A 68,100-nucleotide genomic window follows, 5' to 3' on the forward strand; every position below is an offset into this window, starting at 1 on the left:
ATACAATAAAAAATAAAATAAGATCTTATGAGTAAAGAAATCTCTTTATGGTGGCGAGTGCCAAATTTCTGCTGACTAAGGAGAGCTGGACAGGCCATCTTCAAGGTCATGGCACTGTTCGTGTTCTGAGAGGCTCTGGGCTTGGTCCTGAGCACTTGCAGCGAGTGTGGCAGCGCTGGCCCGGCAGGTCGCACCTGCTTGGAGAGGGGCAGGTGAGCGTCAGGTGTTCGACCTGGGGCCAGAGGTCTGGTCCCCTCCGGGTCCCTTCTGTTTCAGGGCTGGGAGCCCTTCGCTGCCTTTCGTTCTGTTGGACTGCATGGAAGAGCAGCCTGCTCCCACCACTCCCCCAGCAACCAGCTCTAAATGGATGAGAATGTGAATCCTGTTTGTGGCAACCGCTCCTGCCATAGGCTGATGGAAGGGTTTCTGAGTAATTTAGACTGTAGTGCAGGAAGGATAAAGAGAAGGAATTATGATGCCACACACATTCCTAATCAATACTATAATGCTCTATCTGCAAGATAGATAATTATAACATTTAATATATATACTTATATATTAAATTTACATCTAATATATACATTATTATATAAAATTTACAAAAATATATTTCATATACTCTATAACATATAGTGTATTATATACTATAAAATATAAAATATATTTTATATAATTTAAATTATATAAATTACTATATAAATATTTATATAAATTATTATGTAAATTTTACATTGTGTTGTATTTCATACAATACACTTTATATTTTATAATATGTTATATATTATAATATATATAACTCATCAATATTTAAATCATACAAATTATTATATAACTTATATAAAACATACAATTATATATTAAATAGAATGTATAATTTTAACATATATAGTTATGCATATTTTATTGAAACTAAATTACTCTACCTGAAACAGGTATATGTGGGGTGTTGCACCAATCATGCTCTGCTCATTCATAAGTAAGTGTAGTGAAATGAAGCCGGATGTCTGCATTGTTTTCTTCTCACTGTGCACAACCATCAGTCTGCTTTGGGAATTTCTGTTCCTTGTTAAGCCCTGTTAGGGATGCTTGTGGGACCCTTCCTTTTTTTTTCTTCCTGCCTTTCTCACTCCCTCTTCCTTCTTTCAATAAGTACGTCATTTTTCTTGGTTCATTTGGAGCGAGGAGGTAAACCTTACTGATATCTGAAACTTAAGATTGTAGTCCTCTTTGCTTTTAATTTAAGCATTTTGTTTTCATGAAGACAAGTGCTCCAGCCCTCCAGCTACGCCGTTTGTAACGTGCTCTAGACTAGTCACCAGAAAATGGACGCACTTAAACTCAGGATAAAGCCATCCATTATGAATGCGGGTTCAGCTGCTCCTCCCTGGTGGAAAGGCTCGCACTGTAACAGGGAAACTCCGTTGCATTGTTCTGGGCTCTGGGAGGCCTTTTTCACACCCTTTCTGAGTCTGAGCTTTGTTCTGCTCTGACTAGTGACTTCCAGACATGTGAGATGCTAGACCCCCAGTTACAGAATGGCTGTGCGGAAGGGACCCCAAGATCATCTGATCCAAGGTCTTCATCCAAGGGGGTGTCCCGTCAGGTGGAAGTGACTTCCGAGGCCACTGAACGCACAACCCGCCGGATCAAACTCCCGCGCCTCCCACCGGTAGCGCTGAGCTGGCCCCGGGGCGGACCCTCCTCCTTCTCCGCCTCATCTCCTTCTGGTCCCATCCGATGAATTTCAACCAAATTAAATGGAAAAGCAAATTGTGATCAACATTTTCAGGTGTAAAATCATGAGCTAAATCATTTCATTCTAAGTGTGCTAAAGAAAGAAAGAAATGTTAAACCTCAGACTCCAAGTTTTTAAGGGATATGTTCCAAAATATGAGTAGCAACATTATTTTCTACAAAGCGTGGCCTTGGCATAGTCGGGCTTACAGAGTGTAATTGAGGGTCTTTGCAACACTCAACTGAGTCGTCACAGTGGTTGATGAAACAGGGGTGGGACTCCAGCATGGGCCAGCATGAAACTCTACAGAGGGGTAAGCTTTTTTCACTCTGCAGATTACTCTGCAGGGCAGAACCCTTATTTGGTTTGTGTTTACTCCTCTAAGCTCACCAGCTAAGCCCGTGTCAGGAGGAAGGTCCTCAGAAGAAATGTGTGGTGTGGCGGATGAATGAATGAATGAATGAATGAATGATGGACAGATGGCGGTGGATGGGAGGAAGATGGGTGGATGAACTGGATGAGGAGCAGATGAACGCGTAGATCCTAATTCTGTGAGTAGGCTAGAAATGGTCTTTGTAGATGACAATGTCACGACTAGATCATACAGAGATAACTTAATTTTGACACGTGGTGCACACTTTTTCATGGACCCGTAGTTCCGGATAGAAGGATAAAAACAAAGAAGTGGAAAGTCTCATGATGGCCGGCTTCTCCTGGCCACTCGGAGCTCCCCCAGCTCCTGGCAGGTGACAGGCGTGTCCTGGGCGTGTAGGAACAAGACACGCTCCAGCGCCAACCCATCTCTTAGCTTCACTTACCATTTCCATTCTGATGGATAATTTTTCCAGTGTTTCCTGTAAAAAAAAAAAAAAGAAGAAGAATGTTTAAAAGCTGGCTTTTTCGCATGCCAAGGGATTAACATTTTAAAGATTTTACTTATTTATTCTCAGAGAGAGGGGAAGAAAGGAAGAAAGAGCCAGAGAGAAACATCAATGTGTGGTCGCCTCTCGCGTGCCCCCTCCTGGGGACCTGGCCCGCAACCCAGGCCTGTGCCTTGACTGGGAATCAAATCGGTGACCGTTTGGTTCACAGGATGGAGCTCAATCCACAGCCACAGCAGCCAGGGCCTGGATTAACACTGAGGTAAATGTCCTGCGTGCAGAGGAGCGAGCTCAAGTCCAGTGTCTTGGCAGTGAAAAACAATGGGACCAGCCACTGCCTGCAGGTAAGTCAATATGATCACTTGGCAACTGCACTTGAGTTTCCTAATTACGAAACACGGCATGTGATCTCCTTCGGCTCTCAGAGGAGCCCAGCACGGCAGGTTTATCGCCGAGAAGTGGCCTGTGCCATTTAGCACCGCCCGGAAGTAGCAGAATGTACATTTGAGCCTAGACTTCCATATGCAAAGCTCATGGTCTTTTTGTTTTAGTAATCGCCTTACTCATTAGTAACCTTCGGGAGCTGTGTTAAGGGGTGTTAGCCCCCCAACACAACATATTCCCCCTCATGGGCTGCTCCAAGCCCCTGGCGGAGTGAACGTATTGGATTAAGGCCCTTTCTATGGGGAACTCTGCCATTACGGGGCTGGCAGAGGTAGCCTGCCCTTCCTCTAACACAACAATTAACATCACACGGTGGTTCATTCGTTGTCATGCGGGTCGGTGGGGGGCTGTCCTATGCATCGGAGAAGGTTTAGTGGTGTCCTTAAATGCCAGGAGCAGCCTGGGATCGTGACAAATAAAAGCCACGTTCAGGCGCCACAAACGTCCCACCGGGAGTGCCCTTGCCCCGTTTGAAACCCACCTGCTCCCACCTGCGACCACAGGTCCGCTCTGTCTGGCCGTCACCCAGCACCGGAGATTTCGGGGCTCTGAGCACTGGAGGTAGGAGATTAAAACCTGGAGTTTAAACGAATGAGAAGGAACTGAAGCTTCTCAAACGTGCAGGGAGCACACAGGGAACGCTGGTCTGTTCTAGAAAAACGCCACAGTGCTCAGAGGGAGCTTGACAGGTCGGGGCGGCGGGTTTAACGCGAACTTTCGGCCTGAAGTTTCAGGATGGTTCCCGTCCCCTGACTGACGGCTGCCTTGGGGCCAGAAGGGCGGCGACAGGAGTGGAAGAGGCTCCAGCTGCAGCCTCCGGAGCGGGGCAGCCGACTCGTTGTGAGGGTCACATGCCCTTCCAGCCCTGTCCCCGGGGGCGGGGCCTGCAAGGTCGGAGGCCCAGGATACGCGTGCCCTTCCGGGACTCAGGCTGCCTTTCCAGACGGCTTCCAGCAAGGGGTTAGTCTAGAGTTTTGGAGGCTCCTCCTCTTCCTCCCCTACTTCCCCCTCTTCTTCCTCTACTTTTCAAACATCCCTCCCATCATCCAACAAGTGCTGGTTCAGAGTGGTGGGCGTAGGATGGAGACGACTGTACTTGAACAACAATAAAAAAAAAGTTAAAAAAGAAAAACAAGTCCTCGTTCAAAATCTGGTTGGGTTTGAGGACAGTGCACGATCACGTGGGAAGAAAACAGACAACACTCTCACGAGCTGAGCGGCTTCGTGGTAGAGTGACCGTGTAATTCATCGTCCAGACTAGGACACTCCTGGGAGTGACAGTGACGCTCCGGTGATTATGCTGCTGAGACGACAGGCGTCACCCAGAGCTGTCACCAGCTAGGTGAGACCGAGTGTCCCCCTACTCCTGCACGGTGCTCCCATCGAGATGTGGCCGCTCTGCCCTCTGGGACAACGCTGACAATGAGGTCGGACTGTCAACAGGGACAAGCGCTGTGCTCAGTGTGACCTGTGTGTTCTGGTTGGAAGCCCACAGTGACAGTGGTCTTCGTGTCACAGTCCCAAGCTGTGGATGCAAAAGGACCAGGCTCAGCACAAGGTGAAGTGGGACTCAGATCCGGCAGCGTGACCTAGAACCCACTCGTTGCCCCATGGCGTTCCTCACCTGCCCTACATGACGCTCTACCTGGGTCTCAGCCCCCGCCTCCTCGTTTGGGCCAGCCCTGCAGCCGTAGCCTCCTTTGAACTGAAGATGCGCCTGTTCAAGGAACCGAGCGCAGCCGGGCAGAGGATGGCAGGCGTGGGGCTGCCCTCCGGCGAGCAGGACGCTGGGCTGGAAGGGGGAGCAGGGCTGCAGGGGTCGGCCCTGAAACTTGATCTGAGTGTTACAGATTCGTCAGCACCCCCCACCCCAGCCCCCACGGGTGCTGCTGGAAGGGGACCCCTCAGAGAGAGGGCATCGCTGTGGAAATGAGTCCACTCATGCAGGAAAACCCGCCCAAACAGCAGACATTTACATTGTTTATTTATAAGTCCCCGAGGTTTTCTTCTCAATCCCCGAGTTAGCCTGCTCCGTGACTCCTTGAGACGCACGGCAGGGGAACTCCCTCATTGTCGGCACCCTTGCCTCCTGCCTTGCACCCTTGAGTCTGTCACCGCTGTGTAACCCCCCTTGGCATTTAAATAGCTAATCTGCTGCTGGCGGCCCGGTCACAGTGTGCAAGTCTCCAAGTGGCTCCTCGGTGACCTTCACAGTTCCATGTATGTGGTGCTGCTCTCACGCGGACCCACCTGGCCTCTGCTAATGATTAAAAGCGGTCACTGAAGTAGTCGCCAAAGTCTGCAGATAAGAATTTCTGTGAGCGCCGCCGTGTCCTGTGACATTCGCTTGTCCCCCAGCGTATAAAACCAGCTGAGAAACACGTTCTCGAACACTGGCTCGGGCTGACCCGCACGCGGGTGAAAGCATGCGTGTACTCACTCACTCACTCAGCACACTTCTGCTGGACGCCTCCCCTGCACCCAGCACTGCTCCAGGCGGCGGCAAACAAAACACACGCTTTGTCACAGAGAGACAACTGCCGCCTGTGGGGAACGTGAGGCCGGAGAGGGCGGCGGAGGGTAGGGCTGTGTGTCACCACGGGGTGTTGGCCCGCGTTCACTGCCGCGTCATTCACGGCAGGGAAGACGCGGAGACGACCTCCGTGCCCTGTGAAGGGCGAATGGATAAGGGAAATGTCAAGTTCACAGTCCATCATGTAGGTGATATTTTATCGTCTATCTGTAGCAACTGTTACTTTCTTTCTTCCCTAGTGTTGGCTTTGAGCCCGCAATCGTTGTAAAACACTCCATTTTGTTGGATTACAGGAAATCCAAAAAAAAGTGCAGAATTATATAAAAATTAAAACTTTCTCCTGGCTGGCATAGCTCAGTGGATGGAGCTCGGGCTGCGAACCAGAGTGTGGCAGGTTCGATTCCCAGTCAGGGCACATGCCTGGGTTGCAGGCCACAGCCCCCAGCAACCGCACATTGATGTTTCTCTCTCTCTCTCTCTCTTTCTCCCTCCCTTCCCTCTCTAAAAATAAATAAATAAAATCTTAAAAACAAAACAAAACAACTTTCTTTCTCAGACTGTCTTTGAAAAGCGAAAAACTCCCCTTTCCCGCTCCAGGGGTAGCGCTGCGGCTCCGAGGGCCCCCGTCAGCCCGGGCCGGCGGGTCCCCACCGGGTAAAAGGGTGAACCCCCTGGGCAGGCGCTCTGAGGCCTCTCCCCGTTCCTCCAGGGTTTACCCCCTCCCTCTTGGGCACCCGGGCAGGACGCGGGGTTCTGCAGCTGGGGACCAGTGGAGAAGCTTAGCTCCTGGCTCCTGGCGAAGTGGGGGTTGGGTATCTGGGTGTGGGGTGTGTTTGCGGGGAGTGGTTTAAATGCCTCTGGAAACACCAGAGCGGCCAGGAGAACCAGGATTTTTTTTTTTTTTTTCATTGAAATCCACAAGGCCCATGAGAAAGGCTGCCATTGGCCAGGCGCCCAGGTCACTCAAGCGGGGCGGGGGAGGGGGGCGGAGAGGTGGGGAAGCAAGCCCCGCCCAGGCCCCGGAGGATGGAGTTAGCACCAAGGACTTCTGGTCAGCCCCCGGACGGCGGGCCAGGCACTGGACGGTGCAGCAGCAAAGCTGCCCGCGCGTCCAGGGAGCCGCAGCGGGAATTGGGGTCCGGGTGGGAAGCAGACGCGGAACCGGGGAGAAGCGCTAGCGCAGAGGGAGAGTCCAGAGAGTTTAAACCGAGAGGAAGGGGGCGCAGTGTCTTGTACTGAGAGGATCGCACCCCGCGCGTCCAGCGCGCTGTCCCGGAGCCACCAAGCCCGGAGCGCCCTCTCCGAGGGGGCGCAGTGGCTCTCGGCCCTGCGGCCCTCGCCACCTGCTCTCAGCAGCCTCAAGGAAGGGTCTTCGGCCAAGGACAGGAATCTGCGGCCATGGCCGAGGCCACAGAGCCAGACCGGGGCGCCGCGGGTCCCCAGGAGCCGCTGGAGGGCCCAGCGGTTCTGGCCGAGAGACCAGGCGAGCCAGGGGCCGCGGACCCGGAGGCGAAGGGGGAGAAAGCGAGCGAGGACCCCACGGGGACGCGGGGGGACGAAAGGGAGGGCGCAGCCGCGACGGCCGCGCCGAAGGAGGGAGAAGACGCGGGGCCAGACGCGGGGCGCGGGGGCGAGCTGGAGCCCAGCGCGGGCAGTGAGTCTGGGGGCGAGACGCCCGGCGTGAGCGGAGCGCAGGGGGAGGCGGAGGCCCCGGAGGGCGACAGCGCCCCCCAGGGAGGGGAGGAGGCGAGCAGCGCGGAACAGGAGGAGGAGGCGAGCCCCAGGCGCGACTCGCGGAGCGGGCCCCTGGGAGAGGCTCAGGGGGAGCCCGGGGAGCCCGCGGTCCCCAAGGCAGAGGAGGAGGCGGAGCGCGGGCCGGAGGAGCCGGGAAGCAGCGCCCCCGCGCCCGGGGCCAGCGAGGACCCCGAGGGGCCGCCGGGGGCCTGCATGGAGGCGGAGGGGCTGGTGGGAGGGGCGCCCGGGGCCGAAGGGGAGCCGGGGGACCCAGGGGACGGCAGCCCTCAGCCTCAGGCAGAGTCGATGGAGGCTGCGGCGGCGGAGAGCGGGGGCTGCAGCCGCGGGGAGCTCGCAGGGCAGCTCCAGGGTGCAGAGGTGGGAGCTGTGGAGGAACCTGGGGCCCCGGAGATGGAGAAACCAGAGGAAGCGGCCCCCGGGGACTCGAGGGCAGACGCCGGCGAGGATGGGGACCTGGAGGGCCCCCAGGAGGGGGAGGAGGAGGAGGAGGACCCCGAGAAGGAGAAGCGAGAGCGCAGCCCAGACGGGACGGGCCAGGAGGGTCCCCCTGACGGCAGCGCGGCCGGGGAGGCGGTGGCGCAGACCGGGGAGACCGGGGCTGCGGAGCTGAGCAACCACCTGGCGGAGGAGGACAGCGCCGAGGGCTCGGACGGGACCGCGGGCGAGAACGGCCGTGGGGAGGACGGCGAGGCCTCGGAGGAGGGGCTCCCGGGCCAGGACCACGACATCACGCTCTTCGTGAAGGTAAATCTCGCCGTATCCGATGGTGAGACGTCCCCTCCCGTCCTTAGCTAGCACTGGTCTTTCCTGGTCCCAGAGGGACGGTCGAGAGGCCGGACCTAGGCGTCCTGACGGTCGCCTGGCGCTGTCAGCCCCGGAGGGAGGCGGGGCAGCCTGGGTCTCGCGGACAAGAGCGGGAGAAGCGTTTGGGGAGGACCTGCTTGTCTGGAAGCAGAGGCTGGGGCGGGGGTGGTGGGAAGTCAGGGTGCCGCTGGCCTCCCCACTGTCCTTTGTCCTGAAAACCCCACTGGCCCTTCCGGTCAAGAAGTGATGAAAGAATTCACGTGAAAAAGCCACAAGGCCCTCGGAGGCACAGAACACGCTCTGCCCGAGGAAGCTCCGACGAGGGGGCATGGAACAGTGGTCACCGGGAGCTGTGATGGGAGACCCACCCGGGATGCACCCCCCAGGGGCGCCGAGGCTCTGGCCAGGGCTGTCAGCTCCGACGAGGCGTCCCGTTTGGGGGGAGCAGATACAGTATGTTTGGGGGTGAAGTAGAATCTCATTTAAATTATACTATCTATGGAGCATTTCCACGTGTGGTTTGGAAGAAGGGTGCTGGTGGCTTCCCCAGCACCTGCCTCGGGGTCACACTTTCAGCCGCACGTCAGATGGGGCGGGAGCCAGGGTTCTGTGGAACGGTCTGTGAGAGACTCGACTGGGGGCGTCGCGAGTTCAAACAAGCGTCGTTCCAAGGCACCGCGGCCGGGGGAGGAGGTCCCCCGCAGCTCACACGGGGATCTTTGTTCGGACGGCCCTCCGTGCAAAGCCGTTTGGCCGGCCTGAGAAAGCAGCAGGTATATAATAAGGTCAAGAATGTGCATTGCACGGTGAATCATAATCCTTCCAAAAGACTGTAGGCTTAGAAAAGCCAGTTCAAGTGTAAGCAAATTCTAATAAGAAAAAAAAAACCAACCAGAAAGAAAGGTTCCCAAAGTGATTAACTGTAGGATTTCAGCAAGTGCGTGCGTGGCGAGGGCGTTAGGAAGGAACGGGCGTGCGTTTGCTTCTTCCCTGGTGGGAAGCGGCTGTGCCAAGCCCTTTCTGAGACCCCGGCACGGCTGGAGATTCAGCTTGGGGACAGGACCTGAGGACACAGCCCCCAGAGCAGCCCCGAGGAGCCGGAGGCCTGCAGGGCGGTCCAGGGAGGGGGAGGCTGGATCAGGGCGCTGTGGTGGGCGCCCGCTCCTGCCGCGCGGTGGAGGACACTGCGGTTGCTCTCGGTGCCCGGAGGCAGGGCTGCGAGACTCCAGCCTCTCGGTACCATTTGAGATGCAGAAACTGCTTCCTGCCCAGTCTTCCTGCTCTGCTTCTTGGTCCTCTCCAACCTAGTCCCGTGGTGACATAGATAGTGGCCTGGGGGAAAAGGATTGGGTTGTTTTGTTTCTTGGTGTTCAGTTCTTCAGCTGTTTCTTGCAGAATTTCGGATAAACCCACACTCCTCAGCCAGGCCACAAGGCCCCTCCTGGGGTATTTCCTGCCTCCTGGGCATCACCTGGGTGTCCCCGCCCTTGGTCACCTGTGCACCCCTGTGCCAGCTGTATTGAGCCACTGGCTGTCCTTTGAGAGGACACATTTTTCCAGCCTTGAGGTTCCGACCGCCCCACACTCTCTTATCTGTGTGTCCGAGATTCGGAGCGGGCATCAGCCCCTCTGGGGAGGTGTTTCCACCCCGCTGTGGGTTGGGTGTCCTCCGCTGAAGCCCCCCTCCCACCCGACACCACCCCTACGTGCTCTGTCTCCTCCCTGGACTGTGCGGGGCGCATCTCCCAGTTCCGGAGTGGAGCCCGGTCCGGGCCAGGGGAAGGTGTGGGTGGGAGGCCGCCTGCACGGGGGAGTGGGCTGCACGACAGCACGAACCTCAGAGTGAGAGGGTGTCCCGGATCACATCCTGGCTCTGCGACTTGCTTGCTGTGTGGCCTTGGGCACGTTACTTAACCTTTCTGTGCCTTTGTGGCTTATGGATAGAACGAGGACTCCACTAGTACCTACCCAGTGAGGCTGGCGTGGGGATTCAAGAATTAAATACGGGAGTTAGAATAGTGCGTGGCTTGAAAAGAGCGTGGTGTCAGCGGGATTCTTACTGCTACGTCTGCTAGCTCTCACTCTGTTTTTGCCCACAAACAGTCCCCTTCCTCTTTCGTCCCTGCCTTTTTTTTTTTTTTTTAAGGGAAAATCCCTCTAGCCACCTCCTTAGCTCGATTCCCTGGGGAGAAGAATGTGAGGAAAGGCAAAAAGAAGTTGTTTTCTCGGGTCCTGCCTGGGAGCGGGTTGCGCTGGCAGAGGCAGGGGCCGTTGCGGGCAGCTCACCAAACAGTGGGATCGACTTCCAAGCCGCCGCAGCCTGATCCGGCTTCTGAGGGTCACCTAAGATGTGCCTCCTAGAGCGGTGGAGGCCTCTCGCTTTCTCCTTATCCTACAGATCGTTCCCTTTAAAAACAAAACAAAAGGCCCAGAGGAAAAAAACAAAACAAGCAGAAACCCATTAGACTGTTGGACCTTTTGAGTGCATACTACTTCATCCGAAATCCGTACATCAGTTCAGAACAGGACTTCTCTGCCAGCGTCAAGCTCTTCTAGGTCCCTCCTTTGGGCTCCGTTTTATTGGCGCTCTATTCCGAAGTGGCCCTCTGGCCTCCTGGGTGTCGTCGGCAGGTCCGGGCAGGCGCGTCGTGGTGAGTCTGCTCGGCCACCGCTGGCGTGTGGCACTCGTGGAGCAGCGGCTCCCTGGGGAGGGTGGAGCAGCGTTCTCCCCCTGGACGCTGCCCCAGCCTCCGGCGACAGCCCGGTGAAGACAGCTGGAGACCGATCAGCCCACACCCCAGTGTGAACTTTCCATGTGCACATTTCTTCTTCTTATCAAAAATGAATGTCATGGCTCCACATGCCCCAGCAAGTCATGACACAGGGCCGGGTGCTTTGTAACAACAGCATCAGCTTCTGGCTTTCGCCACCCGTGGTTGGGGCTCCCCGTCTCAGTGGGAGCCACCGTCTTACTGGTATCCAAGGAAGTGTAGGAGGATGTGCCCTTGGACGTGAAAGAACCAGGGGTGTGTGGGGCAGGCCGAGCAAGCACCTTGAATTATTGTCTGGCGAGCCACTTGCTGATCGTGCTCGTTTTCAGTTTTGTCTTCCCAAAGAAGTGTTCCCCTGTCATCAGATTATAGGGTGACCTTGCAGTACATTCAACGAGAAAGATTCTTTTCTCCCGCACTCCTAACAACAAGGGTCAACAACAGAACAGCACACCAACGTAACAGGACTCGGGACAGAACGCTCACCATGCAGGATGAAGCAAGGCCTTTGGGAGCGCCGGGGGTTTGGTCACTAAGGAAGTCTCACTTACAGGTGTGGCTCTCCTAATCCAGGGGTGGCCTGTCCTTGGGGGTGGGGTCCAGGGGTCGATGGTCTGAGCTACGGGTTTCCTGGAGAATTTCTCATGACTTAACCCGCATCCCCCCGCCACCCCACGCCCTGAGATTAGTGAATAGTCCCGGGCCAGGGTCTAAGAACCTCCCTGATTCTGCTTTGGACACCGTGTACTTAACTGTTATTAACACAGAGCTGCCAGCTGCTGACTCGGAAACTGGCCATCGCACGGGTTCGCCAGAGAGGTGAGGCTGAGCTTGGGATGAGGAAAAGTCAAGGAAGACATGGCCTTTGACTGTTTGTCACCTAGAAACGCCTTCCTCAATCAGTCATCAATCAAGCCATCCGAGCCTTGTCACACCACCCAACCTGCAGCAGGACGGGAGTGGCTCAGGGACCCACTGGGACCGGCGTCTGAGTGACCCCTGGTAGACCAGTTGGCCGCGGCTCTCTGTGCTCGTTTCCCTGGGAGAGGGCATGCTGAGACCTGTCCTGTGGGCCTCGGTCTCCCAGGAGCTTGGGAGGGGTGTTACTTTCATGACGACTTGTGGACTACGCATTCTGAAGGGAAATGAGTAAAAAGGCACTTCTGTGACTCTAATTCTCCCCTCAAAATGGTGGTTTTTTGTCACTGGTTTTCTGAGTGTCTTGTACGACTTGCGTGCAATGACGTGTGTGGAATCTGTAGAGGGCGGGTTAGGGCGGACGCTGAGGTGCACGCACGGCGCGGGAGCACCGGGCGAGAGCCCTGTCCTCACCGCCCGGCCCGGCAGCGGGCGTGCTGGGCTGCCAGTCAGCTCTTTCTGGTGGTCACTGGGTCAAGGTGATTCAGCCAGGGAGGAGCTGGACACAAGACCCGTCCCCTAGTGTCCTGGTCCAGTGTCCCCTTGTGAAAGGCGAGAGCCACGCTCCTCCGTGAGGGCACCCGGGCGGCAGCCTGCAGACGCTGGAGCCCACAGGGCTGCGGGGACTTGCGGCCCCTGCTGCCGTGTCCCCATCGGGGTCGAGGGGTCGAGGGGTCGAGGGGTCACGTGCTCTGGGCGGAAGGGGCCAGCTCCAGAGTGAGCCCCGCCTCCTCCTCCTCCTGCCGGCGGGTCCTCTTTCTCTCCTGGCTTTCCCGTGGCCCATTCTTCCCCACGGGGCCCCTCAGACACCCCACCTCCTACATTATCAGAAGGAATCTTCAGGAACGCCACCCTGGGCCCGCTGAGCATGTCAGTTTACCCTCCTGCTCCAGACAGGTCGGCGAACGAGACCTAGAACTTGAGGGATGTGTAACATCCACAGCTCTGATCCACGAGTTCGGTTCAGGCGGATCCTAGTGCTAGAGACTGGTCTGCCCCCTCGGCGCACGCGGGATTATCACGTCCTGCACGTCAGGCACCGTGTGCGGGGCTGGGGACACGGGGCCGGGCCAGACTGGCGGGCGCCGGCCCTCACGGAGCTCGCCATCCAGCACACAGGACAGAGACGGGGCCATGGGCTGCTCGGAGGGGCCGAGAGCTGTGGTGGCAGGGACCACGCAGGCTGCTCACCGTCGCTCCCCTGCCCCCAGTCCCCAGGCCCCAGGCCCCAGCACAGGGTGTGCCACAGAACCGGCGCTCCCTTAGTGCTGAGGGGAAGGGAAAGTGGGAGCCGGGAGCGGGCGGGGGGCTGTCAGAGTGCGGGGTGCAGTGGCAGTCACGAAATAGGAATGGACTGACCGTGCCGGGGACACACAGAGAGCAGGACCCTTTGCTCAGCCTTGCTGTAAGTTCTCCAGGATCTCTGGACACCAGGCTGGCTTCGCTCCGGCCATTCTCCAAGCTTCTGGGACATGCAGCAAAGACCGGCGTCCTCTGGGGGCTGGGGAGGCAGACGTTTGACTCTGCTAAGCCTCGCCTCTTCCACCGTTAATTTTCTGCGCCCCCTTTCCGACCCAGCGGCGATTCGCACCCGGGGCTCCGGGCCTGGGCGCCGCTGCTCCCCCAGCTTTCCCCAGCTGGCTGCGCCCACGAGGGGAGAGCGGATGCCCCTCGTGGTTTCTTTCGCGTCTATTTCGTGTGCGTGAGATGGAGCGGGCCTTTGCCTGTAAACATCCAAACGCGGCTGGTCCCTATTTTTCTGTGAGCTGGCTGCTACGCGTCCTTTGCCCACTTTTCAAATTGCCATTCAGTCTTACTCTTCCTGATTTTTATATCGAGAAACATAAACCTTTGTGGGTGATGTGAGTTTCTGGGATTTTTATGGGGCTGCTCTCTTTGTACTGGAGTAATTTATCCCTTTGGTCTTAGTAACTTCTTGGAACGCATTCACGGGGAAACAGGATGTACGCTGTGATACTCTCAGAAATGTCACCTGCACTTACGGGAATCTTGAAATGCTGTTTCACTTTATATTCTCTGCCTTTTGTCCTGAGGGGGTATGTCTTTCAAGTCTTGCATTTCTTCCTTTCTATTTTTAATCCACACCTGAGGACATTTTTTCCCCATTGCTTCTAGAGAGAGGGGAAGGGGGAGAGAGAAACATCGATGTGAGAGAGAAACATAGATTGGTTGTCTCTCGTACATCGCTGGGTGGGGGATCGAACCTGCAACCTAGGTACGTGCCCTGACCGGGAATCAAACCTGCAATCTCTTGGTTACAGGACAATGCTCCCACCCCCTGAGCCACCCCAGCCAGGGCTCTCCCTTTCTTTTAGTGAGCAGGTCACATTTTATCAAGCACATAGCCTTTCAGGATCAAATTCTCTTTTCACACCGTAAGAATTCCTATTCAAAATAAAGTTCACTGCTCCGTCTTTGACCTTGCCTGGCCACCTATCGGACGAACTTGATTCCCACAAACACAGACCCCCCCCCCCCCACCGTGGCGAGGACCCGCCTGTGATGAGTGGGTCACAGTACCATCTGTGAGGGTGTGTCTCCCAGACAGGTGTGTCTGTGCTCACGGTTGGCCCAGCGCAGGAACCGGAGCACAGCGAGACTGTCGGCAAACCCCGTGTGCAGGGTCCGGGGCGGGGGACGCGGAACCTTGTGGTCGGTGACCGAGGGGCGGAACCGAAAGACGCGAGCCTCGGAGATCCCTCGGGACGGTGGTTCTGGACCTTCTGAGGGGGCAGCTCTGGAGAAACACGGGTCATGTTGACACACGCATGTCCCTCTTCAGCCTGCAGGGGCGCGCCCAGGCCTACAGGCGCCCGCGAGGAAACAGCAGAGTAAAACTCCTCCAGTTCCCGGCTTTTACCCGGTCGAGGGACTCACTCTTTCTCCTCCCTCTGCGCTCGGCCGTGCACACGGCACAGGCGGAGTCTTGGGCCGTGCGGAGAAGTGGGGGCTGTGGTTCCATCCCCCGTATCACGGAGTTAGTATCTGGGACCCAAGAGGCTACTTAAAGCAAGTATTTACCGATGAGCTGCTGCGTGCCAGACCATGCGCTTGGGGCTGGGGTTGCAACAGCCACCGACGGTGATGAAGGCGGCTTTCCCGGGGCCTTCGCCCCACGAACCACCCAGAAGGAAACCGTTCAGATGCCGCTCAGGAGGCAATCCCCTGGAAGTAAATGCCCTGGAAGGGCGGGGTGGCCGGAGGGCAGTGACGGGCGGGAGGTGACCACCGAGGTTTGGCCCCTGGCTCTGTGAGCACGGGCTCTGCCCTCTGCTGCGCCCCCTCCTCTCTGGAAGGTTGTGCCGGGCGCACAAGGGACGGACGGATGGACGACTGAAGACGGTGTGCAGGCGTCGCTGCTGGAGCAGGCGGGAGGCGTTGGGTGGTCCGGTGTCACGGCACACGTTTTGCAGAATGTAACTCCTGTAACCCCTGAGCTCTCTCCGTCCGAGCCAGCGCGGCCTTACCCCGCCAGCCCCGGCTTCGGCCTGAGCACGGTCCTGCAGCACGTGTTCAAGGCCCGGCCTGGGGACCGCCATGCTCGCCTCTCCGCTTCTGCGGCAGGAGAGAGACTATGGCAGGGAGGTTGGTGCTGACCAGCGTGGGGGAGGGTGACAGAGGTCACTCTGTGGTGGCCAGCTGGCGGACGGGCTGGTCTGAGGGGCCCAGGGCGGGGTCTGGGTGGGGTGTTGGGGGGGCTGGGCTCAGCTGGGACTGTCGACTGGGGCACCTTCAGGTGGCCCCTGCGGCGTGGCGGCCTGGATGGGCGGGGACCAGGCAGACACCGCACAGCCCCGGGGAGGAAGAGCACACAGCTCACCCCCGCCGGATTCGGGGGAACCGGCCCGCTTCTCCCCGGGGCCGGTGTCGGAGGGGGTGTGGCCGTGTCTACGCGGAACACTGTGTGATTTCGGGGGATGCCGGAACGCTCTGGTGGTTTACTGATAGATCCAGTTCTTTACGAGCTGGAATTGGTTTAAGAAAAGTTCAGCAGCGTCTAAAAGCAATGGAGTGTTTTCAGAAATATATATTCAGTGGCGGGTGGAGCAGCGTGTTGGCAGCACCGACCACCGGTGCCGACCCCAAAGACACGAAGTCGCCCACAGCCATGTGACTCCAGCCACAGGCCGGGGGACCCAGCTGGCTGCCCCACACGCCCTTGGGCGGTCATTTGTCCATCCTCCCTGAGAGGCAGGAGACGGACCGGTGAGGAGGTGCCTGCCATGCAGCACCCCTCGTCTCGGAGTGTGCGATGCCCAGCCGTCCTCGAGGCCGGACCCCTCCACATGCCCGTGCGGGGCTGCTGGGCGAGGAGGGGGCCTGGGCCCGGTCTGTCTGAGGCTTTAGGTCTGTAGTTTCCAACCTTCCGGGGTCGGGGTGGGGGCGGCTAGGATGCTGCGGTCCAGTAGGAAGACCCTCGTTAGGTGCCCGCGGCAGCTCCCCCAAAGCTGGGCCCACCTTTAGCCGCAGGGGGGTGGGGGACAAGGGCTCAGGGCGGGGACGTCTTTGCTGCCTTGGTGGGGGTCCACGGGTCCCGATGGGGCTCCCGGGACAACTGCCACTGCACGTGCACACGCACGGAGCGGACCGCGGCCGCCAGGAGCTGGAGGCCACTCAGGGTCTCAGAGTTACGGGCCTGGAATCCGGGAATACCGGGCTTTCTCCCTAAGTGGGGAAAATCAATACCTTTCTGGTGCCTTCAGTGGCAGGGTCTCTGAGGCGGCGAGCTCACAGACTCTTGGGAAGGCGTAATCTCTCCCCAGCTTTGTTCCCTTTGTCTGAGCTCCAGGCCCGTGCCCCCGGCTCTGCTCCCTCGGGCGGCCGCCCTCAGTGCCTCTCTGTGTCCTTGAACTCTCCGAGCACAGAGTCCAGCGCTCAGGAGAACCTAAGAGCTGTGCACGCATCAGACTCGGAGGGGGCGCCGCAGCCCACGGGCGACGATCCTTTGTGCCGTAAGCGGCAGTGACGCAGCAACATGGAGCTGCTGGTGCCGGGAGCCCGGGGCGTGTGACGGATGCGCCGTGCGGCCCATCGCTGAGTGTGTGTGTGCAGTATGTGTATATATACGTGTACTGTATGCATGTGTACATGCATATGCATGTGTGCATGTAGTATGGTATGTATGTACATATCATATATAATGTGTTTATACACACACACCTACACACCACTGCTTCTAGACACTGCTGACGTTTTCTCCAGTGAGTAAAGAACAGATTCCACAAATAAATGATCAGAGCACTTTGGCACAAACGTAGGGCGGTGTGTGGCTTCGAGACGGCTGCGGACGCTTTGCCACCCCCGACGGAGAAGCGGGCTGGGCTCTCCCCCTGCCCCGGTCCCGACCGGCCTGACCGCGTGGGGCGGGCGGGGCCGAACCTGGTGGGGGTGCAGCTGCGAGTTTCCCCCTTCAGCGCTGTGCGGCGTCCGTCTGGTCCCCTGGACGCCTTTTAAAAAAACGTAAAAAATGTCTGGGTTGTAGTTGACAAGCAATACCACGCTAGTTTCAGCCGTATGACATGGTTATTGGGCGTCTGTGTAACCTAGGAAATGGTGGTCCTGATGAGTTCAGTGCCATCCGACACCCTCCACAGTTGTCACAGTGGGACTGACCACGTCCCCTGTGCTGGGCTCTGCGTCCCTGAGGCTGTTTTTATGATGGACAATTTGTGCTTCTCAACCCCTTCACCTTCTTCACCCAGCGTCCCAATCCCCTTCCATCCCCCTGGCGGTCCAAGGCCACCACGCCACAGGGGCCACCTGAAGGAGCCCCAGTCGACAGTCCCAGCTGAGCCCAGCCCCCCGACATCCCACCCAGACCCTGCCCTGGGCCCCCCAGATCAGCCCATCCACCAGCTGGCCACCAGAGAGTGACCTTTGTCATCCTCCCCCATGCTGGTCGGCGCCTACCTCCCTGCCATAGTCTCCTGCCACAGAAGCGGAGAGACGAGCATGGCGGTCCCCAGGCCGGGACTTGAACACGTGCTGCAGGACTGTGCTCAGGCCGAAGCCAGGGCTGGCGGGTGAGGCCGCGCTGGCTCGGACGGAGAGAGCTCACGGGGTTACAGAAGTTACATTCTGCAAAACAAGTGCCGTAACACCGGACCCCCCAACGCCTCCCGCCTGCTCCAGCAGCCCTGCTGGTATGCTGCCCTCGTTCACGTAGCCGACGATTGTGCTGCGTCCCCCAGAGAGAAGGGGGCGCGGCAGAGGGCAGAGCCCACCCTCAGAGATGCCGTGCGGAGCCGACGGGTCAGCTGGCCAAGCCTCATGCAGCCCCGGACTCCCAGAATCAGGAGCTGAGACGAAACTGGCTCGTTGGGCTGCCGCATTCAGGGCAGGGTGTTCTGAGGGGCAGGGTGTTCTGGGGGGTGGGTTGTTCTGAGGCAATAGGTAAGTGGGACACGTGGTTCCTGTCTCTTTTAAGCTGTGAAATCCGGGTCAGCGAAAGGACAGGGTCAAGGTCAGAGGCAGGGAGTTGTTTGCAGGAGTTCAAAGGCAGGACCAGGGCGGGCGGAAGGAGCACTCCCTGTGGCCAGGCCTGGGGTTCAGTGCCGGCGCTTTGTCAGTCCCCCGGCCCCTCCCAGTCCCTGCTGGAACCGTCCTGTCACCCAGGAACGCAGACCCCCCCCCCCCCCGCCCCCGGGGCCTAGGAAAACAGGCTGCGTCATTAAGTGGACTTTCCAGAACAAGACGGCCCTTTGTTGTGATAATTCCTCGTGAGAATTTTACAAGGAAATGCGCTCTTCATCTCTGTGTAAAAGCTCCAGTTGGTATCAGGCCATATTATTAAACGAGGATTAAAAATAGCCCTGGAGTCTTTAAAGCCTAATGCGCACAGGAGGGCAAGTGGCAAGTTCCCTTTGGTTGTCCACATACTTCTTGTGGCTCGGTCCCCCCCCGCTGTGACAGTGCACAGGGACAGCACTGAGCCTTGGGCCAGAACTGAAGGCTGAGAGCAGTTGGGTTCGATGATCAAGCCTTGTGGGTCAAGGGTGACGGCCACCTAATCCGTCTGATAACACGTTGATTGTCAGTGGAAAAGAGTACATGCTCTCAGCATTGGGGGTGCGTTTAGGTTTAACAGGCTTTTTGAATAGCTCAGAGCTACGTTTCAAATCTTAAGGTCGACAGTGCGTTTCTTGGGACCGAGGTGTAAGGATGGATGAAGTCATTCTTAAGTCCCGAGGCTCTGGGAGAGCGAGAAGCACGTCCCGAGACCGAGCAGCAGCCCCTCGTGGTCTGGGGTGAGGAACCCGATCAGCCAGTGAGCGACGCACCCACGCGCGTGCGCGGACGGCCTGACCCATTCATTGGTCAGCTCTGCAATCAAAGTCTGCACGGGAAGTGTTACTCACTGTGCACGCTTTTACTAATTTAAGAAAAAATACTAAACCTTTCTTTTCTAAAATAGGCCTTGCTGCACTTAGGATACACTTTTCCGTGACAGGCTCACAAGCAGTGTGATGCATGATACCTGCGTGCCCGGAGACGCTGGTACAATACCCATCAGCGACACCCGTGAGACACGGACCGAGGGGCGGGAGGGAGGGCTGAGCTGGTGGACTCCGGCGCTGTGCGCATGCTCCTTCCCGCCAGGCTCTGGGTTTGGTCCGCAGCCGCGGCCCTCGCTGGGTGTCTGTTGCTCCACTAGAGGGCGGAAGAGGGCAGGCAAGAGACCGGGGGACAAGGGCCAGCCGGCTGGCTTCCTGTCCAGGTAGCATCCCCTCTGCCTTGCAGAAAAGGCAAAGAAGAGGAGAAGCTTGACAGGTGACCCACTGGGGGGACGGCGCAGCTGGGATCGCTGGCCTGTCGCCCGCCAGCAGCCCCTCTGGACCTTGGCGGTCACGCCTGCGCGGCAATCGCGGAATACCAGGAGTCCGGCGGTGGGGGGAGGGGGCGCCCTCTGCTCTCAGCTTGCTCCGCACGGGCCTCCTCCCTCGCAAGTCCAGGGTGGCCTGTCCCCACCACACCCCGCTGGCCCCAGCCCCGTCCTGCGCCTCACCAAGAAGTGCGCGCAGGACCCCTGAGGACTGCGCCTTCCCCCGCGCCGAGTGCAGGAGGCAGAGAGGAGGGGACGCTGAGCCGGGACACGCGTGCTCAGGCTGGCGAGGGAGGGTGGTCAGGCTGAGTGAGTGGCGCGCTCGCCACTGCGAGGCGAGGAGACGGGTCTCTGCGCATGAGGTTCCGGCATCCGAGCGGGGGCAGCAGATTCTGACGGCAGCAACGTCAGAACCTCCTCCCCAAAGAAAGTCGCTTTCTGGCATTCCTTGCCCCTCGAAGAAATTGTGACATTAGCTGAGTGCGTTAGCAACTGGCCTCTCTGTCAGGTTGCTACTGCCTTTTCCCCATGTCATTGCTGTCATCCGCTTAGAGGGTGGATAACGCCTTTTGGAACACGGCACCTTTCATGGGTGACTCCTCCCCCGGTTTTGTGGTTGATGGGGCATTTCTGTGAACGTTGTTCCCTTAGCTCTTGGCCAAGAAAATAATCTGTTGTATCCTTGTTTCCATGGGAAAATCAGCCCGTGTATCAATTCCACTCACGTCATCTTTCCCAGGAACACAGGCCACTTACGAAGAATGTATTTCCTCTAAACAGGTATCAGCCACTGATATTTCAGAAACAGAAGTTTTCAAAATCCCTCGTCTAGATTTTCCAAATTTGAAGCCTGTGGCATACTTTGGCCAATTGGGTGAATTAGCTTTTCAAGGTTTGTAGAATATTACTAAAATCTTACTTCCAGCACCAGTGGCATCCAAATAAAGATGGAAACAGTTAAAAATCCCCTGAAATTATTCAGCTGCCCACAGAGGATAACGCCTGAGGTGCGTGTGTGGCTCTAGAGTTCTCTGGTGTGGGCGGTTTTCACTGTCCTCAACACAGCGGGTAACCCAACTGGGCCAGGAAGAGGGTGAACCTCGTAAAGCCCCGGATGCTGGCTCTGCTCTGGGTGGACCCGTCCTCCCGCCCGCTGCCACTGTGCCCTCGACACGTCCAAGACAGCAGGGGCTTCTGCTCCCAGTGCTGCGGGGTGCTGGCCACTGAGGGGACCGATGGGGTGATCGGCTCATGCCTTCATTCACGCATTCATTCGGCAAGCATTACTAAGCACCCCAAATTCCATAACGGAAAACCGCTGATCATTTTTGCACAACATTCTCTTTCAGAGTGAGGGGTTGTGTTCCTGGTTTGGGGCACCCCTTGCTTTTTGCCCTTTTCACTGCGTACCTGACTTCGCCAAGTCGACCTTGACCAAGTAGACTCGCAGAGGAGACGGTGTCAGGCCAGCCCCTGTCGGTGTCCCCCCTTCCTGGCTGGTTGGTTGGGGGGTCTCTGTGCCCACCGTCCTTTGGGTCCTTACAGTTACCAGTTAGTGTGGATCTGGGCAGAGATGGGGTCCAGAGGGCCAGCCCAGATCTGGTGCAGATGGTGTGACGGGGGGCTGGACAGGCTAAGGCTTGCAGCCCCCTCAGGGTGGGAGACATCTAAGCCACAGCAAGTCTCCGCCTCCTTTCAGTCCTCTGAGCTTCCTTACTTTCCTGTGTGTGGGTGCCTTGTGTCAGCGACAGAGGAGTGAGCGCACTCACAGGGTCTCGTGTACCATTGTCATGCAGAAGCGGGCCCCTCTGCTCCCATGGAGCTCCTCCCCGGTAGGCAGGCACCCGCTGTAAGGTAGTGTCACCTTATTCTATGCTGTTATTCTATTGCTATTCACGAAAGGCAACCTTTCATCACCTCCTTTTTGAGTCCCAGTTTTCGAGCCTTACTCTTCAGCCCTGAACGTGACACTGAAGTCTGGAAGCTCTTAAGGAACTGAAGTTCTTAACTGCCCCGTTGACACGGCTCAGAGGGAATCCCACTGAGGCGACCGGGGAAGCCGGCGACCTCATTGGCTGGAAATAGCTCTGCTCTGTTGGTCCTTGAGCCTGAAGCAAACGTTTTCAATGAGCGCGTCGTCCATGAGATCTGTTACTAACGTGAATTTAGAAAATCAAATCTACTTAGTACTTACCCTAGGTGGCTATGTTTCGGTATGCCAGGTGACTTGATATTGTGTCTCTGTCGATGTAGTTATCGTATGCATTTTTGTTGAGGTATAATTGACATGCAACACTACGGTAGTTTCAAATGTACAACTTAGTGATTTGGTGTTTCTATATACATGGCAAATATACATGGTGAAATGATGACCGCAGTAAGTCTAGTTAACACTCATCACCACACTGAGTTACAGAATTTTTTATTTTTTGTTATGAGAACTTTCAAGATTTACTCTCTTAGCAACTTTCGAATATACAACACAGTGTGATCAATGCTGGTCACCATGATGCACATTATACCGCCGTGACCTATTTACTTCATACTGGGAGCTTACAGCTTTGACCCCCATCACCCCTCGTGCCAACCCCCCATCCCTGCTTCTGGCGACCACCAACCTGTTCTCTGTATCTGTGAGCTTGATTTTTTGTTGTTTTTGTTTTTAGATTCCACATGTAAGTGAAACATCAAGTATTCGTCTCTCTCTTTCTGACTTATTGCACTTAACATAATGTTTCAAGGTCTACCCAAGTTGTCACAAATGGCAAGATTCCCTTTTTTTGTGGCCGAGTAATATTCCACCGCATATACATGCCGCAATTTCTTTATGCATCGATCCACTGATGGACACTTAGGCGGTTTCTACATTTTGCCTGCTGTAAATAATGCTGCAACAAACATGGGGGTGTGTACACCTTTTCAAGTTAGGTTGTTTGTTTGTTTTTTTTTTTCAGATAAATACGCACAAATGGAATTGCTGGATCTTATGGTAGTTCTTTTTTTAAAAAAATTTTTAAAGGAACCTTCATACTGTTTTCCATAGTGGCTGCACCAGTTCACACTCCTACCCACAGGACACAAGGGTTTCCACTTCTCTACCTCTTAACCGACACTTGCCAGCGCTTGCATTTTTGATCATAACTAGTCCAACAGGTGTGAGATGACCGCTCGCTGGGGTTTAGATTTGCATTCCCCTGATGGCTCGTTACACTGAACATCTTTTCACGTACATGGTGGCCATCTGTACGTCTTTGGAAAATATCCATTCAGATCCTTTGCCCATTTTTTATTGGATTTTTTTTACTACGTTAAATGAGTTCTTTATATATTTTGGATATTAACCCTTTATCAGATACTTGATTTGTAAATATCCTCTCCCACTCGGCACGTTGCCGTTCCACCTGTTGATGGTTCCTTCGTGCAGAAGCTCTTCCGTTCGGTGTGGTTGTACCTGTTTACTTTCGCTTTGGTCGCCTTAGTTTTCGGTGTCAAATCCAGAAACGTCATCGCCATGACTGACGCCCAGGAACTTACCGCCCACGTTTCCTTCTAGGACTTTTTATTGTTTGAGATTTTACATTCAAGTCTTTGGTCATTTTTGAGTTACTTTGAGGTAGAGCGTAGATAGTGGTCTGGTGTCATTCTTTTGCACGTCGAGGTCTTTTCCCAACATCGTTTGTTGAAGAGACTGTCCTTACTGCATTGTTGTCTATTTCTGGCTCTTTTGTTATAAATTAACTGCCCACATATTTGTGCCTTTATTTCTAGGCTCTCTATTCTGTTCACTTGATTTATGCTCCTGTTTTTATGCCAATATTATACTGTTTTGATGACTGTAGCTTTGTAATATAGTTTGAAATCAGGAAGTGTGATGCCTTCAGCTTTGTTCTTAAGATTGCTTTGGCTATTTTGCATCTTCTGGATTTAATTTTAGATTTTGGCTACCTTTCATGGCTATAGTGACCAGCTGTGCTAATTCATACAGATTCTCAAAAGTGCCTTAAACTTTTGAAAAGTCTCTTTTGGAAAGAGACCTGACAAGTATACCTTTACAAAGTGAACTTCACTAAATTAAGACCTGAGGGTTCATCTGGCTTTGCCACTTCATCAAACACCTGTGGCAGCTGTAGAAGGAGTCACCCAGGCGACCCTTTCGTGTTGTGTATGAGGAAGTGGACGGCCTGTGGGGAGGTAAGAGCTTGCTGGGACTGTCCAGGGCTGGCCCTGGGGGAAGCAGGAGTGACTGTCACCACTTACCTTGACAGACTGTGGCTTTTCCTAGACAGTCCTTGGGATCCGGGCTTTCACAGAGGCTGGTGAAGGCATTCTCAGACAGGTGGATGCTTCCAGATCCTTCGTATCATGCCATACTGGGGATTCCTGCCTTCTCTCTGAAAAGTTAACCACCAAGCCTATGATTTCTGCCGTCTTTCAGGATTCAAAGGAAAACATTCTAAAAATTCACATTGGTCCTAAACCTGATCTCTTAAAAATTCCCTGAGTAACCTTAAGATATTTTTGATGAGCTGACTAGTTTTGGTCTGAGCAGAAAGTGTCACAGAAACACCAAGCCCCGCCTCCACCCCTCCCATCCCGACCCATAGAACGGTCCTGAGACCGTCACTGAAACCAACCTCGTCATCTTCAAGGCACTAGACTTTCTTCTTTGTTAAACAGGCAGTTCCAGGCCTTTGGCCTCCTCAACACTTAGGAACGTTTCAAACAAAAATAGAGAGAAAGGAGGTACCTTTTTTTATTTTTCAAGAAGCTATCTGTTTCTAAAGGATTTTGTGGAAGAGCTAGAACAGGAATGGAGGTCACATGGAGGGTTAGCAACAGGGAGGAGTGGGAGGAGGAGAGAGGGGAAAAGGTACGGAGAATAAGCAGCATAGATGGTAGGCAGAAAATAGACAGGGGGAGGGCAAGAATAGTGTGGGAAATGTAGAAGCTAAAGGACTTATGACACATGGACATGGACTAAAGGAGGGGAACGTGGGTGGGAGAGGGTGTGCAGGGTGGAGGGGAGTGAAGGGGGGAATGGGACAACTGTAATAGCATAATCAATAAAATATATATATTTTAAAAAGAGCTAGAGAGTTCCAAACAAAAACTGAGAAAGCTGGATGTGAACACTTTTAGCGAGAACTAGAATTTCTTTCCCATGGTCTCTCCGCCCCACTGCCCTGCTCCCCACTCCGTGATCCATTGCTCCAAACCAAATCACACACCTTCCACCGAGAATCTCCTACAGAGCAAGGCCTGCACTGCTGCTGCTGAGCTGAAGCCGGGCTGCGAGTTTAAAGGCACGCTGTCCAGGCCCAGCTGTGTCTGGGGCTCCGTGGGCGCGGCGCCCAGGACCGGGAGCTGTGGTCCTCTTCGACTAGTCTTCCCCTGGGGTCCAAGTGGGGTATGGAGACCAACGTGCCCTCGTCTTTCCAGGACCTCCCTGGTTTTAAAACGGAGAATCCTAGTTTGCAGGAACCCCAGTCCTGCACAAACTGGGAAGGGTTAGCTCTGAGAGGGGTGAGACGCTAACTGGTGACATTCTCCAACAGAACCTGCTTAGGGATGGACGGATGTGGTAAGTCTGAACGTACATCTCAAGGCCGCCACTAGGGGGCGCCAACAGCAAAAGAGTAAGCGTCATCACACACCTGGTCGTGGAAAAACCGCTCAGGTTTATTGTCCTGCAGTTATACTGGTCAGAAGCTGACGTGGGGCTCGCTGGGCAGAAATTAAGGCGCCAGCAGGCCTCCCTCTCTTTCTGGGGGCTCTAGGGGAGAATCCACACCCTTGTCTGTCCAGCTTCAAGAGATCCTCTGCATTCCTTGGCTCGTGGTTCCTTCCTCTACCTTTAAGCTCTCTCTTTGATCCCTGTTCCTTGGTCAAGTCTTCCCTGAGCACGGCGGGGGAAGGCTCTCCTTGCAAGGCTGCGCGTGATGAGGCTGGGCCCACTCCACAGTCGTTTCCTAACAGCCATTCTGTTTGCACTGACACTGGTAAAAGCCAGAACTGGCATCTGTGATCTTAAGGCCTTCAGTGAATTATTTTGAGAAGATGCACCCAATTCTCCGTCTTCTTTCTGGAAGGAGAGGTGGGAGCCAAATCCTGGGGGAATGCTCCTCCATGGTGATCCCCCGACCCGAGCACCCGGGGGGCAGCCCCTCAGGTGGGCCAGGGTGTCTCCTGGCTGCTGCTGACTTGGGGACCCCCTGGCTGGCTTTCCTGTTTGAACTGGGACAGGGGCTTGTGCTCCGCTCGCCAGTCCCAGGGAAGGAAACCTGGAGATCGGAGAGAAACTGCGGCTCTGGTTGAGGGCACATGGGGACTAGAAAATGAGGGGGGCCTGGCTGCTGGTCTGCAGTGCCTGTCACCCCAGAGTGGGCCACGGTGGGACACCTGCCACCTGCACTGAATGTAACCACCTGTCTCTCCTGGAGGTGGCCTGCTGGCGGGAGGGCGGGGCTGTCCCGTGTTAGGGTCTCTGAGCCACTCGGGGCATTCACCAGGCTTGTCTTGGATTGGATTCCCCTGTCCCTTGCCCGCAGCCTTGGCCGGCCACTGGTTGCCTCGCCCGGGCAGCTGGCGGTCCGTGTCCTCAGGTGCGCGGGTGTGTGGGCATCATCCGACTGATCACAGAGTCACCTGTGCCGCTGTTCTGCTGAGGTAGGGGCAACGCCCGGCCTCTGGGTGACCTGTGAGCGCTTTAATAACCTGTCCCCTCCTGTAGAAGTAGGCTCTTATCCAGGCAGACGATAGGGTGACCCACAGTCCCAGCTCCCCTGGGACTTGCGGGGAGGACATGGATTTCCAGTTTGACGCTCAGGACAGTCCAGGCGAAGCAGGGTGCGCTGGTCACCCCGAGAGAGTCGTTCGGGGTGGGTGGGGAAGGAGCCCCCAGGCAGGCAGGCAGGCAGGGAGGGGAGACGGTGGTTTGGAAGCAGATGGGGCCAGGAGGAGGTTGCTGCCAGGCCTGCCGTGTTCTCCGCAGGGAGGGGCCTGGTGTTGTCGTTGTTAACGTTGCTCCCTGGTGGGAGTTTTTAGGGAGGGGCCCGGTGGGCCGGCCTGCCCCTGGGCGCTGCCAGGGGAGTGGGAAGCGAGGAGGAGCACGTCACAGGCCAGGCGCTCGAGGGAACAGTTAGTCACTTCTGGACAGAGGTCCGCCCGGAAGGAATGTAACCGGCAGGAAATAATTAGCCAGCAATTTGGTGCTAACCCAGGCAGAGCTGGCCCGACTGGACCGCAGGGGAGGGGGGCGGAATGCTGACCAGAGAGTCACACACAGGGACTCCGGGGCGCTCACCGGCCAGGCCTGATGCGGGAGCTCCGTGGGGGGGGGATACAATTATTCCAGGGAGGGGACACGGGACAGCTAAGGACACAGCAGCAATCGGGGAGAGCGAGTGGCTTGACGGGCGTATATATGGAAAGTGGAAAGGGGGGAAGGAAGGACAGAAGGAAACACAGGCTGAGGACTGACGGGCAGTTGTGGGGGGAGGGCTAAGGAGGGGGAGCAGCCAATGGGGAGCTTCCTGGCCGAGGTCGTTGTGTGCGTCGCCCACGCTGAGGGGCGGCGCCCGATCCCTGCGCTGCGGAGGGGGCAAGGGCCGCCGTAGCGGCCGGGTGCCCGCCCGGGCCCCACTGCTGGAGGGCGGCGGGATTCCAGTGTGTGAGCTCGCGTCCGGCTCTGCGGAGGTCTAAGGGAACGGCCTTCGATCGGGGTGCACCGGCGCAGGGTTCAGAACCATAAGGGGGGCTGGAGATGTGAGACAGAAACCCGGCAGGGGGCTGCTGGCGGGGGGAGGGGGTGCACCCTGGGCTCTGAGACCAGGGTGGGAGATGTCGAAGGAGGGAGCACCCACCGGGGACAGACCGACGTTCAGGTGAAGGCTGGGAAAGGGCCCAGACAGAAGCTGGGACCATGACCGGGACCCAGCCTGGGAGAGCCCGAGCGGGCTCTGTTCCCCTGGCCCTGCGTGTGGCTGTGGGCGGGTGCCACGGGCTCCCTGAGCCTCAGCCTCCTCATCTGTGCAATGGGACTCGTGACGGGCCATCTTACGGGGGTCTGGGACTCGATCCCGTAACGTCCACCATCGTTTGGAACCGTCCTTGAAAGCCGAGTGAGGAGTGTTCGCTGTTGCTGGCTCTCGGAAACCAGCTTAGAAATCACTGACTTTGGAGACCATTGCCTTCAAAAACATTCATGCCGGACGGTGAAGGGGCGAGCTAGGCTCTTTGCGGCCCCCACCCCTGTCGGTTATAATAACCTTTCTTCCTGTGGATCGGCCATTCCAGCGAGTCGTTGAACTTCAGATACCGACGGGGGTCCCTTCTCCCCCAGGTGACGGGACAGCAGGCAGCTGGTGGCTGCTCAGGCCCCCCAGCGCCAACGGCAGAGTCAGAAAGGAGACCTGCCTTTACCTTGGACCAGCTGAGGGCTTCGGTGTCGTTCCCTGCAAGAAAGCAGCGCCCTCGGGCTGTCCGCCCTGCCCCGGGTCGGGGCCCAGAGCTCTCTGGGTGTCCTGTCCTTTGGACCTTTGGACCTTTGCCCCCACCCCGGGCTGGCGTGACTCCCGGACACCAAGGCCAGGCCAGGGCCCTGCCTTTCTGCCTCCTGGCTGAAGACGTGCTGGCTCTTGCAATTAAGAAAATGACGTTGGCTGCTAATTTTCCCCGGGAACAGGTATCGGAGGCGTTACTGTCTTGTGGAGGGAAAATCAGTGGTTCTTTAAGGACCACACGGTTTGGCACGAAAATCAGAAGGACTGAGCCTTGCTACAGAGTTCCCTAAATTCCGTAATTGCCCGTCCGGGTGCGCGCAGGGTGGGAAGGGTAATGATGATGATGTTGATGGCGATAATGACAATAATCGCTGCCTTTATGGGGTGCCCGGGAGACTCTCGCCCATCACAGGGCCCCGAGAGGCGTCAGGATCTGCACCCCCGTGTTTGACATGCAGAGACTGAGGCGCGGGGAGAACAAATGAGTTGCTCAGGGCCCCGCAATTAGGGAGACGCGGGGCCAGGCTGACGCCCACCAGCCCTGCCCGGCTCCAGCACCCGCCCCCACCCCCACCCCGTCCCCCACGCACGCTGTTGCCTCAGAGACACCTGATGCTGCTTTGAAGCGGAAACTTCAACTTATCAGGCAAATGGAAAGAATGATACATTTTTTTTAAACTTACAGAATTATTCAAAAGCAGGAAGTCTCAGATCTATTTAAAGACTGCATTTGAAGTCAAACCAGGAGACCCAGGGGCTGGGGGAAGATGTTGATGCCGGTGACTCAGGCCCTTTGCGTTCTCTCCATACCTCCCCTCCCCTGGCCCGTCCTCCCCCTCCCCCTTCCTCCTCTCCCTCTCCCCCTCCCCCTCCCGCTCCCCATCCCCCCCCCCCCCGTCCTCCACCATCTCCTCTTTCCTCCCCTTAGCTGTCACTCTGCAGAGCTCTCGGTTCTGAGAGTCCATGAGCCTCTGAAAGGGACGCTCGAGGCCACGGGCCCAGCCCAGGAGGAGCTGGAGGGGCCGAGGCACTGTCCGGAGTGACCAGACTCCAGGCCCACGGGAGCCGCTGGTGTGGAGGCCCCGTCACTTCGGGGTGCTCCCTGCGGGCCGGGACCTCTGCCAGGGCCTGGAGGGGCCTCCGGGTGAATGCAGCTGTGTCCTGGCCCCCAACTCCGTGGGGTCCAAGGTTAGAGCGATCCCAGCAAGAAAAGTCCCGGTGAGAGTGCCCCCCCCCCCCCCGCCCCGCCCTGCACTGGGCCTGCTGGCTGGGGAGGCACCGTTTCCCCTGCTCTGGACGGCGGGCCCCGTGCAGAGACCCCGGGTGCAGGCTGGGTGCCGAGGTGAACAGTCCCTGCTCCCCCGTCTTCTGTTACAAGTACAGCTACTCCACGTGTCACACGCTAGTGGCAGAGGACCCCTGGAGCCTCATGGGCCACCGAGGGTGTTCCTCAAACTAGACAGTCAGGTGTACCTGCCGTGGAACTGTCTGCCGAGGGAAGGGACCCAGCCTCTGTGGACAAGTACGGGGAAGGCCCTACAGAGCCCGGGAGGGTGGCCGCTCTGACAAAGGCCAAGGCTGCCGCGCCCGGCCACAGCGCCCATATCTGATGGCCGGCTCCCGGAGTGGGCGAGGCCTCAGGAAGCACTCAGGGAAACGTGTGGGCGGGTCGAGGGAGGGCGTCATCTCTCCCGAGGGGCTGGCTTGGACTCTCTCCCTGGCCGCGCCGTGTCCAGCCTTCTAACTGGGCCGGCGGCCAGCAGGGGCCTGGCCTGTCCCCAGGGCCGCGCTGCTCTCCTTGGAGAAGAACGGCTTCCGTGGCTGCCCGAGGCCGCCCACACCACGCCCCACCTCTGACCCCCGCCCTCCCCGGGCAGCTACTGTGGTTATTCAGCCCCGTCCCTCCGGAACGCTGGAGCCGGGGCGGGCCCCTGCACTCACCGACTCTCTCCTCGTCCCCGTGGCAGAGCCCACCAGGCCGGCTGCCCCCAGACCCCTCTGGCCCCCACAGGGCTCGGCGAGCGTGCCCCCCTGCAGGCAGGACACACCTCGTTCCTCTCTGGCTGCAGGCCAGTGTAAGGGGCAGTTAGCACATTACCCGTTTCTTGCCTCTTTTTTATTTCCTCTCCACCCCCAAATCGATTTCCATGACACTGAGTAGAGAAAAGTGCTTACTTGACGGAATGTGTTTACCAAGGTGGCCCACACAGAACCTTCTAGAAAGAAAGTAGAGCCGAGAAGGTGAGAAGTCAAGGTGGTGAGTGCATGCCTGGCCTGCGCTGGGGAGAAGGGGAGCGTGGGGTGTGAGAAGCTGCCAGGAGTCTCTGGTCCTGAGGTCGGCAGGCCGAGGCCGGGGTGCCAGGGGCCCTCGACTGGGAGGTGGGGGGCGGGAGCTGCCCCTCACCTGCGCCTCCAGCCCAGCCTGGCGGAGGCCATTTGCCTGAAACAAAAGACATTAAAGGAAAATGAAAAAAAAAATCTGAATGGAGCTGAGTTCGCAGAGAAGGCGGGAGAGGCTCTGATTGGAGGAGGGCCCGAGGCGAAGGCTTCCGTAGCTGCCCTTGGCCTCACCCCCCGGGCCTCGGGCCTGTGTGCGTGGGGGCAGCCAGCGCAGGAGGGGATGCAGCAGGGTCACTGCCCGTCTCAGATGCCGCAGAGGGTCTCGGCAGCGAACGGAATTTCTCGGCACACTTCTCAGAGGCCTCGGCGTGTCCCTCCGAGAACCGCCGCCCTGGGCGCTCAGAGCGGTTGAAGCTGAAAGGCAGCCACGCGGTCCTGGGTCGTCCACCCAAGCGCCTGGGTCTTCGCTGGAAACACAGACACTCGGACCCGCAGCGGCTCACCTGGGCGTTGTCAGAAAGGCGCACGGAACTTCCCCTGCAGGCCCGGCAGCCTGCTGAGGGGCGGCGCCCGGGGCGTAATTAGCCCGAGAGCGTTACCAGCGACAGAGAGTAAAGCCTCCCGAGATAAACACACACACCACGGCAGCCACGCCGTCGGTTCCTCACGCCCACCTTGCCCGCCTCTGTCCCGTCGCCGTGTCTGGTTCACGAGCGCCAGGACCCGGGCACGCTCTCCCGGGCTGGCTGGTAATGGGCTCTGGTGGGCACGCCCCCACCCCCTTCCTGCGGCCCCGCCCCAGCGCTGAAGCACATTAAAGTAATAAAATCAGGCAGCAAGGCGTCCTCATCACTCCCACTGTGTTCCCGTAATCCCTCATTTGCAGCAGATGAGACAGAAAAAAAAACTCAGAGCAGTGGAAGATGAGGCAACACAGGATACGTAAATGCGGCGTTACTGGCCGCCCCGGCAGCTGGCTGATTCCCCCAGAACGTGTACCAGCCTCAGTCCACTGGCCGTGCTGCAGGGCAGCAATCCCGTTTCAAGGCCGAGTGTCGGGGGGTGGAGAGGGGGAGACATGTGCCACGGCAGCCTCCATCACGGTCTTCTGAGCTGTGGGCGCTGCGGCCCTGCACACTGCTGTCCCGCCCCCGGCCACAGGCTTGGTCCCCGCTGCAGCTCTGGAGGGAGCCTCTTAAGAAGCCTAGGTTTTTAGCGAGTCAGGTGACAAAGGCCGTTTTTATGTTCTAAAGCGTGTGGCTCCTGCCCTCTTTATTTGTCCCGAAGACGTGGCTGCCGGGATGCAGGGCAGGGCAGGAGCAAGTCCAGGGGAGAACTCTGGCGAGAGTTCGAGATTGTTGCAGAGACGGGAAGGGGAGGAAGCGGCTTAGTGCTGGCAGGCCCGCCCGTCCCGGACTCAGAGCCCGTCCTCACGCAGCTGCATGCAGACCCCAGGCAGGGCTCTTGGGGGTCTGCCCCGGGTTGTGCCAGGGTCCCTGAGGGTGTGGAGCACAGGGTGGCAGGGGAAGAGGAAACCAGAGTCCCGCTCTCTCAGACCTCCCCGGGCTCCGTGCACCCACTAGAAAAAGAAGAGGCTTGGAAGCCGCGGAACAAGTCAGGGCTGGCCCAAGTATGTGCCTTTGTGTCCCTGCGCCCGTCTCCCCCGCCCCCCTCCTTGGCCAGACTCTGCCCCAGCCTGCAGCAGGCTGGGAAGCGGCCTGGTTAGGAGGGATCCCAAGCCCCAAGCCGCCGGGACCTTTCTAGACTCGGCTCTGTTGTGCTGCCCACTCCGGCACAGGGTGCGCAGGAGAAGGGCAGCCTGCAAAGTGGCCAGGCGGGGTGGGGCTCCCGGGGGGGCACGGCCTCAGGGCCCAGGTGCAGGACTACCGTCCACCCCCCCCCCCCCCCCCCCCCCCGCCGTTGGACTTCCAGCAGCTGCACGGCCTCCAGCTGGACTGGGTGGGGGGCTGCTCAGCCCCTCCCCTCTGCCAGGTGGACCGGCCAGTACATGCCAGAGGCAGGAAGGGAGAGCCCGAGGGGCTGGAAGGGCATGAAGCAAGCACCCAGAGTCTGGGGGACTCTGACTCAGTCGTCTGGGTGCACTGGTACCCCTTCGTGTGTCTAAAGCCCACCCATCCCATGCATGGGCCCTGGCATCATATTGCCTTGTGCGGGGCGGGCGGGGGGGGGGGCTTATTAAGAATTCAGATTCCTGGGCCCCACGCCAGACCTACCGGATCCAAACATTTGTATTTATATTCTTTTGAATTAATATTTTTACTTTTTTCCCCTTCTTTAAGTACAACATGCACCCAAATGCCCAAACCTTAAGACTTGGTGAATATACCTGCGTGGCCACCACCCAGACCAAGATACGGGACATGTCTGCCACCAGAAAGCGCCCCCTCCCCGCCCTCCCAGAACCACACACCTGTGCTGCCAGGGCATCTGCGGCTCTGACCTCCATCACACGGAGACGGCTGCCTGTATTTGAACTTCAACTGCACTGGGCTGTGCAGGATCCTTCGGAGTCTGGTTTCTTTCTCTGTGGCAGGAGATGCATCCGCACCGCTGCTTGTGTAACAGCCACTGCGTGTCCGCCGTGGGGCCCGGGCCTGCGGAATGCCCACCCTGCGCATGAGTGGTTCCTTCTCCTCTCCATGGTGCCTGGGTGGTCTCCAGGGTTTGGCTATCACACCGGCGCTGCTAAGGACATTCGCGGCCGTGTGTCTGGTGCCCGCACGCGCTGCTTTCTGTTGGCGGTGGAATCGCTCCGTCACTGGGCGAACGCGTGCGCGGGGCTTTTGGAGGCGAACGCACACAGTTGTCCGAACTCGTTGTGCCCGTTTCCAGTCCCACCCGTGATGAAGGAAGATGCGGGCGCTCCGGGTGCTCGTCTGCACGTGGTGCGGTCAGCACTTTGCGTGGGGCGTGGCGGGTGGGGGGTGGGCAGCAGGACTCTCCGGGGTTCCGTCCGCACGGCCCGCTGGCTCACGGTGGTGAGACCTGTCCGCGGGCGTTCCGGCCACTTGCGTCCCGCCGTCTGTGCAGAGCCGGTCACGTCGTTTTAACACCAGGCTGTGGGCGTCTCACCCTCTTCACCTGCAGGGCGTCTGGTCCCCGAGGGCCCCTCCTGGTGACTTAGGACGCTCTGCCCGCGAAGCCTGTCTCCGGAGCCCTCTTTAGTTGTCCGGTTTTCTCGGGGCTCCTTTTGTCGGCTCCCCAAGCGGCAGGTCGCTTTGTGCCCGGTGTCCTTCTGTCACTCGGGTCCTACAAAGGGTGCTCTTCTCTCAGTTTATTTTTTATTTTAACGGCGTGGGGCATAAGGGGACTTCCCGGCTCCAACACGGCTGTTTGGGTCGCTGAAGTCTGGCGGTGGGAGGGGCATGTCCCGGCCACCTCCTCGCCCTTCCCGCAGCGTTTTTTCCGGCCCCACGACCTGCCAGAGCTGTGTGGCGTGAGTGCCACGGAGGAGGAGGAAGGCGAGTTTTGGAACCGCCTTTGCCAGCCTCCATCCCACCACGTGGAGTCCCGAGTCCCCCGCGCGTCTCCGGCCCCTGCCGGGGTCCTCCGCTGGTGCGCATGCGTATCCGGTGTGCTCCGAGCCTGCGCCCGAGGACGCATGCGTGAGTCTGGCCAGCTTTGTTGTCAGACGGGGAGCGTTTCATAAACTTCCACCCTGGAGACCAACTGTGTAATGATCCCAAGTGCAATTGCTCCCCATCTTCCTGCACCCCGCGAGTCAGAGGAGGGGACGTGAAAGCTGTAGAGCACCCTGGGGTCTCAGAGTGCATATTACCCCGTGGTTCCCCTTCCTAGCGGCTCACGGCCCGGACTCAGAGGGGTGCTGTGTCACTGGCAGCGTCTGCCGGTCCGGCTTTAAGTGCGATCATCCTGGAAAGACAGGCGTGTGGCGTCCGCAGACGATCGAGAGCTGGAGGGTGAGGGGGCCGAGGTGTCTTTCCCCTTTGCCTTTGAGGACCCAGGGAATTGCCTCTTCCCATCGTTTCCCCCTGCGAGCTGCGGCTCAGAGAGGCCCTGGGCAGCAGGCCGTGGTCCGGGAAGGGTGCCCGTGTCCTCTCCCCGCCCCCTCCACCCGGCCTGGGCACAGAGGCCGAGGGGAGGGGCCGCAGAGGGACGTTTACAGCACCGTGACCACGAACAGAAACGTGCAGCCGTCTCGGGTGTGCGCCCGGCAGCGTCTGGCGGCGGTGAGGGCGAGACCGGCTCCCATCAGGTGTTCTCTCTCCGCCCGCAGGCCGGCTACGACGGCGAGAGCATCGGGAACTGCCCGTTCTCCCAGCGCCTCTTCATGATTCTCTGGCTGAAGGGTGTTATATTTAATGTAACAACAGTGGACCTGAAAAGGTGAGGCGAGGTTTCTGCATTGTCGAAATAACTACTTAATTACACACGCGTGCATGCTCGCACACACCAAGACACACGGCGTTCTCACGGCCACGTCCCCCCCCCCCCCCGACCCCCCCCATCGGTACCCTGCACTGTCCCCAGCATGGGCTGAGCAGTCGTTACAACAGCGGTCCCACGTGATCGGGAAGGGGTGGGCATGGGGGGTGCCTGAAGGAACCTGCCCTCCCACTTACTGGTCAGCCCTGAACTTCTCCAAAGCCTGTCCGAACCCCACCCTGGCTGGTAGCTCTGGGGAGAGTGAACCTTTTCACCCCCTGGGGCCCGAGACGCGGCCACACTGCTAGTGCTGGCAAGACATTCCGTGAAGGCACAGCGCCCTTTGGCACTCTCAAGGGTTGCTTCTCTTCGACGGGGAGGGCACAGGTAAGCCTTGGGGATCAAGAGTCGAAACCCTGGTGGCTGCCGACACCGCTGCCCCTCCCCCACCCCAGGAAACCCGCGGACCTGCAGAACCTGGCTCCCGGGACCAACCCTCCTTTCATGACTTTCGATGGGGAGGTGAAGATGGATGTGAATAAGATCGAGGAGTTCCTGGAAGAGAAATTGGCTCCCCCGAGGTAGGCCTCACAGCCCCTCACCGACGGTTCTGAAGCTCTGGCTGGGTGAGTTTGGTTTTCTGTGGCCACGGCAGGCTCTGCCTAACCGTGCCTGTGTGCCATGGAAAACACGGGGCTAGATTAGAAGCCTCGAGGGAAGGCAGCCCCGATTTCTTTGCTCTGAACCTGCAGTGAGGAAGTGCGGGGAGAGGTGGGTGGGTGCCTCGTGGGTGGGCCACGTCTCAGGCTCTTGGCTGGAAGGGAAGGAGTGTGTGTTGGCATGCCGCATCGTGGCCCGGAACGGAACCTCCAGGCCACCGCCCCCCTTGTAGCAGGGAGGGAGCTCAGACCGGGGAGGCCGGGGGAGCCTTGTGCTCGGGACGGGAGCAGTCTCGGCCTTTCTCCCTCAGCTGTGTGGCTGCGAACCTCGACGACAAAGGTTAGGAAGGAAAGCATTCGAGGGGAAGTCGTTTTGTACCCACGCAGCAAAGACCTGTCCCCCCGTCGTGTTATCCCAACTCAGACACCACTCATCTGTGACAGTCCGATTTTGAACTTTTCAAGGTACCCCAAGCTGGCGACCCAGCACCCCGAATCTAACTCTGCAGGAAATGACGTGTTTGCCAAATTCTCAGCGTTTATCAAAAACACCAAGAAGGACGCCAATGAGAGTGAGCACCTGCCCCCTCCCCGGGTTCTGTTTCCCGTGGCCCGCCCCTCGGCCTCAGGGGCGGTGTCGCAGGAGATGCTGGGCATTCTGCCCCGTTCCTGGGGGGTGGGGTGGGGGAGCTGGGAGGGACCTGCGCGCAGAAACAAGGAGAAAGTGCCTCCAACTTCAAACCTGCACGTGGGTGTCAAGACTCCGAGTGTCCCTTCTAGGGGTCGGGAGCCTGGAAAACAACATTTTTTAAAAAAGATTTTATTTATTTATTTTTAGAGAGGGAAGGGAGGGAGAAAGAGAGAGAGAGAGAGAGAAACATCAATGTGTGGCTGCTGGGGGCTGTGGCCTGCAACCCAGGCATGTACCCTGACTGGGAATCGAACCTGCGATGCTTTGGTTCACAGCCCGCGCTCAATCCACTGAGCTACGCCAGCCAGGGTGAAAACAACATTTTTTATGGTAACAGAATTGTCACGGGGTGTTCCCGGCCATATCATGAGAACTGTTTAAATGCCGCAGCTGCTGGCCCTGCTCCGTGGTGGGGTTTCCCTGAAGGGCTTTGGAGGAACGAGTGGGTTCTAGAAACTTCGGGGTTGTGTGCACGGCAGAGCCATGTCCGGGGGCGGGGGTGAGGCCAGGTCCTCCTCCCTCCCTCGTGTCGAGAGAAAGGTGGCGCTCGCTCACGGGGCCCCTCCCCATCCTCCTTCGCCTTCCTGTTCCAGTTCACGAGAAGAACCTGCTGAAGGCCCTGAGGAAGCTGGACAACTACCTGAACAGCCCCCTGCCCGACGAGGTGGACGCCGGCAGCACGGAGGAGGTGGCGGTGTCGGGGCGCAAGTTCCTGGACGGGGACGAGCTCACGCTGGCGGACTGCAACCTCCTGCCCAAGCTGCACGTCATTAAGGTGCGGGGCTCCTCCCGCCATGCGGGCGGGCTCTGTTTTATTTTGGTTTGACGTGGGTTTGGGCCGGACGGCGAAAACCCTCTGAGACGTGACAAGTCGGGCCTGTGTCTGTGTGAAGCAGCCCCCCCACCCCAGGTTTCAGACACATGACTGGTCTCCGGCGGACTTCTGACGTCCCCCCGGGCACTGCGCTCCCCCAGGTCTTGTCCCCATAGCTGGGAGAAACATGCCGTGACAGCCCATGAGGGTCACACCGGCATCCGGTGCCCAAGGCGTGGACGTGAGCAGTGGGGCTGGCGAGGACTACCGTGGGCACGCGGCGGGCGGCTGGCGGTGGTCAGGGCAGACCGAGCCCTGCCGGGTGGCATCCCCCCTGCCAGCCGGGAGCAGACACAGCTCTTCGGCTGGGCTCCCCCGCCGGGTCTGGCATCCTGTCTTCCCAGAGGGCGGAACGTGAGAGGCAAGTCAGGGGCCGTACATCGGGGGGGGGGGGGGCTTAAAGACTCCCTAGAGTGGCGTGTCTTTAGCAGAAGGCATAAGAATTGTTTGGGGAGCCTCCTAGAAATGTGAATCGCTTCATCCAGCCCCCGGCCCACCTCCTCGGAGCTTCGGGGAGTGAGCCTGAGACTCTGTGGCAGATGGCGCCACTCTGGAGTCCTTAGTTATGGCTGTCACTCGGGGTCCCCGGCCTCTCGGCCACATATAGGTGTTGCTACTGTTATCATCCCTAGTGCCCTCCCCTTGGCCCTGGGCAGCCTCAGATGCCCGAGGAAGAAGCCCGAGTCTCGTGCTGGGGCATCTTTGTTATTCACACCCCGCCTGGTCCAGAGCTTGGTCCTAGGTGTAGGAGGGTGGGGCGAGAAGCTACAGGGGCGTACAAGACGAGGACCCTGCATTCTAATACACACGCGATGGGCATCTTGGAAATCTGCAATGCACGTTCACATGCCTGGGGCCCCGAGGCTCCTGTGGGCCACCGGCCACCCCGGTCACTCCACGTGGCCCCTGCCTTTCTCTCCCGGCGTGGCTTCTTCCCCCCCACCCGTGCCCCTCCCTGTCTGGGTGTTCTTTTCTCCCCTCTCCTCCCCGTGGGGCCCGGAGCTGCCAATTTGAAATTCTAGCCCCAAAGATATTGCTGGTCCTGCAAGTGAATGTTTTCAAAAGAACATTGTCAGTAACTTTATGATATTATAATAACAATATAAATAACGTCGCCAGTGTCTTGGCATCTAAAATTGAATGACGACACATGAACCCCCTAAACCAGCTGCACCGGTGATGGTTGGAATGGGACGTTGGGGGCCACGTTGCGATGAGGGGTCTGCACAGTCGTGTTCTGGGTGAGTCTCGCTGATGAACGTGCTCTAGGCACGACAGCAGTTCCGCTTGCTCAGCCCCCATACAATAATTCTACCTTGCAGTGTAAATAAAGTCTGCTACTCTGAGTAGAGTACACAGAGCTGTCCATAGCTCCAATCTAAGACCCAGTAGCAAAATCTTCAAAGCCCTTTAGCGCTCAGAATACCGAACAGCTTAATGATCTTCCAGGAGGGAGCATTTCTGAGAGGAAATGAGAATCCATCTGAAGGAATTTATGGGAAAAGATGAGAGGGAAGAGGAATTTGTAATTTATTCGCCTTCCTGAAACCCAGCACAAACAGTATGATGAGAGAGAGCGTGGCCTCACCTTTCGTAGAGCCAGACAGGAACAGATCACCAGCTCAAAGACTCAGCCACGGCATCCGGTGCCACGGAGGCCAGGCACGCTTGTCTGGATGGGCAGCGAGGTTCAGCTCGCTCTAACAGTCGGCCACACAGCCTGGGAAGGCCCGCCCAGGCTTGTCCGTCTGAGGCCTAGGGCTCGGAGTGGCTGCGGGAGAAGCGGAGGACATCCCTGCAGGGGGCATGCGCGGCAAAGGTCCCTGGGGAGGCTCAGCGGAAGGAGGAGACACACGATGGTACCGTCTTTGCATTCTGTCACTGTCCCCTCAGCCAAAGGAACAGGGAGGGGACGTGGCATTCTGCTTTGTGGCTGCAGAGCAGAGAAGAGAAACAAGCCTTGAACCACTCAAGAGAGACGGTCAAGGACCCGAGCTTCGTTTTTAGCCACGGGGACCTCCTGCCTAGTCTGCAAGCCTCAGAGTGGAGGGTGCCTAACCCAAACCCTGGCCCTGACCCTGCCCCTGCCCCTGCCGTGTCCCTGGGCAGAGTGTCCAGCAGTGTTCGGTGAGACTGTCGGAGGAAAAATACCGAACCTGGTCACCAGCTGTGCCGCCTCACTCCCTTGGCCCTGCTGTTCCCCCGCACCCGAGGACATGTTTCCATTGCTTGTAGAGAGAGGGGGAGGGAGACAAAAACATCAATGCGAGAGCAGAGCATGGATTGGTTGCTTCCTGCACTCGCTGGATGGGGACGTGTGTGCCGGGACTGAGTTCAACCCGCAACCCAGGCATGTGCCTGACCAGGAATTGAGCCCGCAACCTCTCAGTTACGGGTTGAAGCTACAACCAGCTGAGCCCTACCAGCCAGGGCCCTTGGCCCTATTTTTAAGTAAACAGTAGGTGCAATAGATAAGCAGAAAGAATCCAAGTGGGACCCCTCTGTGGGTGGATGTGATCAGAAGCAGGAGGGGGAGAAGGATGAAGAGAACGGAACCAGAGGGCAAGGCAGACGGGGAGCACGCATCTGAGGCAGCATCGCACCAGTGCCTTAAAGAACGCTCCAGATGGATACTTCCCCACGGCCTCTGAGAAATGAGAGTGTGTGGATCTTTCGAGGAAAAAACTCAGAGACTCAACACAGGATGCCAAAAAGCATATATAACACCACCAAGAAGATGGAAACCAGGCTGGCGGAGCTCAAGAAGAAAACTCGAAGACAAATAAAATGACTGCAGACATAAAAGTTGCATCAGAAGGAACAAGACACAGAGAAACACATTGTGGAAAGAGTCCGGGTGTGGGGGACGGGCCGGAGGAAGCCACCCCGACGCAAACGGAAGAGGACCAGCAGGTGAGCGGGATGCCCGTGCACGCGGTCGGGCACAAGAGAACAGGGGAAGGAGAAGGAAAAGGAGGAGGCGCAAAGGGACAGGCACTGTGAGTGGAAGGACATGCTGACCTCCGGTGCAAACACTCCCCACAGTTAGAGAGCCAGAGCCCCAGAAAATCGACACGCGGTGACGTCTTTGGTAAATTACTGAAATCTGAGGAGGAGAAAAGAGCAATTTTGGCATCTGGACAACAACAACAATGACAGTGATGATGATGATGATGATGATGATGATGAATTAAATAGGGAGCAAAGCCACCTACGCAGGGAAGAAGCTCAGACTGGCCTCATATGTCTCCATGACCACATTTGAAAACAACAGCAACAACAGAAAAGTGGCCAATGTTACCGAGAGTTAAGGGGAAGGCGCTGTGATGTAAGCATTTTATAGCTAGGTAAATTGTTTTTATCTACACTCCCGATCTCCATAAAAGAAGCACTCCGGAGCCCATTTAAAAGATGGAATTGCTCGATGATGAAATAATAAAATCATGATCGAAATATGCCTCTGGACACAGAGACGTGTGATGGAGAAGGACCTCGGGGAAACACAACCCTGCCTACATCGAACACCGGCACTGAGACCGAACCACGGCGGGAATTACCGAACTGGACACAGCAAACGGGGCCTTCATGATGGACACACCCAGATGGGGGCGTCTACAGGGGAGGGAACGGCGGGAGGTGGGGTTCTACCAGCTCCCTCAAGGGTCATGCGCAGGAGCGAAGAGACACCATCTGACGTTGATAAATCGAGAAATATAGCACATTCCTGCTATTTCAGGTCACGCAGGAAACAACTGGGGAAGTTAAAACAGGCCAGAGACCTTCCGAGTCATCAGGAAGGAAACACATGCAAAGGTACGCAGATAGGTGAAAAACAAAGTGTTACATTCCGAAAATATACGAAATCAAGTTTCCACCTGTAAGAGTCATACGCATTATAGCTTTACTCAGAGGTGGGGAAAAGAAAAAGGTGGCAAAGCTCACCAGGCAAACGCAAGCGGAAGGAGAGCAGAATTCCTAACATTGATATCAGTAAGGCTGACTTCGAGTGGAAGATGTTAAACAGAGGAGGAGGCTTTGTAAAGGTCACAGGGTCCCGTTCTGGTGCCACACTGCGCGGGTGGCTGCCGGCTTCCCAGACCGGGGAAATGCGTCCCGAAGACTGTCCCGTCTGTGCTCACGTCCCACGTCGCTCCGGGCAGCCCGGAACCGGTGGGCTAGGAGGCAGCGAAACAGACTGGTGTGTGTCGCCCTGGGTCCTGTTGGGGTGTGGACTGTGTCACCCCAACATTCACATGCCGGAGTCCTGACACCCAGGACCTCCGAATGGGGCCTCACTGGGAAATGGGTCCTCGCAGACGTGACCCATGACGGTCACTTTGAGGTCACATTGGAGCAGGTGGCCCCCGTGTGACATGATTACAGAAGGGTAAATAAATCTGGGCTCAGAGGCGCAAACGCAGTGAAAACACCCTGTGAAGAAAGCGCCACGGGAAGACGGGGGTCACGCCGCCACGAGACCAGGAGCTACCGGCAGCCCGGAGAGCGGTCAGAAACTGAGTCCCGCAGCGGGCCCTCACCTTGACCTTGGACTTCCGTCCACTGGGACTGTGAGAGGACACGTTTCTGCTGCCTCGGCCACCCAGTTCGTGCCCTCGGCTAAGGCGGGCCTGGGGAGTTGGTGAGGGTCCCCAGCAGTGTGCATCCCCCTTTGTAGCTCGTTCCCCAGCGGCCCCCGTTCGGCCCGAGAAAACACACCGCACTGTTGCATCGCCTGTGACCTTTACCCCCGGTTTCCCCCGGGGGCGAGGACTTGTGTCCTGGTTCTGTCCCGTGCACACGGCAGACCACAGGGAGACGACCCGCTGGGAGGCAGGACGGCGGCACACAGGTGCGCGGGGTCTCCCGAGAGAGGCGCGGGCCTCACCGCACTCTGAGCCCGAGCGGGACTGAAGCCCCGCCCTGCGTCTTCCGGCACCCGGGCACCCGGCAGCACGACACGCAGGAAACTGCCACACACGCCAGGGGAGCCCCACCAGCTGGCGCCCTGGGCGCAGTCGGGCCGCGGCCCACCTGGCCCGTCCGTGGGAAACGGGTGGGCAGCGGGCGTGAAACGACCGCTTTGAGCCTGGTCCCTTTGTCACTGTCCCCACCCCCCATATGTCCCACGCCGAGTCCAAGTGCAACTCGGGGCGGCCCGGGGCCCGTGGGATGACATCAGGACCCGACCCAGAGAAGGCACCACACACCTCGACCCGTGGCTTGTCTCGTGGAGCCGGGCGGTTTCCCCTTCTCTGACGGGCTCCTCTTCACTTGCAGATCGTGGCCAAGAGGTACAGAGATTTCGAGTTCCCCTCCGAAATGACCGGCCTCTGGAGGTACTTGAACAACGCCTACGCCAGGGACGAGTTCACCAACACGTGCCCGGCGGACCGGGAGATCGAGCGCGCCTACTCGGACGTGGCCAAGAGAATGAAGTGACGCCGCCGCCGCCGCCGAGGGGCTCGGTGGGACCCCTCCGCTGCGTGCGGGCCGCGTTACGCACGCAAAGAGCGTGCTTCCTGTTTCCCCTCGACACGCGTGCTCGGCGAAAGGACGCTCGTGCTTCAACAACGCCTCCCCACAGGTGGACCCACTCCGCGCCGCGTGCCCGCCCGGGGCCCGCGAGCGGGCAGCTCCCTGGGGCGTCCGAGCAGCGCCAGCCGGGGCGGCCGCCCACGCCGACCGTCCAGCTCGTCCTTGCTGACGGTGCAGTTAGGGCGCGTGCCCTGCAGGTTTAAGTTTCCAAGCACATTAGTTAGGGACCGCCCCCTCCTCTGATTGGACGGCAGTGGTCTGTCTCCGGTAGTTCCGTAATCGCCTTTCGCCTCTGGAACGGCACTTGCACTTTTTTCCGAATGAAAACACGGTTTTTGTGATCACAGAATAATATGCGCCTATGTTAACAGTTTAAGCCCATGTCAGACCAGAGTGTCGAGATGGAAGAAGAAAAATCGCCTGAAATCTCAGTGCTGTCCTTAACCGCTGCTGACGTCCTGGTGGGCCCTTCCAAACCCGAGTGTCTCACTCCTCCTCCCTCACACGGTTTCGTTCCCAGGCGGCATTGCTCTGCTGTTCTTCTTTAAGATTTTATTTATTTGCTTTTAGAGAGGGGAAGAGAGGTAGAGAGAGAGGGAGAGGGAGAGAAACATCAATGTGTGGTTGCCCCTTGTGCGCCCACTGCTGGGAACCCGGCCCACAACCCCGGCATGTGCTCTGACTGGGAATCGAACTGGCGACCCTTTGGTTCACAGGCTGGCGTTCAGTCCACTGAGGCACACCAGCCAGGGGCTGCTGTGCTTTGTATTAAAGGACTGGGGAGGGGACCTCCTGGTGAGGCCCCGATGGCCATGTGCAGGGGACCTGGAGCAAGCCGACAGGTGGGGGCTGCAGAGCTGCAGAGGATGCTTGCGACTGGTTCCTCAGGGGTGGAGCACCGTGGGGCCCACAGACCGGCAGGGACCAGAAGCTGTGGGTGGTCCTCACTCTGCCTGGTCACCACCTCGGCACTGTCCCTGGCGCTGGGGGTGGGGGACGGTGGAGGAGAGCCTGTCCTCGTCTTCCCTTCCAGTCTCCTGCCCGGGGCTTTCTCTGCTCCCGCCCGTCTTGTGGAGGACGCTCGGCCTCAGCTGCCAGAGGGAGGCTCCCCCTGCCCTGGCCCGAAAGGGGCCACGCCCACCTGGATCCCTTCTGCGGGCAGCACTCTCTGAGACCCCACGTCGCACTTCTTCCGAGACGTTGCCCTGCGGGGCTAGCCTGGGTCTGGCTGCCTCTCTGCCCTTTGTCCTGGTGTTTCCAGATCAGGATGGGAAAATCCGGAGAGATTCCATGCACGGTGACTGCTTCTGGGCAGTTCTGGCAAACCGTCAAGCTGGGGAGGAAGTGGCAAGTGCGGACTCAGAGAGTGTTCCGGGGTGTCTGAGGCTTCCCCTCCCCTGCTCCCCAAGCCGGCCTCTCTCAGCAGCTGTGTGCGGGGGCCGGGCACCCGGGCACCCCTGCAAGGCCTGGGGGACAGCACGGAGGCTGGGAGACACCCCCGGGGAGCTGCCGGGCTCCTCTGCCATTGGCACACCTCACAGACACCCCTTCTCCAGGTGCAGCGAGGGGTTCACGCCAACACACTCGTTGAAACCAAGGCCACGTCAGCTCCAGTGGTGGTTCGTGTGAACAACAGTGAAACACACTCACGTAACTGCTGCGCGATTCAGTGAAAACGTGAGAGAGAGCGGAAGGAAGTCCTGACGCCCTCCACATCTCACCCCCCACACCGTCCCGTCTGTGTAGGGGTCAGGCTTTGAGGACTCGTGTTGGGACGTGATGTGTAGACTCGGAACATGGGTTGGCAACCGCTTGTAACTAGTGCTCACTTTGTAGTTTTAGATGCGAAAGATGATCTACATACACTCCATGTGCCTTAAAAATGAAATAAATTGTAAAAATGTTTACATGGAACAAAAGTATGTATGTATGCATGCTTTTTTTTTTTTTTACTTTGCATTCTCGTTAGAGTTCAAGAAGTAAGGTGAATGGAAAAGGGCTTTCTTTAACATGGGGAGGGCAGCTTCTAGCCGGACACCAGTGGCCTTTGAGTTAGACATGACCTGCCCTTGAACCCTGACCCGCAAAGCCATCCGGCAGGGCCGTGAAGACCGGTGGCCTCACCTGGCCAGGTAGGGGGGCTCTTGTGGGGGCCCAGCAGGCTCTTTCGGCTCCAAAAAACGTTTTACAGTAGAGCTGGCAGACAGTGTTACGGTGGCCTCGGGTGTACGGCGTCGGGCTGCGACATCCACGCACCTCACAGTGTGACCGCCGGGAAACCTCTGGTGACCGCCCGTCACTGTGCAAACTTACGGCGGCGTTCCCGACCCCGCTGCGGACTCCGGGTTTACACGCAGTTGCAGGGAAGCGGGCGGTTCCCGGCAGGCCCCTGCCGGCGCGCCGCCCCCGGCCGCCCCCCCTGTGCAGGACTGTGAGCAGGTGGGGCAGAGAGAACTCCCCCGGGGCTCTCTGTCTGGCTGGCAGAAGGTCTTTGCTGCACTGTGGGCTTTGAAACAAGATGCCCTGGTTCTTCACAACACACCGTATGACACAAAAAAACAGAAGACAATGCAGAATGCAAACATGGACGCCCAGGGTGGGAATCCCTCCTTCCGGGCCGGGAGAGGGTTCTCTGTGGGGAGGAGACCCCCTTCTCACTGCTGCCCGAGAGGCCTGACAGTTAGAAAAACCGGCTTTCCTCCTGCACACACAGTCAGTCCGCACACGTGGGCGGGGGCAGAGGCCCGCGGCGTCAGCACGGTGGACTCTCGGGCCCTGCCCCGAGGGCACACGGGGATGGGCGGTGGAACTCACCCCCAGGAGGGGCTTCCGGAGACCAGAGGTGTCCACGGTGACCTCTGAGCTACGGGGTCCACCCCCAGGAGCGGGACCTGTACCCAAGCGCTTGGCCCCCAGCCAGGCGGGCACACACATGTATATGCACACACAGATGCACTCACACACTCGCACACACAACGCTGTCCCAAGCACACTCTCACAGACACAAACACACACGTGCACATTCACAGCAGCACACACACACAGTCACACACACACTGGCACACCCACACCCACGCACACACTCACACTCACACTCAGTGCAGGGTGGGGCCGGGGCTCCCCTCACCCGCCTCCGGGCAGAGGCCAGAAACCCACTCCTACCCACGGCCCCCCCACACCTCCTCACTGCGCCCGGGCCTGTCGGCAGGCTTCGGAAGAATTAAAAAAAAAGCTTTAAAAAAACCAGAAACCCTCTTTCTTTTATTTAAGAGAACCAAGGCACGCGTCATCCCAAGAACAGAACCCATGAAACCCTGGGCACACGGAAGGGATCCATTGAGGGAGTGTTTGCTCCCGTTACAAACTGGCTTCTCTGTCCAGACTTAATTCTGAGTTCCTCTCCGTGGCCGGTTTCTTTGCAGACGGTCGACTTCCGGTTTAATATGTTATTGTATTTCAGGGCGTGACCCCGAATGTGGCCAGACACACGTGGGTGGGTGGCTCCGGTGCCCGGAGGGACGGCGGGACTCCCCGGGGCCTCTGCAGGTTCCGGGGGGTGAGGGGGACCCCACTGCCCGTCTGTGAGCTCGGGGTCCTCTCGGGGGCGGCTGCCTGCCATCGCAGCCTGCGCCCTGACAGCGTCACTGTCCCCACAGTGGAGTCTCTGGACAGCTGTGCCTCCCAGAGGGCCATTCGGTCAGGGAGAGCCCGAGCCGCCGCTTTCGGGTCGGGCACGGTCCACAGGAAACTGTGTTCTGAGCGGCAAGCTGCAGACGTGGGCGGGGGTGGGGGGGGCGACCATCGAGGGAAAGAGGCAGGGGCTTGGGCCACCCAGGGCTCAAATTCGACTTCTGTTCCCTTCTCCTCTCTGGGAGGCCACCGTCCCTACTGTCCTCCCCACGTCTTCCTGCCGCACACCCATGGGTGCGCCCGCTGTCCTGCCGACCCTCCTGCAGGGAGGCCCCTTTGCTTGACCACACCCCGCGCCCTGCCCCCACCCCGTCCCTGGGAACGGCTTCCCTCCTGTACTGCTGGGCGAGTGGGCGAGGACAGTGGCCAGCAGTGACTGGCCTGGGGTCACCCCGGGCCACCTGCCCGACCGGGCTCCAAGCCCTGCGAGGTTGTCTGACACTGTGACCCTGGGTCAGGCCCCCGTCGGTGCCCCCCCAACTGCTGCATGCATCACCAACACCTGCTGGAGCCCCCGGAGGCCGCCGCACCGCTGGGACCCCACTGGGGTGCAGCAGCACCACCCCCAGGAGCAGGGGAGCAGCCCCCCTCGCTCAGAAGGGTCTCAGTGTTGTAAAAGGGGGCTGTTCAAAGGGTAGCAGGCTTCCTGATGTGCTTTTCCGGCGTTCGGTGCTCCCGGGTTAAACGGGTCACTGGCTCCTCCCTAGAAGCGACTTCGAGGCAGTGTCCAATTAAAAAAAAAAAAAAAAAGAAGCCAAAAATCCAAGCAACAGCAGATGGTGGGTCTTAAACCGGCTGCTGGGGCCTGAGGGTCCCTGGGTCTCTCCGAGCCTCGCTCTTCCCATCCGGAAAGTGGGGAGCGTAGTCCCGGGCACCCGGAACGCTGCTCTCAGCGGAGGCAGGGGGAGGGGGGTTTCCCAGGGTTTGTCTCCCTGCAGGAGGCAGGTCAGAACGGACAGGGCCCGAGACTGCAGGTCAAAAGGACCCTGGACCTTCTCACGCCAGCGCGAAGCCACTGTGCCCTGACGGCTGAGGCATGCCCCTCCCCCTGGGGGCGCTGGCCGCTGACTGCCCCGTGCTCAGTCCCTGTGTGCTGTCCGGGGCTGGGCCAGCGGTCTGCCAGACGCCTGTGAACCGAGTTTCGGTCTTTGCCTGCTGCTTCTGGCCGGGAGGCTGCGGGAAGGGCCGCTAGCCACCCTGGGGCTCAGTTTCCTCGCCGGCCAAAGGCAGGGTTGGGTGACATAATCTTCTGTGCCATTTCCAGTCGTCAGTCACAAACCCCGAGTCAGCGAGGCGGCTTCGGGCTCTCAGGCACTGGGGGGGGGGGGTGATGAACCACTCCCCATGCAACAGCCTTGGCCTCTGCCCCACGAGTCCATGTTCAGACCTGTCCGCCACCTGCTCTGGGGTTTTGGGGTGGATGTGCCCCTTTCTGGTGAAGTCACTCCCCAGATGCAGGGTATCTCTGCAGTCGGTGACCAAGTTGGCACCCTCTCCTCACCTGAGCACACGGACGGCAGAGGCAGAAGTAATCGCCGGCCGTGGGTCTCGGGAGCTGCCCCTTCTCAGAACTCGTGCTACAACACCGACCAGACCTTCGAGAGCCCAAACGGCCAGGTGTGGAGGCTTTAGGAGCCTCTCCCAGCCCCCCCGCCCCACTCCCTCTCAGTGTACCGCATCCTGCTCCCCTGCCACCCCCCATGCACAATGAGTCCTGACCTTGACCATTCACCTTGACGAGAAAGAGCGGGTGCAGAAAACCCGGGCACAGAGGGCACGTTTTCTCTCCGAACTTCCTGGGCAGACATCTCAGGGTCCTCTGCTGCCTCACCAATTGCCACCCACGGAGCAGCTCACCTCAACACGCATGTGCCGCCGCCCGGGCGGGGCCGGGGATCCGGCCGGAGCTGGTCCTCTGCTCGGGGTCTCGGGGGCTGAAGGCAAGGTGTCACCCAGGGCTGTGATTCTGGTCGCAGGCGGGGCCCACTTCCAAGTTCATTGGTTAGTGGCAGAATTCAGCCTCTCACAGTGGTGGGACTTCTAGCGACACCCCCCACCCCCACTGTTCCCGGCCACGGGGCCTCCTCCCTGACGAGGCAGTTGGTGTCGCCAAGGCCGACAGAAGCGTGTCCCCGCTGCTCCCAGGCTCTCCGACCTCCTCCACCCTCGACCTCAGGCCCTCTTTCAAGGGGCTCAGGGGACTATTAAGTCAGGCCCAGCGGGGTCCTCTCCTTTTGGGTCCAAGTTGCCGGAGGAAGTTTGGTCCGCACCGGGCGATGTCCTTAATCACAGTCAGCTGACGAAGGACTTGAATGACGTGTGCCGAGTCCCTCACCTAACCACGGGGTGATGCTCCATCGTACTTCCAGTCCCCCGACCCCTGCACCCCATAACAGTGGGCGGGTGGATGACACAGGGCTGCCCACCGGGGGCTGGGAACCCTGGGGCATCTCAGAGCTCCGCCCCGGGGGAGTCTGAGGATCCGTTACAGACATTCCCAGGGAAGGCCACCCCACCCTGCCCAACCAGGGGGCCGCGGTCAGCTGGGACGGCACCGGCAAACCCCTCGGGAGGCCCCGAGCCTCCCCACGGCGCCGGGCGTCCGTCCGTGGCACAGGCTCCTGGCCGGCTTCCCCGAGACGCCCTGCTCCTCACCCCTCGGCTCGGACGCCCGCGGGGCGAGCAGGCCCGGCGTTTCCGGGAAGCCCGGGGACGTGGTTCCCAGGCCCGTGACAAAGCGGGAGTCTGTTGACTCCGAGTCCTGGCACTGAACGCGTCTGTTTGCTCAGGCCCTGGCCCGGGGCGGGGAGAGGGTGGGGCAGGGAGCGGGATTCTTTTGCAGCAGGTCAATGCAGCGCTTTGTTGTGGCTCCGCTCCACCTCGCACAGGTGGCCAGGTGGCCAGGTGGCCAGGTGGCCCGGGCGCAGGGAGACAGTCTGCCCTCCCCCGGCCTCCCCTCCGTTCAGCCCAAAGGCAGCTGAAAGATGAAAAAGAAGAATTTCTTTAAGAGGCCATGGTTTCTCCTGTGGTAGGAAACCTACTTTTAGAAAGAAACAAGTGGTCTCAGAGAAGTCCCGTGGAGTTTGAAAAAACAAAAGATGCCAATTCTCCTCGGTGCTCTTTGAGTTTCTTTCTGTGTCATTGGCCAACGCCTGTCGGAAGGCTGCGCTTTTTTCAGTCCTCACCCAGGGAGACGTTGGTTGAGTTGAGAGACAGCCAGAGGGCGGGACAGCGAGAGGGAGAGCTCGGGACAGGGACACTGATGCGGGACAGGGACATCAGTCAGTTGGTGGCCTTCTTCTGCGCCCCGGCCAGGGACCGACCCCACAGCCAGGGCAGGTCCCCTGAGCTGCCATCCAACCGGTGGCCCTCCGCTCTGCGTTGCGGCGCTCACCCCGCTGAGCCACGTATGTGGTCAGGGCGGCGGCTGCGCACTCTGACGCAGGTTCTGTTCTGTCTCTTCGGGACACTCCTGGTTTGTCCCTCCACACGGGGCCGTCCTCCAAGCGACGCAGGGTGTGGGGGACGTGGATTTGCTTCTTGTCACCCGTGTCGTAAGACACTTGGGAGTCAGGGGCCCGGGGGCTTCGAGCCGCGGGAGCGTGAGGTCTGTTCACACAGCGCCGCGGCGTGGGGCAGTGGAGGGGAGATGCCACTCCAGGCTCGCGTGCACACGGAACCACGTGTGGCCCCGCGCTCAGTGGCGGGTCACCAGAGAGACGTCGTGTGGCTGGGGAGCGTGGCCCTCTGGCCTCAGGGTTCTTATCGCCGAGAGTGGAGCTTGGCCTGGGAAGTCTCCACCGTTCTGATTTCACGCAACCTCGGCGGGCCCGTCCCGTTGCCTGAGCTGACGTGACTCTCCAACGCTCGCGAGGGGGCCGCCGCCACACGCCTCACGGACATCTCGCCCCGAGGGGCGGGGACGACCGACTGTCCAGCCGGGGCTGGTTCTTCTCTGCCCCGGCCCAGCTCCTCCTGGGAGGGGTTCAAGGACACGAAGCTGCTATTTTAAACAAGTTAAATTAAAACTTAAAGAGTTTTTTAATGACTTTCATTCTTGCGTTTTTTATGTCCTCGGAACACAATGGTTTTTTGTTGTTGAGGAAGACACACACAGGCAGGGCCTGCCGGCTCCGCCCGCTGCAGCACCCTCACTCTGGACGCCGCCGGGTGAGCTCTGAGCAGCTCCCCAGTGAGAAGCGAGCGTGCGGCTTCAGCCCCGGCGCGTCTGCACAGGCGACCTGGTTGCTCTCTGGGTGCATGAGCGCGGGCTCCGGGCTTCCCTGAGCAGGTGACCCCCCCTAAGGGCAGGGTCGTGCTCCCCTATCCTCAGCCCCGGGCCGCAGACCCGCCCTCCACGGGAAGAAGGGGGTCCGACTGGGCTCCGTAAAGCACTGTGGAGAGGGAGGGTCCCGGCGGTGGAGCGGCTGCGGCTGCGGTGGAGGAGGTGGAGGTCTCCCTAGGGAAGGGGGGGAGGGGGTGCTCCACAAAGGAAGCACCTCACCGCTCAGCCACACCTGGGGGAGGCCCCCACGGGCGGCCGGAGGGGATTAGGTCATCCGTCCAAGTGCCGGAAGGTCAGTGACCTGGCTCTCCCGTGAAAAGGCTTCTACCTGGTTTTTCCGAGGAGGCTGCAGACCCGTTTCCACCTGTAAAGAGGGGGGGGGGGGGCTTCTGGAATGCAGCAGCGCTCACAGGGGCCAGTTTGGGAGGCTGCCACCTCAGCCACACGGGGGCAGGATCTGCAGCCCCTTGGAGGGTGATCGTTGAAACCCTGCGGGGTCTGCCAGGGGGCTGGGGCCAGGGGCTCGGGACGCCTTCCCAGCGTGCTCCAAGGAGGGGAGCCCGTGCTGGCTCTCTTGGACCCTGAGCCAGGACCACGGAGGCAGTTTGGGTCTAGAACCCTGAGCCCGGGGAGTGTGTGGTTAGTGCCTGGAGCTTGTTTTTGCAGAGCTGAGCACCACCAGAAGAAAGGTGGTTCCCAGCCTGCCATCCTGAGGCCTCGGGCTGCCACCGGCCCTGGGTTTGTGTGGGAGGCGAGACCGCACTCTCGTGGACCCCAGAGCCACACCTTGGGGGGGGGGCTGGGAGGGGCAGGGAAGGGGGTGGGAAATGAGCAACGGGGGAGGGGTTGGAATGGGTGGTAGCAGCAAGTTGACTCAACACTTGGATATTTAATCAAGGGATCTTAGCGAGAACAGTGCACCCTTTGTCAGGCAGAAAATGCAAATGCAAATCAGAAGCCCACAGAGAGGTAACCCACGGCGACCAATGGGGCACTTCCGGGGGTGCGGTCTCCCTGGCTGCTGTGACCCCGCAGAGGTGAGCTCCAGTGGGGTCCCTGAGAGCCTCTTCCACGTGGTCTTCAGTTGCCCCAGGAGACAAGGCAGGAAACTTGGCATTAATTCAGACAATTAGTGATCACAAGCCCAGGATTTAATGTTTCTGATGCCCTTTGGAGAGAGTAGAAGAGGCCCAAGCCTCCCCCCTTTTACGGTGACCTCAGAAGTGACTCGGTTTACCTGGGTGAGGACTGCAGGGCGGCCCGCCTGGCACTGGGCCCACCCAACCAGGGAGCCGTTTCCTGAAGACCGAGCGCACGCCCGGCTCCCTCTTCCTGGTCAGCATAGTGTCCGTCCGTCCGCGGCTGCTGTCCACCTGGCCCCCCCCTCTCCTTCGGCTGGGCCTTCCGATAACCGCGCCAGGGCCAGCGCCATGCGGCCTTGGGCACCGAGTCGCTTACCTTTGCTGAGCCTCGGTGGCTCCTCCGTAGAAGGCTCGTCCTCCCTAGCTCCGGGAACGGGCACGAGAAAGCACGGGAAGTGCATGAAAACAGGAGCCACCAGGTAAAAGCCAAGACCTCCGTGGTTTCCTCCTGGTCGTTGGGCTGTGCGTCCCGGTTGCTGGGCAAAGCCGCCTCTCGGTCAGGGGGCTGGGCAGGGAGCCCAGCTCTCCACTGGTCTGGGGGCCTTGAACCGGCCCCGTCTTCTCCCCAGTGCCAGTAAGAAGGGTCACGCTTGTCTTTTCCAGAAACTGGAAGTGACCCCATTTTGACTTTGTCTAAGAAACCACATGCAGGGCAGCTATGGCGCTCTAAAAGTGTTCTTATGGCTGACTGCCCTGCCCTTTGTCCCTGGAAAAGCTCCTCAAGGAGCCCGAGACCCAGGATCCCGGGAGGAGGAGGCCTCTGGGGGCAGGCCGCTTCGGAGCCCAGCCAGGCCTGAGCACCTGCGGCCTGGTCCCCTTCCTCTCGCCAGGGAGGCCTTGCCAGACGCAGACCGTCTTCCCGCCATCCTGCCCACCGCTGGTCCCTTCCCGTCACCGAGACTGGGAGCCCCCGGGAGCCACGGCCACGGATCCCTGGAGAAACAAATCAGGACGAAGGAGTGTGAGGACGCAGACAACGCTTGGAAAACTTCAAGGGGCAGCGCCAATTTCTGTTGACAGTTATCTGGTTAACCACGAACTTTCCAAATTACTTCAATTAAAACACGACCGTTTTTAAATAAGTAGAGTTGGCACAGGGCGTTAGATTCGTCTCAGGAGCACAACACGGTGACTCAACGTTTACATGCCTTCCGGTGCGATTGCTCTGACCAAGTCCGGTCCCCACCCGTCACTGGGCAAACTTGTGACAATGTTATTGGCCACATTCCCTGCGCCGGCCACTGCCTTCCCTTGGCTTATTTACCTTAGAACGGCCAGTGTGTACCTCTCACCCCCTGCACCCTCCCACCCATCCCCCACCCACTCCCCTCTGGCCTCCATCGGATACAGTCTGTCCTCCGTATCCACGAGTCTGTTTCTGTTTGGTTTGTTCTGCTTTTTTTTTTTTTTTTTAGATGGCACATATACATGAAATCACCTAGTATTTGTCTTGCTCTGTGAGACGTATTTCACTTAGCAGCATACCCCCAGGTCCATCCGTGTTGTTACAGGTGGTAGGAAGTTTTCGGGCAGCCGAGTGATGTGTAAGAGGAAGTGGCGAGGACTGGGAGGCAGCCACCCACAGCCGACGGGGCAGGGCGAGAGCTGGGCTGGGCGGGTGGGAGACTGAATGACTCCCTGAAGGCGAGGCCCCCGAAGGGGCCGGCCTCAACGACTGAGGGGCGGTGGGGGGTGGGGAGGCCGCAGGGTCCTCTGCCCGGAGGTCAGCTCCAAACCCTCTGTGGTAAGGAGAGCAAGACAAACTGCCTTCAGACTTCTCTGCCGTACAAGCCCCCGGCAGTCTGGCGTGAGTCTGATGGTTGGGCAATAGCTGTGCTCCGGGGCACGCTCCTGGGGGCCGACCTGTTATTTTTAGAGCAGAGCTTTGGGCTGATTCGGAACCTGGAAGAAGGTCCGGCAACAGCAGGGCACGCTGAACACTGAGTCAGGAAGGGAAGGCACGCCCCACCAGTTCCTCCCTCTGCGCCTGGGGCGAGCAGTCAGCCGACTGGCCTGTCCACTCGGCTGCATTTCCAGGTTGCAACAGCACGGCATCTCTGAGCTGTTCCTAGTGCCCGGGTCCCCCTGTGCACCTGGACACCGCGTCGCTGCGTGAGCATCAAAGTCCTGTTTGTAATGAGGTGCCTGGGGATTGCCCAAGGAAAACCGGCTCGGTATCCAGCTCCAGAGGATTTCATCAGAAGACGTTGTTATCGGGCATGGTAGACAGTGGGGAACTTATTACAGTTACCGCGAATGTTGCTTTTGAAAACAACACCGGCTAACCTCGACTTGGTACCGGCTCAGGCGCGGCGCTGCTATTTCAAAGTCAATATTTGGTCTCCTCCTCACCGCTGTCCTGCACACTAAGCACTATGACCATCCCCGTCTTACAAGCGAGCACACGGAGCCACAGCGAGGGCCAGTGGCATCTTCCACGTTCCGCGGGGGGTAGAGAAGCGTGCGCGCACGCACACGTACGTGCGCGCGCACGCCATCATAATCCGAGCGGGAGACCAGATTCCACCTGGGAGAGAGGCAAGGGTTTCCAGTTACGATCTGGTGACTGAGGTCTCGGAGGCTGAGAAGCTTGGGGAAACCACCTCTGACCCATCAGAGCATTGTCCAAGACTCTGTGTTCCATGCTGGGAGCCTGTGTTGGGAAGTTCTGTTCGATAAGCCCCACCCGCACCCCCAGCCCCACCCCCACCCCCTGCCCTGAGCTCCTTCACCTGCCAACCACACCCCGAGGTTAGAGCGACCCCTCTGGTGGGTCGTGGCGGAGACCCAGCCTCAGGCCCTCCGATCCAGCCCCCTCACCCCCACTCTGCTTTCCTCCCCCTCTTGCAGAGGCAGAGAACACAACAAAGGCTCAGAAATGCTGGTTCATGTCCAAGGTGGTAGAGCTAACGCTTTTGAGAAACTGGATTCTACCCCAGGTCCTACGGCGAGCTCGGGATGAGAACCCTGCACAGCAGCTGGACGCCCGAGAGGTGTGGGCGTGTAGGTGGGTGGTAGGTAGATGACAGAGGACAAGGGGTAGGTGACCTGGATAGATAAATGATACACGGTTGATAGGTGATCGATAGCTGATAGCCGGCAGCTCCTACTGGAAATAGATACTATTTGCTGTTATTATATTTTTTCTAAGTTAGTTTTTTAACAGCTCCGCCCACTCAGACGACCAGCCTCATGATGGCCACCTGCCAGAGGACAGAGAAACCGGCTCAGAGACGCCGAGCTCCTCCGCAAGTCCACGCCGTGGGCTGACCTGCCCCCAGGGTCCCCGTGGTGTGGGGTGTCAGGAGGCCCTGTGTCCAGGGCCGGCAGGGACGGGAGGGTCGTGGGTTCCTCTCTTAGACGTGAACCTGAGGCAGGGAGGCCAGTGACCCTTAAGATGCCTCCTCGTGTCTTTAGGACGCTGGACGCTGGAGACTTGGTCTGACCACGGAGGGCGTGCCACCTGCAACCAAATGCACCCTCGGTGTCTGAGGCACCAAGCCCCCCTCGCCCACCCTGGGTCCTGTGGCGGGGATGGGGGTGAGGCTCCTGGGGCGGGGGAGGGGCTGGACCAGAGAGCCCCCTGCCCTGGGAGGCAAATGGGCAGCCCCTCGTCTACTGTGAGAACGTGAGCTGGTCACAGCGTATTGGTGCCTCAGTTTCCTCGCCCGTAAAATGAGGCCCTAAACAGTGACTGTTATGTGGTAAATGGGTTTCTCTCTGAAAGCTTCACACGTAATGACCCTCTGGGGGGTTAGAGGCTGACCTTTTGCCCCAGGTGACAGTGTCTGTGCTGTGTCAAGGCTGCCGCTACACCGGGCCCTGGGTTCATCTTGACTTGGCTCGCTTCCATTTTCAACTAGAAATTAAAGCGGGATCGATCTCAGGCGGACCGGTCCTTGGCCGGCTGGCTCTCAGCAACTGCAGGCAGGGCGGGGCCCCGGGACTGGGCCGGGGGTGTTTGCTCCCTGCGGTTTTGGGCAGCCAGCGCCCTGTCGGGTAGCTGCGCTACCTTAAGGCTGGACTTTCCAGGAGAGCACTGTGTGGCTCCAGGAGTCCCCAGGAGAGGGATGCTCTGCCTCCTGCTGCCCCGCAGCCCCTCAGCCGACCAGTCTGCAGCACCCCCGGCTGCAGCGGCTGTGGCTCTCCGGCCAGGCCGCCGGGGTCGCTGACTCCCCTTTCCCCTTTGCGATCATCTCTGGCTAGAAGCCCTTTCTCCGGCCCTCCCACATCCCTCCCACCTGAGCTCTGGGTGGAGCAGAGGTGGGGACCCCTGGCCAGCCAGGCCACTGCTCTGGCCACCTTGGTGCTGGCTGCCACCGTGGGGTCCCTTCCACGGGCTGGGCCGCAGCTAGCTGGGCCGGTGCACCCACCCTCGGCGGCTCCCAAACTCTCCAGAAGTGCGGGGATGGGGAACAGCTCCACCTGCCCTTGGGGACCACGGCAGGTGTGCGCCCCTGTCGCCGGGCCTGCCCTGGATGAAAATGCTCTGAATCCGAAACCTCAGTGAGGGAAGTCCTGCTTGGGGTGCACGCTTTGTACCTGTGTGTGTGTGTGTGTGTGTGTGTGCTCTGTGTTAGGGGCTTTTAAAAATGTATTTATACGTTTATTTATCTTTAGAATTTTCTCCGGGGCAAGCAGTCCCTGAACTCTCCAGGCCAGAGCACCTCATCATGAGGACCAGCAGCATCACGACCACAGGCTCCACAGGTGCGTTGTGGGCGCAGACGCTGGTTTGCCGGTGGGCGGGGCGCTGGCCGCCCCCTGCGGACGGGTCGGCGTCAGTGGGGGGCCCTGCTGAAGCCCCGCCTACTCTGCATTTGGATAGCCTTGTGGCAACGGCACCGTTTTCCCCTGAGCACTTTTGGGGGCGCCGTACCATGCTGCGCCACCGGCGTCAGACGCAAGCGGTCGATAACTCCGCGAGGAGTCCCCCGGCCATTTATCCCTCTGGCCCCACGCCTGGGATTATAACCAGGTCTCGATTTCTTCAACGCTGCCTTGCTGCGGATTTTCCACATCAAAAATAAATATCGAGGGCGATCACCTCCCTTCGTCCTCTTGATGTGCAAAACAGCGGTTCACCCGTGAACTCGCGAGAGCCTTCTCACTTCCTGCGGAAGGCATGAGCCCATGGAACTTGTTAACTCAGTATCAACACAGCCCGTCTGGGTCCCGAGCAGAGAGAGAGAGGAGCTGTTGTGCCCGGGGTTAATACTTTCCTCTCCTGAGAAGTCGTGGGCACGCCAGCCGCGCCCTCGCACACAAAAACCGCTGTTTTCTTCCCCTTAACTGCCCGCATTGTCGGTGGGTCCATTTGCATGCTGTGCTCGGGCCGGCCTCGAGGGGGCAGCAGACCACCGGGTCTGGCCGAGTCCGGGGCGGCCCTGCCTGTGGCACCCGGTGGGGAACTTGCCTCCAGAGGGGGAGTCATTATTGGATTACTGGTTGCCTTCTCAGGAGTTTCTCTGGGCTTGACACGAAAGCACTTCTCCTGGGGGGAGAGCCGGGGCCCCGCAGTCTCGTTTGCAGAGGGCTGTGAACATGACCAGACCTATTAATTACTTAATTGAGGTTCTGGGCTTTGAAGATGAAGAGTGCTGTGTAAGTGGTGAGTTGTGCTGTTCCCAGTCTGGGGAGCTTTACCGGGGCTCTTCTGAGCGTCTCTTTCAAGTTGCAGAGTTCACGCGGGGGACTTCGGGGGACTCCGGCAGCCCACCCTGGCCCTGTGGGCCCCAGGGCAGCAGACACCCAGCTGTCTCCAGAGTCCCAGCAGAGGGCTGAGTCACACTCGCCTGGCCCCCTCGCAATGCTGAGTCACAGGCCCCCTGTGGCGGCTTGCAAAAGCCTCTTTGCACAGCTGACAAAAGGACAAGGATGCCTAGGGGGCTCTGCGGCTCCATCCCTCCATCCGGGGCAGGGGGTGTCCCCACAGAACTGAGCAGCAGCTGTGAGCCTCATGCCTGCTGGGCCCCGGCCTGCCGCTCCTCACCCACCTTGGGCATGGGGTGGTGGGGGGGAAGACAAAGTAGCCCCCCACCCCACAGATGGAAGTCACAGGTCGCCATGGAGACGCCGAACTGTAGACTCGATGCTTTAGTTTACGAAGAGCTTCCATGCCGGGCCGGCCGAGGTCTCTGCTGAGCCTGTGGGAGACCCCACGAGGCAGCTGGGTCGGGGAGGGGGGCGGCAGAAGGATGAAAAGTGTGGGGCCGCAGGCGAGGACAGCCCCGCCGCTGTCTTCAACGCCGCTGCCTCCCCCCCCCCCCCCCCCCCCGTCCTGGGCCCCCGCCTGCCCTCCACCCCTCAGACTCGAGGGGCTGCTCGGGTGGACAGGGAGGTGCAGTCCTCAAGGAGGGGCCCTGACGCTGGGACCGGCCCTGCGGTGTCCACAGCCGCCGTGTCCACAGGATCCAACACTGACCCCTGGAGGGCAGGGCGTTGGCTGCACTCTGCCGCTCGCTTGCCCCTCGCCGGTCCGTCGTGTCGGTGCCCTGAGTAGTTCCCCGAGGCACCCAGACTGAAGAGCAGGGGACGTCTCCGAAGAAAGGGAAACGCCTCCCAGGGACGGCGGGGCCCCGATGCAGGGGGGGGGGGTGTCGTCCCATGACGGGGGAGCATGTTTTCTCCCTGCATGTGGGTTCCTTCCATGCGAACCCCGAGGCCCGGCACCATGCGGGAGTCTGACTCACGCAGGCTCCCTGGAACCTGCCCGGCTCCTTCCACTGCGTCATTGCCTCCAAAGATCAGGACCCTGACCTTCTCCACTCGGACGTCCACGCAGGGCGGCCGAGCACAGGGGGCTGCCCCCAGCTTGTTGTCCTCCCCACACCAGCAAGGGTGTGCAGGGAGGGGGTGAGGGGCGGAGGGAAGGGCACAGCTGTGGAGCCTGCGGGTCCTGCGGGTGACAAACCCAGAAACGGGTTCTGGCCCCTCAGACCGGGCAGGTCCTGGAGGGAGGCTGGGTTCTCCCGGGCTGGGGTGGCGTGGGCGTGCCCGCCGTCCCTCTCCCTGGAGGGCTCGGCCCGGTCTCCTGGTGTCTGGGTGCTGCCAGTCCAGCCTCAGAGTCTGGGTGTGGTGCGCTCAGCGGGGTGAGAGTGCGTGTGTGAGAGCGTGAGTGTGTGCGTGTGTGCACTTGTGCGTGGTGATCTCCGAGAACTGGTAGCTTCTCCACGTTGTCAGGCTGTAAAAGTTCTGGTGACCAGCCGGAACCAGAAACCCCTCTTCCTGCAAGGTGAGCAGCATGAGATGAGAGGGCCCCCCACCTTGAGGGTCCGACTGCTGTGCTGGTCGGACACCGCGGCGGTTCACTCGGCTTCCACGAGCTGGCCAGGCAGCCGCACTCGGGATGCTGTTTTTGCAGGAGAAGGCGTTCCATCGTGTGCACGTGCTGAACCGCGGGCCTGCCGGCCACTCTGGGGGCTCTGCCTGGCTTTGGTGGGGTGCCTCCCGCGGGCCGTTTCACTCCCCCTTCCGTGGGGGCACCTTCTTGCTCCAACTCGACCCCGAGCCTTGGACACGAGCCCTGGGCCCCCGGCTCCCTCCACGTGCTGCGGGGCTGGGCATGGCACCTGGTGCCAGACCGGCTCTCTCTGCGGACACTTGTCTGTGACAACTGGCCTCCTCGCCCGCCGCCTCTGGGCCACCGGCGGCCTCGCCCCCATCTTTATCTTGGGTGGTCCCTGAGGAAGGGAGTGGGGTCCTGCCTGTTGTCTGGAAAACCTTAAGGGATACTTCCCGAAAGAGAGAAGAAGGTGAGAGGCGAGAAAAGGGAGCCAGGCAGGAGGAGGAAGGGAGACGGGTGGAAAAGGGGACATGAAAAGGAGAACTGGGTGAGAATACAAGAACAGAAAGGAGGAAAGACGGGAAAAGGAGGAGAAAAGGGAAGAAATAGGAAGAGGGAGGGAAGAAGAAAAATAAGGACAGGAAACATAAGGAGGGCAGAAAGTAGAAAGGCGAAAGGGAAATAAGATACAAAGTAAAAAGAGAAATAATTCTACTCTTCCGACCAGTCAGGCAGGGGCCACGGAAGGTTCCAGATGCTCTCAAGTCCCTGAGTGCCATCAGGGTGTGGCCCAGCGCGTGCCGGTGAGGGGCCGGTGCCTACCTGCCTCATGAGGCTCCGGAAGCAAAGAGGAGTAAAGAATGTAAAACCAAGCCCTGGCTGGCATAGCTCAGTGGATTGAGCGCGGGCTGCGAACCAAAGTGTTGCAGGTTTGATTCCCAGTCAGGGCACATGCCTGGGTTGCAGGCCACAGCCCCCAGCAACCGCACATGGATGTTTCTCTCTCTCTTTCTCTCTCCCTTCCCTCTCTAAAAATAAACAAAAAAGAATATAAAACCAGATGCAGGGGGCGTGGGAGGCCTTTCGGCTGACCCCTTCCCCTGGCCTGTTTGGGACACTGGCCATGGGATTTGGGGGGCCAGGTAGACCCCTGTGTGCTCCCGCGCCGGATGGCCTCTGCTCACCTACAGCGTGTTTCTCCCGGGAAGGGCTGTAAGCTGCGAGGGGGGAAAACCGATGGCAGAAAACGTCATTAGAAGACACCTGCACCGTGGTTTTTATTTGGAGAGAGGGATACGTGCAGTGGTATCTGCTTTCCGGGCTGACGCGGTGGAACGGAAAACCCCATAAAGCACAGGGAGGCGACCGGGGACCACTTGCCAACAGAAGCACAAAACCTCGAAGAGGAAAACGCACATTCCCCAAAGAGGGAGAATCGTGTGGCAGCCGCATGGCCGAGGCACGAGTGTGATCAAGGTCAGGTATCCTGGGGGACTGCCCCTACCCTCCTCCCGATTTATTTGGATCACACATGGGTCCCGATCGGGTGATAAGCTTTTTTATTTTCCTCCTCAGCTAAGAAAGGGTTTTAGGCACTGTTTCTGCCAGTAGACGAATCCATCACGAGGTCTATGGGGCAACAGGCGGGTACCACGGCCCCTCACAGAGGTCCCGGTCCTCTGTGACCCGGTGAGGCCGTGGTGGTGCACCCCAGGGGCAGAAAGGTTAGAAGTGGAACCAAGGTGCTAATCAGCTCACGTTAAAAGAGAGATTATTCTGGATTATACTGTCAGAGAGGACAGGGCCTCAGGGCCTAGGCAGTTCCCCGGGTTCTTTACTACATGCCATTCTTGCTACAGGTTAAAATGTAGCAGTGTTTTGCGGACCACCCATGCACAGGATGAGCTTGACAGGAGTTCACCCGGAAGAAAGGAGCCAAGGCAAGGGAGAAACCAACATGTAATTGACCAAACAGTTGGATAGGCAAGGGCCGCGCCTCCCCAGGAGAGAGCGAGCTTTGGACATGAATGCGACTCCTGCGTGCGCTGCAAGTAAATGAAACTACACGGGAGGACAACTGCCCCCCTCTTGTTTTAAACAGACCCGCCCAAGCAGCAGACCCTTTGAGGTGGTCACAATCCGAGTCAGAAGCGGAGAGACGGCAGGGCGAGGGAGGGCTCAGCCTGCCCGGTTTGGCCCCGAGACTGGAGGGGGGCCCCCGAGTCTCTGAGTGAGTCTGCCTCCCGAGGCTGAGAAGGCAAGAGAACGGTCCTCCCAGAGCCCCCAGAAAGGAATACCGCCCCGTGATTTTAGCCCAGGGAGCCCCGCTTCAGACTCTGACCCCTCCCCAGGGACAGAGAGTAAATCTGGGCCGCTCTCGGGCCCCCACCCCCAAGCCCATGAGAATGTGTCCCGGCGGCCCTAGGAAACGAATACAGCTATAAGTCCCTTGACAATCTACTTGAAAGATCCAAAACTGTTCAGTCCACGTGCAGTGAATACCTGCGTTTCAGGCCGCTTCTGTGTTACACGTGTGTTTGGGAAAAGAAAGCTCTGATCGTTTTCTCCTGCAGACCAACAAGCTAACTGTTATGTTTCTAAAACAGGCATCCGGCACATTCCGTGGGGAAGTCGTTTTTGTTATTTGTCAATGGGCTGGTCGTGCGTTGGTGTGCAGGCGTCACCTTGAGACCCACACTGTACAGGAAGCATCGAGGGTGGCCCAAGCTCTGGGGAGCCACGGCAAGGTGGCGGCGGCTGGAGAGCCGGGCGCGTGGGGACTCCAGCCACCAAACGGTATGTGCTGCCTTCCCACATCGACAAACGCCGTCACCTCTCCCTTTGCTTGGAGCTAGAGGCTGCGGGATGGCAAGTCTTTTGCTCAGAAAAGGCTGAGAGCCAAGGTTTCTGGCCATGGCTGCATGTTAGTAAGTACCTCTTAGAAGCTTCTAGAAACCCTGATGGCCAGGCCACGTAAACTGGAGACTGTGCAAGTGCTGTCGGTTGTCAGCACTTTGTGAAGCTCCCCAGGTGGCTCTGGCGTGCCGCCCAGGTTGGGGACCGGTGCCTCTCGGGACACGAGGAGCAGATCCCGGGGCCACACAGGGCCCGCCTTCCGGGGACAGGTCGCGTGGGTGGCGGCAGAGCCAGAGAGAGATGAACGAGTGGGGGAGATTTAAAGCTGCATGCCGGAGGAAGACACACGTGGGCCGTGCGTGGCGGACCGGGTATCAGTGGTGTCTGTAACGATGTTTACAGTAAAACCAGGAAGGAGCCATTCGCAGCGACGGCCTCACCCACATCAGCCCCAGAGCAGGCTGGTGCCCGGCCTTCGGCACCCTGCGCAAGGACTGGGTGCTGGTGGGTGCCCGCCGACAGGCAGTTCTCACCCAGAGGCGCCCCGGGGTTGGGGGTGCAAAGCTGAGATTGACAACACCAGATGGGTCGATCTCACGCCCTGGGGTCGCCTCATGCCCTCCCTGGTCGCAGGGGCCGCACCAGGCTCCTGGCTTCTCCGCTTCGGGGGGCCCTAGGAGACAAGGTCAAGGTCATCTGCCGGAGAGCGCTCAGGTTTGCTGGCCGAGCGAACAAGCCGAGGCGGGAGCGGAGCGGCCCTCTCTGCCCGGAGGCGAGAGAGGGGAACCAGTGAGCCTGGGGGACCCTCCCTTCCGCCTCCATCGGCAGAGGGGGTCGAGCGGTAGGATTCGGCTTCGCTTGGAAAGTTTTTCCAGTAAAAGTCTGCAGCGACGGGACGTTTGGGAAGAGCGACACGTGCTCACGGACCTGCCCCTGGAGCAAGTCGGACGCCATCCACTCGGATCCCGCCGGTCTGCACACGGCACTGGTTTACACTTGTCCGTCTCCTCCTTCTCGCAGAGACCGTGCAGAGTAATGCCACCCCCCAGGAAACCGGCACCGAGCCCCAAGTTGGGGAGCTCAGGGTCCGACCCCGGGTGGGGACAGATGTGCTCGCCATGAGGGGACGGGGAGCGGCAGCCCCCGCGGGTCTCTCCTGGGACCCCTTGGTGACTCCCCAGTGCGTTGTCCGCGTGAAGGCGGCGGGCCCAGGCAGCGGCAGGTGCTCTGGGACTGGACGAGAGCCTTCCTCACGACGGAAACCCGGTCGCTCGCTGGCAGCTTGCTTAAACTCAAGACACTTGAGACGCCTTCCTCGGCTTCAGCTCCTGGGCTCAGCCGCTGTCAGTGTTCGCCTCAGACCGCCTGAAACGCGGGCTGCGTAGGCACTGCCTTCCTCTGCCCCAGAGACAGGTGTGGCCCAGGGACACAGCGCGTGTGTCTACAATCTCTTACCTCCTGACTCGGTGCGTCCTGGGTGGGGCCCGGGAACCCGTAGTTTAAAGTTCCACACAATTATCAGTAGTTGGGGGGGAGGCACCCCCTTACTTTTTACTCACGGAGACACAGAGGCCCCGAGGACCAACAGCCTCTGGGGCCACGGGGCCACCACTCTGGCCCCCCAGGTCTCTCTGGCTCCCCCTGCCCCCAGCCTGGCCCAGCCTGAGGCCCCGCTGCTGACCAGGACAGGCAGTGCCGGGGAGCTGCCAGTGCCCCGTGGAGCTGCCGGTAAACAGCGATGTTCTTACTGATCGATTATTATCATTGTCAGCCTTCCAGGCACCTCCCCCCGCCTTCCCTGTGACCCGCGGGCTGGCTCACGGCTGGCACCGGGAACGAGTGGCTGAGAAACTCAATCAGGCCCAGGTAACAGGTAAGGACTGGTTCGGCAGCAAGGGGAAAAACACAGCAAATATTTTGGATTAAACTATGTGCGCGCATCTTGCTGGAGCTTGCAGGCCCTTTGGAGGCTCTCAGACGGCTCCTAATTAATTGCTGGAGCCAAGTGGGGCAATGCCGGGGACGCGGTTGCTCCTGCTAATCTGATCCAGCCCCACGAGGGGAGGGGGCGGGGCTGGCCCCGGGTCTGGGGGGGGGGGGGGCGAGGGGGCCGGGGTGGGGTCTGGGAGGAGCTCTCCCCCTGGGCTGGGACAAACTTCGGAACGGACAGTCTGTTGGTCAAGCAAACAAGTGGACGGCCCTCTTCCCCTCCGGGCATGGGTCCCTGGCCGGAGGCTCTGCCTCCGAGTGTCCCCGGGACCTCGCATGGATGAGCCCCAGGAGCTCCAGTGTCTGGTCTGGGACGGGGACACGGCACTGCACACGTGCAGGGGTGCCGTGGGCAGCGAATGGGATGGTGGGCGAGGTGCGCTCCCCAGAAGAGAGGCGGCAGAGCTTCTCTGGGGCCTGCGCCTGGTCCTGTGCGCCCGCGTCCCCGCTGAGCGAGGAGGCCGGACAGCCTGCCGTCGCTGCGGGCGGTGGCAGTGACAAACAGTAAACGTGGGGCGAGCGCCGCGTGGGTCGTCTCCTCCAACCTCCGCAGTAACCGCATGGGCGGTAGACTGTAATCCTCCCGTCACAGGCGGAGCCCCGCGCCTGAGAGAGGCTGCGCGCTCGCTCCCTCCCTCCCGGTCACACCACGAGAAAGTGGCAGGGCCCCGGTTCCCGCCCACGGGATCTCCGCCCACGCCCGTGGTCCGTGCACGTGGGCCGCCTCCTGCAGATTAACTCTTGTTTATTGACCGAATTCATGATGAGTGAACGAACCAGTAATGAAAGGAAAGGTGGGCTGAGGGCTTATTGCATGCTGTGCAGCAGGCCGGGGTGACAGCGAAGTTTTCTCTCGTGCACAACGGTGGAAGGGGGGTGTCCACCAGAGGGACATGGGCCACTCTCATCCCTCCCCTCTGGACCCACGCGTGGAGGGAATCCTTCCCGGGGCAGGGAATGGACCGTCCATTCCGACCTCAGACACGCCCACCACTGGGCTGACTTCAGCTGCGTCTGCTCCTCAGTGGGGTCCCTGGCCTCACCAACGGCAGGGCGCCGGTGCAGCAGCCACCGCATCACGCCCCCAGGCTTCCTCCTGGTGGTGTCTGAGAGGGCCGAGCCTCGGGGTGCGCTCAGCCGAAGAACCCCGGTGAGGCGGCTGCCAACCAACACACATCCACACCGGTGCCCAGACGCCAGCTGTCTGTCTGATCAGAGTCTCCAAGGAGCAGGCGGCGTGGTGGGAAACTGGGTGTGAGGGGTGGGATCCGCGGAGGCCAACAGGGTCAGAGTCAAGGAACAGAGCCAAGGTTTCCCCATTAAATAAGCAGCTTAGGGTCAGTTTTCCCCATGAGTTACAGGGTCCGTTTCAGGGCCACTGGGAAGAAGTGTCCTGTCTCCAACCCCACATCTTCCTCGCCTGGTTTTTCTCAACAAGAGACCAAGCCCCTTGCAATTCCGGGGGAAACTTGAAGGGCATGTCCCACCTGAAAAAAACTAGCAAACAGACAAACAAACGACAATATAGGAATCCCTAGTCGCGCCAGTGTGGGAAGCGCTGGCCTGGGGGCTTTTCCCGAGAGCCGCTGGTTAAGGGGGTGTGAGACGCAAGAGGCAGGGGAGAGAGGGACGGAGAAGGAGGCGGGGGCGTTTAAACACAAACTTCGCTCCCGGGGCCCCCAAACTTAGTTCATTTCCTTCCTCCCTCTCTCCCTGCCTTCCTTTCTTATATATACATATTTTTTTGGTCTCACTACATTTTTTTTTTTTGTACGGGGCATAAAACCTTAAATAATGCACAGACACTTTGCTCTCTGAGTTCCCCAGGGAAGACGAAGGGACACTGTGACCACGCAGTGTGACCACGCATGCACAGTGTGACCACGCAGTGTGACCACGCACGCATAGTGTGGCCACGCACGGGAGGAGGATTACATGGAAACTACGGGAGGAGGAAGGGGGAGGGGTGAGGGCTCCCGCCTCGGCGGGCCACAGCCGGAGCCCGAGGGAGGTGGTCCCAGCGGGCGCCCCCCTCCGCCTTCAGCAGGGGCGAGAGCCGGAACAGCCCCGCTGCCCGCGAGAACAGAAAGGCTGGTCGGCGGCGGCGGCGGCGGAAGGGGATGGGTCTGTCTGAGGTTGGGGAGCCGAAGCGGGTGTACATCCGCCTTGTGCTTGACCTTGAACAAGTCGGCTCTCTTGCAAGGGGCTCGGCCTCGTTAGAGAACACGCAGGTGTCCCCCATGCCTCACCCCACAATTATTGAAGGGTTTGGGGTGGGCGATCGCCGCGAGGGAGACGACTCGAGATTCTTCATGACGTTGGCGGCTGGGAAGAGGGCGGAGCCACACAGCCGAGCAGCGTCCGCTGTCTGACGTCACGCCGGGCAGTTCCCCCACGCCGTCTGACGTCACGCCGGGCAGTTCCCCCATGCAGTCTGATCCCCTCCTCGCAGCAGCTGCGCTGAGAGGCGCACCGTCAGACCCAGCCCGCAGATCTGAAAAGCAGCGCTTACAGCGATGACGCCCCACGCCCGAGTTCACACGGTCCATTTGTGACAGGCGCGGGGTTTCCTTCCCCCGGATTCGATCTCGCTCCAGCCTCTGCCCCGTCTGCCGTTCCAACCACGGTGCCCCGGCCGTGGACAGCAGCGGGGAAAGCGGACGCCGTGGAGCCGAGCTCGTGGATTTCTCCGAGGCGGTATACACGAGCTCTGTTTGATGAGACTCCGGGGCAAAGCGTGGGTGCTGTTCTAGGACGTGGCGTGGCGGCAGCGGAGACACCGTCTCGGGTGAGTCACCAAACGTCTCAATACTTCAGTCTCTTCATCTGTGTACTCGGGGTGACGATAACACCCACCCACACACCCAACACTACCCCTGATGCCTGGAGCAAGGAGCAAGTAAGGTCATTGATAAATGCACTTTTCTTCGGATTGTAAAATGTTACCCAATTTTCATTTGTTATGACTTGATTTATTGGGTGTTGGATGTCTTCATGTCAGCTTGCACTTCCAGTATTCAAATCCCTGTAGGTGTTTTAATATTGAAGCACATATCGGCTCCTCCAATACACAGATCAGACTCATGGCTTGGTTTGATGACCTAGAGCTGGAGGTGGAACATTGTCGGTACCCGGGAAGCCCCCTCCCGATCACTGTCCCCTCCCTCCGTCCTCCAGGGGGTCACGACCCCGACCTTTGTGACCTTCAATTAGCGTCATCCTGTGTGAAACTTTGGGAAGGGGATCACACAGGGTGTACTTTTTGTTTGGCTCCTAAACTCAGCCTCAGGCTCGTGAGAACGATCCCATGGCTGAAGCGGCGGTTCACGGAGTTTCCGCGCTGCACAGCCTCCTGTTGGGCAGGCAGAACACAGCTGACACCATGCTAGCTGACCGGTTGGCGGTGGGGGGTGAAGCCGTTCAGTGAGTCCTTGGAACAAGCCCAGCTTGACCGGGTGTATGATCTTTTTTTTTATGTATATTGATGAATTAAGTTTGGTCATATTTTATTCTACCTTTTGTCTCTGCGCTGATGAGCATGATTAGTGTGTGCTTTTTCTTGTTTACGATGTTCTTTTCGGGTTTTGGTATCCAGGTTGTGTTGGCTTCGTAAAATAAGGCGTGAGGAGTCTTCTTTTACCTTCTGTACGTGCTTTTTAAGGGAAGGCTGTATTTCAGTCTGGCTGTTTCTTCTGACCCATCCTCCAGTTCGCTAACCCGCTCTGCAGCTGTCTCTCACGCACTGTGACATGTGTTAGTGAAGTGTTTAGTTTCTGTTCAAGTACTTTTCAATCATGGCCTTTCCACTTTTTTCTTTTTAAAGTCCTCCACAGAGGGTCTCCCTGGGGCCGTATCAACGTCTTGCATTTATTGATGACGTCTATCTTTAAGCCCATATCTAATAACTCCCGTGGGACTGTTTATTTTACCTGGGATTCCCCTTGGTTTTCAGTTACATGTTCATGCCTTTTGCTGTGCCGAGTAGCTTCCAACAGAACGGCGAGCATCGTCATGAGTAAAAAACTGCTGAGAAAATCCGAGGCCCCGTATGCTCCGGAGGGAGGGCAGGTGGCATCAGGGTGACGCACCTCATCCTCGTGGACATGGGTGTGAGTAGGGTCTAGGGCTCGGTGTCTGGGAGGCTGGGCTCCCGCTGCAGCTC

General features: G+C 58.9%; 1 protein-coding gene across 1 annotated transcript; it reads left to right on the forward strand.

Moving 5' to 3' along the window:
• The first annotated feature begins 6,618 nt into the window (after window positions 1-6,618).
• CLIC6 (chloride intracellular channel 6) lies at window positions 6,619-43,240 on the forward strand. Its single transcript, XM_028503957.2, has 6 exons — window positions 6,619-8,092; window positions 34,784-34,893; window positions 35,388-35,513; window positions 36,057-36,163; window positions 36,876-37,057; window positions 42,434-43,240. Exons 1-6 carry the CDS (start codon window positions 6,992-6,994, stop codon window positions 42,593-42,595), a joined length of 1,788 nt encoding a protein of 595 aa, XP_028359758.1. The 5' UTR covers window positions 6,619-6,991; the 3' UTR covers window positions 42,596-43,240.
• The last annotated feature ends 24,860 nt before the right edge of the window (window positions 43,241-68,100 follow it).

The sequence above is a fragment of the Phyllostomus discolor genome, chromosome 2, assembly GCF_004126475.2.
Source record: "Phyllostomus discolor isolate MPI-MPIP mPhyDis1 chromosome 2, mPhyDis1.pri.v3, whole genome shotgun sequence".
Classification (NCBI taxonomy): Eukaryota; Metazoa; Chordata; class Mammalia; order Chiroptera; family Phyllostomidae; genus Phyllostomus; species Phyllostomus discolor.

What these genes read in the sequence shown, in the direction of transcription:
- CLIC6 (XM_028503957.2), top strand. Translation starts at nt 6,992, where the DNA reads ATGGCCGAGGCCACAGAGCCAGACCGGGGCGCCGCGGGTCCCCAGGAG. An exon ending in ACATCACGCTCTTCGTGAAG is followed by an intron (nt 8,093 to 34,783) that starts GTAAATCTCGCC and finishes CTCCGCCCGCAG; the next exon opens with GCCGGCTACGACGGCGAGAG. An exon ending in GAGAAATTGGCTCCCCCGAG is followed by an intron (nt 35,514 to 36,056) that starts GTAGGCCTCACA and finishes GAACTTTTCAAG; the next exon opens with GTACCCCAAGCTGGCGACCC.